The sequence below is a fragment of the Oncorhynchus keta genome, unplaced genomic scaffold, assembly GCF_023373465.1.
Source record: "Oncorhynchus keta strain PuntledgeMale-10-30-2019 unplaced genomic scaffold, Oket_V2 Un_scaffold_515_pilon_pilon, whole genome shotgun sequence".
Taxonomy (NCBI): Eukaryota; Metazoa; Chordata; class Actinopteri; order Salmoniformes; family Salmonidae; genus Oncorhynchus; species Oncorhynchus keta.
This window is the reverse complement of record NW_026290954.1, coordinates 1,320,103-1,392,191: the sequence shown is the minus strand read 5'-3', so window position 1 is coordinate 1,392,191 and position 72,089 is coordinate 1,320,103.

The following is a 72,089-nucleotide window of genomic DNA, read 5'->3' as shown; positions in this document are numbered from 1 at the left end:
CCCTGTCTATAACCCTGTCTATCCCCTGTCTATGTCTATCCCTGTCTATAACCCTGTCTATAACCCTGTCTATAACCCTGTCTATCCCCTGTCTATAACCCTGTCTATCCCTGTCTATCCTGTCTATCCCTGTCTATAACCCTGTCTATAACCCTGTCTATAACCCTGTCTATAACCCTGTCTATCCCCTGTCTATCCCCTGTCTATAACCCTGTCTATCCCCTGTCTATAACCCTGTCTATAACCCTGTCTATAACCCTGTCTATCCCCTGTCTATAACCCTGTCTATCCCCTGTCTATAACCCTGTCTATAACCCTGTCTATCCCTGTCTATAACCCTGTCTATCCCCTGTCTATAACCCTGTCTATCCCTGTCTATAACCCTGTCTATCCCTGTCTATAACCCTGTCTATCCCCTGTCTATAACCCTGTCTATAACCCTGTCTATAACCCTGTCTATAACCCTGTCTATCCCCTGTCTATAACCCTGTCTATAACCCTGTCTATAACCCTGTCTATCCCTGTCTATAACCCTGTCTATAACCCTGTCTATCCCCTGTCTATAACCCTGTCTATCCCCTGTCTATAACCCTGTCTATCCCCTGTCTATAACCCTGTCTATAACCCTGTCTATCCCCTGTCTATAACCCTGTCTATAACCCTGTCTATCCCTGTCTATAACCCTGTCTATCCCCTGTCTGTCTATCCCCTGTCTATAACCCTGTCTATAACCCTGTCTATCCCCTGTCTATAACCCTGTCTATCCCCTGTCTATAACCCTGTCTATCCCCTGTCTATAACCCTGTCTATAACCCTGTCTATAACCCTGTCTATCCCCTGTCTATAACCCTGTCTATAACCCCTGTCTATAACCCTGTCTATAACCCTGTCTATAACCCTGTCTATAACCCTGTCTATCCCTGTCTATAACCCTGTCTATAACCCTGTCTATAACCCTGTCTATTACCCTGTCTATAACCCTGTCTATAACCCTGTCTATCCCCTGTCTATAACCCTGTCTATAACCCTGTCTATAACCCTGTCTAGAACCCTGTCTATCCCCTGTCTATAACCCTGTCTATCCCTGTCTATAACCCTGTCTATAACCCTGTCTATCCCCTGTCTATGTCTACCCTGTCTATCCCCTGTCTATCCCCTGTCTATAACCCTGTCTATAACCCTGTCTATAACCCTGTCTATAACCCTGTCTATAACCCTGTCTATCCCTGTCTATCCCTGTCTATCCCTGTCTATAACCCTGTCTATAACCCTGTCTATAACCCTGTCTATCCCCTGTCTATAACCCTGTCTATAACCCTGTCTATCCCTGTCTATAACCCTGTCTATAACCCTGTCTATCCCTGTCTATAACCCTGTCTATCCCCTGTCTATCCCTGTCTATAACCCTGTCTATCCCTGTCTATCCCTGTCTATAACCCTGTCTATAACCCTGTCTATAACCCTGTCTATAACCCTGTCTATAACCCTGTCTATAACCCTGTCTATAACCCTGTCTATCCCTGTCTATAACCCTGTCTATAACCCTGTCTATAACCCTGTCTATAACCCTGTCCCCTGTCTATAACCCTGTCTATAACCCTGTCTATAACCCTGTCTATCCCCTGTCTATAACCCTGTCTATAACCCTGTCTATCCCCTGTCTATAACCCTGTCTATCCCCTGTTTATAACCCTGTCTATCCCCTGTCTATCCCCTGTCTATAACCCTGTCTATCCCCTGTCTATCCCCTGTCTATAACCCTGTCTATAACCCTGTCTATCCCCTGTCTATAACCCTGTCTATCCCCTGTCTATAACCCTGTCTATAACCCTGTCTATAACCCTGTCTATCCCCTGTCTATAACCCTGTCTATATACCCTGTCTATCCCCTGTCTATAACCCTGTCTATCCCCTGTCTATTACCCTGTCTATAACCCTGTCTATCCCCTGTCTATCCCCTGTCTATAACCCTGTCTATAACCCTGTCTATCCCCTGTCTATAACCCTGTCTATAACCCTGTCTATAACCCTGTCTATCCCCTGTCTATCCCCTGTCTATAACCCTGTCTATCCCTGTCTATAACCCTGTCTATAACCCTGTCTATCCCCTGTCTATAACCCTGTCTATAACCCTGTCTATCCCCTGTCTATAACCCTGTCTATAACCCTGTCTATAACCCTGTCTATCCCCTGTCTATAACCCTGTCTGTAATCCCTGTCTATAACCCTGTCTATAACCCTGTCTATCCCTGTCTATAACCCTGTCTATAACCTGTCTATAACCCTGTCTATCCCCTGTCCTGTCTATAACCCTGTCTATAACCCTGTCTATAACCCTGTCTGTCTATAACCCTGTCTATAACCCTGTCTATAACCCTGTCTATAACCCTGTCTATAACCCTGTCTATAACCCTGTCTATCCCTGTCTATAACCCTGTCTATAACCCTGTCTATATCCCTGTCTATAACCCTGTCTATAACCCTGTCTATATAACCCTGTCTATAACCCTGTCTATAACCCTGTCTATAACCCTGTCTATAACCCTGTCTATAACCCTGTCTATCCCCTGTCTATCCCCTGTCTATAACCTGTCTATAACCCTGTCTATCCCCTGTCTATAACCCTGTCTATAACCCTGTCTATCCCCTGTCTATAACCCTGTCTATAACCCTGTCTATAACCCTGTCTATCCCCTGTCTATAACCCTGTCTATCCCCTGTCTATAACCCTGTCTATAACCCTGTCTATCCCCTGTCTATCCCCTGTCTATAACCCTGTCTATCCCTGTCTATAACCCTGTCTATAACCCTGTCTATCCCCTGTCTATCCCCTGTCTATCCCCTGTCTATAACCCTGTCTATAACCCTGTCTATAACCCTGTCTATAACCCTGTCTATAACCCTGTCTATAACCCTGTCTATAACCCTGTCTATAACCCTGTCTATCCCCTGTCTAAACCCTGTCTATAACCCTGTCTATAACCCTGTCTATCCCCTGTCTATAACCCTGTCTATAACCCTGTCTATCCCCTGTCTATAACCCTGTCTATAACCCTGTCTATAACCCTGTCTATCCCCTGTTTATAACCCTGTGTATCCCCTGTCTATCCCCTGTCTATAACCCTGTCTATCCCCTGTCTATCCCCTGTCTATAACCCTGTCTATAACCCTGTCTATAACCCTGTCTATAACCCTGTCTATAACCCTGTCTATAACCCTGTCTAACCCTGTCTATAACCCTGTCTATAACCCTGTCTATCCCTGTCTATAACCCTGTCTATAACCCTGTCTATCCCCTGTCTATAACCCTGTCTATAACCCTGTCTATAACCCTGTCTAACCCTGTCTATAACCCTCCCTGTCTATAACCCTGTCTATCCCCTGTCTATAACCCTGTCTATAACCCTGTCTATGTCTATAACCCTGTCTATCCCTGTCTATAACCCTGTCTGTCTATAACCCTGTCTATAACCCTGTCTATAACCTGTCTATCCCTGTCTATAACCCTGTCTATAACCCTGTCTATAAACCCTGTCTATAACCCTGTCTATAACCCTGTCTATCCCTGTCTATAACCCTGTCTATCCCTGTCTATAACCCTGTCTATAACCCTGTCTATAACCCTGTCTATCCCCTGTCTATAACCCTGTCTATAACCCTGTCTATAACCCTGTCTATATAACCCTGTCTATAACCCTGTCTATAACCCTGTCTATATAACCCTGTCTATCCCCTGTCTATAACCCTGTCTATAACCCTGTCTATAACCCTGTCTATAACCCTGTCTATAACCCTGTCTATAACCCTGTCTATAACCCTGTCTATAACCCTGTCTATCCCCTGTCTATAAACCCTGTCTATAACCCTGTCTATAACCCTGTCTATAACCCTGTCTGTCTATCCCTGTCTATCCCCTGTCTATCCCTGTCTATCCCTGTCTATAACCCTGTCTATCCCTGTCTATAACCCTGTCTATAACCCTGTCTATCCCTGTCTATAACCCTGTCTATAACCCTGTCTATCCCCTGTCTATCCCTGTCTATAACCCTGTCTATAACCCTGTCTATAACCCTGTCTATAACCCTGTCTATCCCTGTCTATCCCTGTCTATAACCCTGTCTATAACCCTGTCTATAACCCTGTCTATAACCCTGTCTATAACCCTGTCTATCCCCCTGTCTATAACCCTGTCTATAACCCTGTCTATAACCCTGTCTATAACCCTGTCTATATAACCCTGTCTATAACCCTGTCTATAACCTGTCTATAACCCTGTCTATAACCCTGTCTATAACCCTGTCTATAATCCCTGTCTATCCCCTGTCTAAACCCTGTCTATAACCCTGTCTATAACCCTGTCTATAACCCTGTCTATAACCCTGTCTATCCCTGTCTATAACCCTGTCTATAACCCTGTCTATAACCCTGTCTATAACCCTATCCCCTGTCTATAACCCTGTCTATAACCCTGTCTATAACCCTGTCTATCCCCTGTCTATAACCCTGTCTATAACCCTGTCTATAACCCTGTCTATCCCTGTCTATAACCCTGTCTATCCCCTGTCTACCCTGTCTAACCCTGTCTATAACCCTGTCTATAACCCTGTCTATAACCCTGTCTATAACCCTGTCTATCCCTGTCTATAACCCTGTCTATCCCTGTCTATCCCTGTCTATCCCCTGTCTATAACCCTGTCTATCCCTGTCTATCCCCTGTCTATCCCCTGTCCCCTGTCTATAACCCTGTCTATAACCCTGTCTATAACCCTGTCTATCCCCTGTCTATAAACCTGTCTATAACCCTGTCTATAACCCTGTCTATAACCCTGTCTATAACCCTGTCTATAACCCTGTCTATAACCCTGTCTATATACCCTGTCCCCTATAACCCTGTCTATAACCCTGTCTATAACCCTGTCTATAACCCTGTCTATCCCTGTCTATCCCCTGTCTATAACCCTGTCCCTATAAACCCTGTCTATAACCCTGTCTATCCCTGTCTATCCCCTGTCTATAACCCTGTCTATAACCCTGTCTATAACCCTGTCTATCCCCTGTCTATAACCCTGTCCCCTGTCTATCCCCTGTCTATAACCCTGTCTATAACCCTGTCTATAACCCTGTCTATAACCCTGTCTATCCCTGTCTATAACCCTGTCTATCCCCTGTCTATACCCTGTCTATAACCCTGTCTATAACCCTGTCTATAACCCTGTCTATCCCTGTCTATCCCTGTCTATAACCCTGTCTATAACCCTGTCTATAACCCTGTCTATCCCCTGTCTATAACCCTGTCTATAACCCTGTCTATCCCCTGTCTATAACCCTGTCTATAACCCTGTCTATAACCCTGTCTATCCCCTGTCTATAACCCTGTCTATAACCCTGTCTATCCCCTGTCTATAACCCTGTCTATAACCCTGTCTATAACCCTGTCTATAACCCTGTCTATAACCCTGTCTATCCCCTGTCTATAACCCTGTCTATAACCCTGTCTATAACCCTGTCTATCCCTGTCTATAACCCTGTCTATCCCCTGTCCCCTGTCTACACTGTCTATAACCTGTCTATAACCCTGTCTATAACCCTGTCTATCCCCTGTCTATAACCCTGTCTATAACCCTGTCTATAACCCTGTCTATAACCCTGTCTATAACCCTGTCTATCCCCTGTCTATCCCCTGTCTATAACCCTGTCTATAACCCTGTCTATCCCCTGTCTATAACCCTGTCTATACCCTGTCTATAACCCTGTCTATCCCCTGTCTATAACCCTGTCTATCCCCTGTCTATAACCCTGTCTATAACCCTGTCTATAACCCTGTCTGTCTATAATAACCCTGTCTATAACCCTGTCTATGTCTATAACCTGTCTATCCCTGTCTATCCCTGTCTATAACCCTGTCTATAACCCTGTCTATCCCTGTCTATAACCCTGTCTATAACCCTGTCTATAACCCTGTCTATAACCCTGTCTATAACCCTGTCTATAACCCTGTCTATAACCCTGTCTATAACCCCTGTCTATAACCCTGTCTATAACCCTGTCTATAACCTATAACCCTGTCTATAACCCTGTCTATAACCCTGTCTATAACCCTGTCTATCCCTGTCTATAACCCTGTCTATAACCCTGTCTATCCCCTGTCTATAACCCTGTCTATAACCCTGTCTATAACCCTGTCTATAACCCTGTCTATAACCCTGTCTATAACCCTGTCTATAACCCTGTCTATCCTGTCTATCCCTGTCTATAACCCTGTCTATCCCTATGTCTGTCTAACCCTGTCTATAACCCTGTCTATAACCCTGTCTATAACCCTGTCTATAACCCTGTCTATAACCCTGTCTATCCCCTGTCTATAACCCTGTCTATAACCCTGTCTATAACCCTATCCCCTGTCTATCCCTATAACCCTGTCTATAACCCTGTCTATAACCCTGTCTATCCCCTGTCTATAACCCTGTCTATTACCCTGTCTATAACCCTGTCTATCCCCTGTCTATAACCCTGTCTATTACCCTGTCTATCCCCTGTCTATCCCCTGTCTATCCCCTGTCTATAACCCTGTCTATAACCCTGTCTATCCCCTGTCTATAACCCTGTCTATAACCCTGTCTATAACCCTGTCTATAACCCTGTCTATAACCCTGTCTATCCCTGTCTGTCTGTCTATCCCCTGTCTATAACCCTGTCTATAACCCTGTCTATAACCCTGTCTATCCCCTGTCTATAACCCTGTCTATCCCCTGTCTATCCCCTGTCTATAACCCTGTCTATAACCCTGTCTATAACCCTGTCTATAACCCTGTCTATAACCCTGTCTATCCCCTGTCTATAACCCTGTCTATAACCCTGTCTATAACCCTGTCTATAACCCTGTCTATCCCCTGTCTATAACCCTGTCTATCCCCTGTCTATAACCCTGTCTATAACCCTGTCTATCCCCTGTCTATAACCCTGTCTATAACCCTGTCTATAACCCTGTCTATAACCCTGTCTATAACCCTGTCTATCCCTGTCTATAACCCTGTAAACCCTGTCTATAACCCTGTCTATAACCCTGTCTATAACCCTGTCTATAACCCTGTCTATAACCCTGTCTATAACCCTGTCTATAACCCTGTCTATCCCTGTCTATCCCTGTCTATAACCCTGTCTATAACCCTGTCTATAACCCTGTCTATGTCTATCCCCCTGTCTATCCCCTGTCTATAACAACCTGTCTATAACTGTCTATAACCCTGTCTATAACCCTGTCTATCCCCTGTCTATAACCCTGTCTATCCCTGTCTATCCCCTGTCTATAACCCTGTCTATAACCCTGTCTATAACCCTGTCTATAACCCTGTCTATAACCCTGTCTATAACCCTGTCTATGCCCTGTCTATCCCCTGTCTAAACCTGTCTATAACCCCCTGTCTATAACCCTGTCTATAACCCCCTGTCTATAACCCTGTCTATAACCCTGTCTATAACCCTGTCTATAACCCTGTCTATCTATAACCCTGTCTATAACCCTGTCTATAACCCTGTCTATAATCCCCTGTCTATAACCCTGTCTATAACCCTGTCTATCCCCTGTCTATAACCCTGTCTATCCCTGTCTATAACCCTGTCTATAACCCTGTCTATAACCCCTGTCTATAACCCTGTCTATCCCCTGTCTATAACCCTGTCTATAACCCTGTCTATAACCCTGTCTATCCCTGTCTATAACCCTGTCTATAACCCTGTCTATAACCCTGTCTATAACCCTGTCTATCCCCTGTCTATAATAACCCTGTCTATAACCCTGTCTATAACCCTGTCTATCCCCTGTCTATCCCTGTCTATAACCCTATCCCCTGTCTATAACCCTGTCTATAACCCTGTCTATAACCCTGTCTATAACCCTGTCTATAACCCTGTCTATAACCCTGTCTATCCCTGTCTATCCCCTGTCTATAACCCTGTCTATCCCTGTCTATCCCCTGTCTATAACCCTGTCTATAACCCTGTCTATAACCCTGTCTATAACCCTGTCTATAACCCTGTCTATCCCCTGTCTATAACCCTGTCTATAACCCTGTCTATCCCCTGTCTATAACCCTGTCTATCCCCTGTCTATAACCCTGTCTATAACCCTGTCTATAACCCTGTCTATAACCCTGTCTATCCCCTGTCTATAACCCTGTCTATAACCCTGTCTATAACCCTGTCTATAACCCTGTCTATAACCCTGTCTATAACCCTGTCTATAACCCTGTCTATAACCCTGTCTATAACCCTGTCTATAACCCTGTCTATCCCTGTCTATCCCCTGTCTATAACCCTGTCTATCCCCTGTCTATCCCCTGTCTATAACCCTGTCTATAACCCTGTCTATAACCCTGTCTATCCCCTGTCTATAACCCTGTCTATAACCCTGTCTATAACCCTGTCTATAACCCTGTCTATCCCCTGTCTATAACCCTGTCTATAACCCTGTCTATAACCCTGTCTATAACCCTGTCTATAACCCTGTCTATCCCCTGTCTATAACCCTGTCTATAACCCTGTCTATAACCCTGTCTATAACCCTGTCTATAACCCTGTCTATCCCCTGTCTATAACCCTGTCTATCCCCTGTCTATCCCCTGTCTATAACCCTGTCTATCCCCTGTCTATACCCTGTCTATAACCCTGTCTATAACCCTGTCTATCCCCTGTCTATAACCCTGTCTATAACCCTGTCTATAACCCTGTCTATAACCCTGTCTATAACCCTGTCTATAACCCTGTCTATAACCCTGTCTATCCCCTGTCTATCCCCTGTCTATAACCCTGTCTATAACCCTGTCTATAACCCTGTCTTAACCCTGTCTATAACCCTGTCTATCCCTGTCTAACCCTGTCTATAACCCTGTCTATAACCCCTCCCCTGTCTATAACCCTGTCTATCCCCTGTCTATCTCCCTGTCTATCCCCTGTCTATAACCCTGTCTATAACCCTGTCTATAACCCTGTCTATAACCCTGTCTATCCCCTGTCTATAACCCTGTCTATCCCCTGTCTATCCCCTGTCTATAACCCTGTCTATAACCCTGTCTATAACCCTGTCTATCCCCTGTCTATCCCCTGTCTATAACCCTGTCTATAACCCTGTCTATAACCCTGTCTATCCCTGTCTATAACCCTGTCTATCCCCTGTCTATAACCCTGTCTATAACCCTGTCTATAACCCTGTCTATAACCCTGTCTATAACCCTGTCTATAACCCTGTCTATCCCCTGTCTATAACCCTGTCTATCCCCTGTCTATAACCCTGTCTATAACCCTGTCTATCCCCTGTCTATAACCCTGTCTATAACCCTGTCTATAACCCTGTCTATCCCCTGTCTATAACCCTGTCTATAACCCTGTCTATAACCCTGTCTATCCCCTGTCTATAACCCTGTCTATAACCCTGTCTATCCCTGTCTATCCCCTGTCTATCCCTGTCTATCCCCTGTCTATCCCCTGTCTATCCCCTGTCTATCCCCTGTCTATCCCCTGTCTATAACCCTGTCTATATCCCTGTCTATAACCCTGTCTATCCCCTGTCTATAACCCTGTCTATCCCCTGTCTATCCCCTGTCTATCCCCTGTCTATAACCCTGTCTATAACCCTGTCTATAACCCTGTCTATCCCCTGTCTATAACCCTGTCTATCCCTGTCTATCCCCTGTCTATCCCCTGTCTATCCCCTGTCTATTACCCTGTCTATAACCCTGTCTATAACCCTGTCTATAACCCTGTCTATAACCCTGTCTATAACCCTGTCTATCCCCTGTCTATCCCCTGTCTATCCCCTGTCTATAACCCTGTCTATCCCCTGTCTATCCCCTGTCTATAACCCTGTCTATAACCCTGTCTATAACTATCCCCTGTCTATAACCCTGTCTATCCCCTGTCTATCCCCTGTCTATAACCCTGTCTATAACCCTGTCTATAACCCTGTCTATAACCCTGTCTATCACCCTGTCTATCCCTGTCTATCCCCTGTCTATAACCCTGTCTATAACCCTGTCTATCCCCTGTCTATAACCCTGTCTATAACCCTGTCTATCCCCTGTCTATCCCTGTCTATAACCCTATAACCCTGTCTATAACCCTGTCTATCCCTGTCTATAACCCTGTCTATAACCCTGTCTATCCCCTGTCTATCCCTGTCTATAACCCTGTCTATAACCCTGTCTATAACCCTGTCTATCCCTGTCTATCCCCTGTCTATCCCCTGTCTATCCCTGTCTATCCCCTGTCTATAACCCTGTCTATAACCCTGTCTATCCCCCCTGTCTATAACCCTGTCTATAACCCTGTCTATCCCCTGTCCCCTATCCCCCCTGTCTATAACCCTGTCTGTCTATCCCCTGTCTATAACCCTGTCTATCCCCTGTCTATCCTGTCTATAACCCTGTCTATCCCCTGTCTATAACCCTGTCTATAACCCTGTCTATCCCTGTCTATAACCCTGTCTATAACCCTGTCTATCCCTGTCTATCCCCTGTCTATCCCTGTCTATCCCCTGTCTATCCCCTGTCTATAACCCTGTCTATAACCCTGTCTATAACCCTGTCAGAATCCTGTCCCTGTCTATCCCTGTCTATAACCCTGTCTATAACCCTGTCTATCTGTCTATCCCCTGTCTATCCCCTGTCTATAACCCTGTCTATCCCTGTCTATCCCCTGTCTATAATCCCCTGTCTATAACCCTGTCTATCCCCTGTCTATCCCCTGTCTATCCCCTGTCTATCCCTGTCTATAACCCTGTCTATCCCCTGTCTATCCCTGTCTATCCCTGTCTATAACCCTGTCTATAACCCTGTCTATCCCTGTCTATCCCTGTCTATCCCTGTCTATCCCCTGTCTATAACCCTGTCTATCCCCTGTCTATCCCTGTCTATCCCTGTCTATCCCTGTCTATCCCCTGTCTATAACCCTGTCTATAACCCTGTCTATAACCCTGTCTATCCCTGTCTATAACCCTGTCTATCCCCTGTCTATCCCTGTCTATAACCCTGTCTATCCCCTGTCTATCCCCTGTCTATCCCCTGTCTAAAACCCTGTCTATCCCTGTCTATCCCTGTCTATCCCTGTCTATCCCCTGTCTATCCCCTGTCTATCCCCTGTCTATCCCCTGTCTATCCCCTACCTATCCCCTGTCTATCCCCTGTCTATCCCTGTCTATCCCTGTCTATCCCTGTCTATCCCCTGTCTATCCCTGTCTATAACCCTGTCTATCCCTGTCTATAACCCTGTCCCCCTGTCTATCCCTGTCTATCCCTGTCTATCCCTGTCTATAACCCTGTCTATCCCCTGTCTATCCCCTGTCTATAACCCTGTCTATAACCCTGTCTATCCCTGTCTATCCCTATATCCCCCCTGTCTATAACCCTGTCTATCCCTGTCTATCCCCTGTCTATAACCCTGTCCCCTGTCTATCCCCTGTCTATAACCCCCTGTCTATCCCTGTCTATAACCCTGTCTATAACCCTGTCTATCCCTGTCTATAACCCTGTCTATCCCCTGTCTATAACCCTGTCTATCCCCTGTTTATAACCCCTGTCTATCCCCTGTCTATCCCCTGTCTATCCCCTGTCTATCCCCTGTCTATAACCCTGTCTATCCCCTGTCTATCCCCTGTCTATAACCCTGTCTATAACCCTGTCTATCCCCTGTCTATCCCCTGTCTATCCCCTGTCTATAACCCTGTCTATAACCCTGTCTATCCCTGTCTATCCCCTGTCTATCCCCTGTCTATCCCCTGTCTATAACCCTGTCTATCCCCTGTCTATCCCCTGTCTATCCCCTGTCTATCCCCTGTCTATCCCCTGTCTATCCCTGTCTATCCCCTGTCTATCCCCTATCCCTGTCTATCCCTGTCTATCCCTGTCTATCCCCTGTCTATCCCCTGTCTATCCCTGTCTATCCCTGTCTATCCCTGTCTATCCCTGTCTATCCCTGTCTATCCCTGTCTGTCCCTGTCTATCCCTGTCTATCCCTGTCTATAACCCTGTCTGTCTATCCCTGTCCTGTCTATCCCTGTCTATCCCTATCTGTCTATCCCTGTCTGTCCTGTCTATCCTGTCTATCCCTGTCTATAACCCTGTCTATCCCTGTCTATCCCTGTCTATCCCTGTCTATCCCCTGTCTATCCCTGTCTATCCCTGTCTATAACCCTGTCTATCCCCTGTCTATCCCCTGTCTATCCCCCCTGTCTATCCCTGTCTATCCCCTGTCTATCCCTGTCTATCCCCTGTCCCCTGTCTATCCCCTGTCTATAACCCTGTCTAACCCTGTCCCCTGTCTATCCCCTGTCTATCCCTGTCTATAACCCTGTCTATCCCCTGTCTATCCCCTGTCTATCCCTGTCTATCCCCTACCTATCCCCTGTCCCCCTGTCTATCCCCTGTCTATAACCTATCCCCTGTCTATAACCCTGTCTATCCCCTGTCTATCCCCTGTCTATAACCCTGTCTATCCCCTGTCTATCCCCTGTCTATAACCCTGTCTATAACCCTGTCTATCCCCTGTCTATAACCCTGTCTATAACCCTGTCTATCCCCTGTCTATCCCCTGTCTATCCCCTGTCTATCCCCTGCCTATCCCCTGTCTATAACCCTGTCTATCCCCTGTCTATCCCCTGTCCTATCCCCTGTCTATCCCCTGTCTATCCCCTGTCTATAACCCTGTCTATCCCCTGTCTATCCCCTGTCTATCCCTGTCTATCCCTGTCTATCCCCTGTCTATCCCCTGTCTATCCCCTGTCTATCCCCTGTCTATCCCCTGTCTATCCCTGTCTATAACCCTGTCTGTCTATCCCCTGTCTATCCCTGTCTATCCCCTGTCTATCCCTGTCTATCCCCTGTCTATAACCCTGTCTATCCCCTGTCTATCCCCTGTCTATCCCCTGTCTATCCCCTGTCTATCCCCTGTCTATCCCCTGTCTATCCCCTGTCTATCCCTGTCTATCCCCTGTCTATCCCCTGTCTATCCCCTGTCTATCCCCTGTCTATCCCCTGTCTATAACCCTGTCTATCCCTGTCTATCCCTGTCTATCCCCTGTCTATCCCCTGTCTATCCCCTGTCTATCCCTGTCTATCCCCTGTCTATCCCTGTCTATCCCCTGTCTATCCCCTGTCTATCCCCTGTCTATCCCCTGTCTATCCCCTACCTATCCCCTGTCTATCCCTATAACCCTGTCTATCCCCTGTCTATCCCCTGTCTATCCCCTGTCTATCCCCTGTCTATCCCCTGTCTATCCCCTGTCTATAACCCTGTCTATCCCCAACCTATCCCCTGTCTATCCCCTACCTATCCCCTACCTATCCCCTACCTATCCCCTGTCTATCCCCTACCTTGAGGGGTGGGGCTGTTCAAACGTCATGTTGCCGCCACCTGCTGGTAAACTGCTGTTGAGTTGTTTTTTTCCCTCCCTTTCTCTGCCATTAAAACTCCCTCCAACGAGACTACATCATCAGCTGGACGTGTCCTCTCCTCTCGTTTCTCTACCCAGACTTCTAGTAGCCTTTTCCTTTGTCTGTTAGGTTTACATACACTCGTACTGGTCTGAAACTAGATCCCCTACATACTGGTCTGAAACTAGATCCCCCTACATACTGGTCTGAAACTAGATCCCCTACATACTGGTCTGAAACTAGATCCTCTACATACTGGTCTGAAACTAGATCCCCCTACATACTGGTATGAAACTAGATCCCCTACATACTGGTCTGAAACTAGATCCCCTACATACTGGTCTGAATCTAGATCCCCTACATACTGGTCTGAAACTAGATCCCCTAAAACATACTGGTCTGAAACTAGATCCCCTACATACTGGTCTGAAACTAGATCCCCTACATACTGGTCTGAAACTAGATCCCCTACATACTGTTCTGAAACTAGATCCTCTACATACTGGTCTGAAACTAGATCCCCCTACATACTGGTTTGAAACTAGATCCCCTACAACATACTGGTCTGAAACTAGATCCCCCTACATATTGGTCTGAAATTAGATCCCCTACAACATACTGGTCTGAAACTAGATCCCCAACAAACTGGTCTGAAACTAGATCCCCTACATACTGGTCTGAAACTAGATCCCCTACATACTGTTCTGAAACTAGATCCTCTACATACTGGTCTGAAACTAGATCCCCCTACATACTGGTTTGAAACTAGATCCCCTACAACATACTGGTCTGAAACTAGATCCCCTTACATACTGGTCTGAAACTAGATCCCCCTACATACTGGTCTGAAACTAGATCCCCCTACATACTGGTCTGAAACTAGATCCCCTACATACTGGTCTGAAACTAGATCCCCTACATACTGGTCTGAAACTAGATCCCCTACATACTGGTCTGGAAACTAGATCCACCTACATACTGGTCTGAAACTAGATCCCCTACATACTGGTCTGAAACTAGATCCCCTACATACTGGTCTGAAACTAGATCCCCCTACATACTGGTCTGAAACTAGATCCCCTACATACTGGTCTGAAACTAGATCCCCCTACATACTGGTCTGAAACTAGATCCCCTACATACTGGTCTGAAACTAGATCCCCTACATACTGGTCTGAAACTAGATCCCCTACATACTGGTCTGAAACTAGATCCCCTACATACTGGTCTGAAACTAGATCCCCTACATACTGGTCTGAAACTAGATCCCCTACATACTGGTCTGAAACTAGATCCCCTACATACTGGTCTGAAACTAGATCCCCTACATACTGGTCTGAAACTAGATCCCCTACATACTGGTCTGAAACTAGATCCCCTACATACTGGTCTGAAACTAGATCCCCCTACATACTGGTCTGAAACTAGATCCCCCTACATACTGGTCTGAAACTAGATCCCCCTACATACTGGTCTGAAACTAGATCCCCCTACATACTGGTCTGAAACTAGATCCCCCTACATACTGGTCTGAAACTAGATCCCCTACATACTGGTCTGAAACTAGATCCCCTACATACTGGTCTGAAACTAGATCCCCCTACATACTGGTCTGAAACTAGATCCCCTACATACTGGTCTGAAACTAGATCCCCCTACATACTGGTCTGAAACTAGATCCCCCTACATACTGGTCTGAAACTAGATCCCCTACATACTGGTCTGAAACTAGATCCCCCTACATACTGGTCTGAAACTAGATCCCCTACATACTGGTCTGGAACTAGATCCACCTACATACTGGTCTGAAACTAGATCCCCCTACATACTGTTCTGAAACTAGATCCCCTACATACTGGTCTGAAACTAGATCCCCCTACATACTGGTCTGAAACTAGATCCCCCTACATACTGGTCTGAAACTAGATCCCCTACATACTGGTCTGAAACTAGATCCCCTACATACTGGTCTGAATCTAGATCCCCTACATACTGGTCTGAAAGTAGATCCCCCTACATACTGGTCTGAAACTAGACCCCCTACATACTGGTCTGAAACTAGATCCCCTACATACTGGTCTGAAACTAGATCCCCTACATACTGGTCTGAATCTAGATCCCCTACATACTGGTCTGAAAGTAGATCCCCCTACATACTGGTCTGAAACTAGATCTCCTACAACATACTGGTCTGAAACTCGATCCCCTACAACATACTGGTCTGAAACTAGATCCCCAACAAACTGGTCTGAAACTAGATCCCCTACATACTGGTCTGAAACTAGATCCCCTACATACTGGTCTGAAACTAGATCCCCTACATACTGGTCTGAAACTAGATCCCCTACATACTGGTCTGAAACTAGATCCCCTACATACTGGTCTGAAACTAGATCCCCTACAACATACTGGTCTGAAACTCGATCCCCTACAACATACTGGTCTGAAACTAGATCCCCCCTACATACTGGTCTGAAACTAGATCCCCTACATACTGGTCTGAAACTAGATCCTCTACATACTGGTCTGAAACTAGATCCCCTACATACTGGTCTGAAACTAGATCCCCCTACATACTGGTCTGAAACTAGATCCCCTACAACATACTGGTCTGAAACTAGATCCCCTACATACTGGTCTGAAACTAGATCCCCTACATACTGGTCTGAAACTAGATCCCCTACATACTGTTCTGAAACTAGATCCTCTACATACTGGTCTGAAACTAGATCCCCCTACATACTGGTTTGAAACTAGATCCCCTACAACATACTGGTCTGAAACTATATCCCCCTACATACTGGTCTGAAATTAGATCCCCCTACATACTGGTCTGAAACTAGATCCCCCTACATACTGGTCTGAAACTACATCCCCCTAAATACTGGTCTGAAACTAGATCCCCTACAACATACTCGTCTGAAACTAGATCCACTACAACATACTGGTCTGAAACTAGATCCCCAACAAACTGGTCTGAAACTAGATCCCCTACATACTGGTCTGAAACTAGATCCCCTACATACTGTTCTGAAACTAGATCCTCTACATACTGGTCTGAAACTAGATCCCCCTACATACTGGTTTGAAACTAGATCCCCTACAACATACTGGTCTGAAACTAGATCCCCTTACATACTGGTCTGAAACTAGATCCCCCTACGTACTGGTCTGAAACTAGATCCCCCTACATACTGGTCTGAAACTAGATCCCCCTACATACTGGTCTGAAACTAGATCCCCCTACATACTGGTCTGAAACTAGATCCCCTACATACTGGTCTGGAACTAGATCCACCTACATACTGGTCTGAAACTAGATCCCCCTACATACTGGTCTGAAACTAGATCCCCTACAACATACTGGTCTGAAACTAGATCCCCTACATACTGGTCTGAAACTAGATCCCCTACATACTGGTCTGAAACTAGATCCCCCTACATACTGGTCTGAAACTAGATCCCCTACATACTTGTCTGGAACTAGATCCTCTAAAACATACTGGTCTGGAACTAGATCCCCTACATACTGGTCTGAAACTAGATCCCCTACATACTGGTCTGGAACTAGATCCCCTACATACTGGTCTGAAACTAGATCCCCTACAACATACTGGTCTGGAACTAGATCCCCCTACATACTGGTCTGAAACTAGATCCCCCTACATACTGGTCTGAAACTAGATCCCCTACATACTGGTCTGAAACTAGATCCCCTACATACTGGTCTGAAACTAAATCCCCCTACGTACTAGTCTCAAACTAGATCCCCCTATATACTGGTCTGAAACTAGATCCCCTAAATACTGGTCTGAAACTAGAGCCTCTACAATCTGGTCTGAAACGTGATCCCCCTACATAGTGGTCTGAAACTATATCCTCTACCTCCTGGTCTGAAACTATACCCTCTACCTCCTGGTCTGAAACTAGATCCTCTACATACTGGTCTGAAACTTGATCCCCTACATACTGGTCTGAAACTAGATCCTCTACATTCTGGTCTGAAACTAGATCCTCTACATACTGGTCTGAATCTAGATCCTCTACATACTGGTCTGAAACTAGATCCTCTACATTCTGGTCTGAATCTAGATCCTCTACATACTGGTCTGAAACTAGATCCTCTACATTCTGGTCTGAAACTAGATCCTCTACATTCTGGTCTGAAACTAGATCCTCTACATTCTGGTCTGAAACTAGATCCTCTACATTCTGGTCTGAAACTAGATCCTCTACATTCTGGTCTGAATCTAGATCCTCTACATTCTGGTCTGAAACTAGATCCTCTACATTCTGGTCTGAAACTAGATCCTCTACATTCTGGTCTGAAACTAGAGCCTCTACATTCTGTTCTGAAACTAGATCCTCTACATTCTGGTCTGAAACTAGAGCCTCTACATTCTGTTCTGAAACTAGATCCTCTACATTCTGGTCTTGAGGAGAAGAAAACACTGTCGGGGGGAGGGTCTCTTCTGCCCTGTTCAACCAATCCAGTATATGTGGAGGAGGAGTTAAGATGGAGTGCCTTTTCTTGTTAAAATCCGAAAGTGGAATTCATTTCACAGGCTCTCTTTCCATTTCCCCTGAAAACCGAAACAATCTGGTTTTTGGGGAGGCTACCCCACAGCAAAGCTAAATACTAGCCTACTTGAGGTTTCATAATTTTTAAACCATGACCAGAGAGATACTGTCAAGGAACAAGTCAAATAGCTGCTACTTTTATGAGTGAGTTCATGTTTAACTTTTTATTCAACACTGTCAACTCTTTTTACAAAACATAAAAGGTGCTTCTCCTTCAACCAGCTACATTGAATGAGAAGCCACGTTTGTCTGGTCATAGGAACAACATGAATTTGTGTATGAGGCAGAAATAATGTGGTGCCACTAGAGTTCAGCTACCTGAAAATGTCTCATCTCTCTCTGGTCAGTCTCATCGGAGGAAAGGAGACATCGGGGACATGAGAGGCCCTCTGCTGCTCTCTCTCTCCACTGACTGACCCTCTGCTGCTCTCTCCCTCCACTGAGACTGACCCTCTGCTGCTCTCTCTCTCCACTGACTGACCCTCAGTCTGCTGCTCTCTCTCCACTGAGACTGACCCTCTGCTGCTCTCTCCCTCCACTGACTGACCCTCTGCTGCTCTCTCTCTCCACTGACTGACCCTCTGCTGCTCTCTCCCTCCACTGAGACTGACCCTCTGCTGCTCTCTCTCTCCACTGACTGACCCTCAGTCTGCTGCTCTCTCTCCACTGAGACTGACCCTCTGCTGCTCTCTCCCTCCACTGACTGACCCTCAGTCTGCTGCTCTCTCTCCACTGAGACTGACCCTCTGCTGCTCTCTCTCTCCACTGACTGACCCTCTGCTGCTCTCTCTCTCCACTGACTGACCCTCTGCTGCTCTCTCCCTCCACTGAGACTGACCCTCTGCTGCTCTCTCTCTCCACTGACTGACCCTCAGTCTGCTGCTCTCTCTCCACTGAGACTGACCCTCTGCTGCTCTCTCCCTCCACTGACTGACCCTCAGTCTGCTGCTCTCTCTCCACTGAGACTGACCCTCTGCTGCTCTCTCTCTCCACTGACTGACCCTCTGCTGCTCTCTCTCTCCACTGACTGACCCTCTGCTGCTCTCTCTCTCCACTGACTGACCCTCTGCTGCTCTCTCTCTCCACTGACTGACCCTCTGCTGCTCTCTCTCTCCACTGACTGACCCTCTGCTGCTCTCTCTCTCCACTGACTGACCCTCTGCTGCTCTCTCTCTCCACTGACTGACCCTCTGCTGCTCTCTCTCTCCACTGACTGACCCTCTGCTGCTCTCTCTCTCCACTGAGACTGACCCTCTGCTGCTCTCTCCCTCCACTGACTGACCCTCTGCTGCTCTCTCCCTCCACTGAGACTGACCCTCTGCTGCTCTCTCTCCCACTGACTGACCCTCTGCTGCTCTCTCTCTCCACTGACTGACCCTCTGCTGCTCTCTCTCTCCACTGACTGACCCTCTGCTGCTCTCTCTCTCCACTGACTGACCCTCTGCTGCTCTCTCTCCACTGACTGACCCTCTGCTGCTCTCTCTCCACTGACTGACCCTCTGCTGCTCTCTCTCTCCACTGACTGACCCTCTGCTGCTCTCTCTCTCCACTGACTGACCCTCTGCTGCTCTCTCCCTCCACTGAGACTGACCCTCTGCTGCTCTCTCTCTCCACTGACTGACCCTCTGCTGCTCTCTCTCTCCACTGAGACTGACCCTCTGCTGCTCTCTCCCTCCACTGAGACTGACCCTCTGCTGCTCTCTCTCTCCACTGAGACTGACCCTCTGCTGCTCTCTCCCTCCACTGAGACTGACCCTCTGCTGCTCTCTCCCTCCACTGAGACTGACCCTCTGCTGCTCTCTCTCTCCACTGAGACTGACCATCTGCTGCTCTCCCTCCACTGAGACTGACACTCAGTCTGCTGCTCTCTCCCTCTGCTGAGACTGACCATCAGTCTGCTGCTCTCTCCCTCTGCTGAGACTGACCCTCAGTCTGCTGCTCTCTCCCTCCACTGAGACTGACCCTCAGTCTGCTGCTCTCTCCCTCTGCTGAGACAGACCCTCATTCTGCTGAGACTGACCCTCATTCTGCTGCTCTCTCCCTCCACTGAGACTGACCATCAGTCTGCTGCTCTCTCCCTCCACTGAGACTGACCATCATTCTGCTGCTCTCTCCCTCCACTGAGACAGACCATCAGTCTGCTGCTCTCTCCCTCCACTGAGACTGACCATCATTCTGCTGCTCTCTCCCTCCACTGAGACAGACCATCAGTCTGCTGCTCTCTCCCTCCACTGAGACAGACCATCATTCTGCTGCTCTCTCCCTCTGCTGAGACTGACCATCAGTCTGCTGCTCTCTCCCTCCACTGAGACTGACCATCATTCTGCTGCTCTCTCCCTCCACTGAGACAGACCATCATTCTGCTGCTCTCTCCCTCCACTGAGACTGACCATCAGTCTGCTGCTCTCTCCCTCCACTGAGACTGACCATCAGTCTGCTGCTCTCTCCCTCCACTGAGACTGACCCTCTGCTGCTCTCTCCCTCCACTGAGACTGACCCTCTGCTGCTCTCTCCCTCCGCTGAGACTGACCATCAGTCTGCTGCTCTCTCCCTCCACTGAGACTGACCATCAGTCTGCTGCTCTCTCCCTCCACTGAGACTGACCATCAGTCTGCTGCTCTCTCTCTCCACTGAGACTGACCATCAGTCTGCTGCTCTCTCTCTCCACTGAGACTGACCATCAGTCTGCTGCTCTCTCTCTCCACTGAGACTGACCATCAGTCTGCTGCTCTCTCCCTCTGCTGAGACTGACCCTCAGTCTGCTGCTCTCTCCCTCTGCTGAGACTGACCCTCAGTCTGCTGCTCTCTCTCTCCATTGAGACTGATCATCAGTCTGCTGCTCTCTCCCTCCACTGAGACTGACCATCAGTCTGCTGCTCTCTCCCTCCACTGAGACTGACCATCAGTCTGCTGCTCTCTCCCTCTGCTGAGACTGACCCTCAGTCTGCTGCTCTCTCCCTCCACTGAGACTGACCCTCAGTCTGCTGCTCTCTCCCTCCGCTGAGACTGACCCTCAGTCTGCTGCTCTCTCCCTCCGCTGAGACTGACCATCAGTCTGCTGCTCTCTCCCTCTGCTGAGACTGACCCTCAGTCTGCTGCTCTCTCCCTCCACTGAGACTGACCCTCAGTCTGCTGCTCTCTCCCTCCGCTGAGACTGACCCTCAGTCTGCTGCTCTCTCCCTCCGCTGAGACTGACCATCAGTCTGCTGCTCTCTCCCTCCACTGAGACTGACCCTCAGTCTGCTGCTCTCTCCCTCCACTGAGACTGACCATCAGTCTGCTGCTCTCTCCCTCCACTGAGACTGTCCATCAGTCTGCTGCTCTCTCCCTCCACTGAGACTGACCATCAGTCTGCTGCTCTCTCCCTCCACTGAGACTGACCATCAGTCTGCTGCTCTCTCCCTCTGCTGAGACTGACCCTCAGTCTGCTGCTCTCTCCCTCCACTGAGACTGACACTCAGTCTGCTGCTCTCTCCCTCTGCTGAGACTGACCATCAGTCTGCTGCTCTCTCCCTCTGCTGAGACTGACCCTCAGTCTGCTGCTCTCTCCCTCCACTGAGACTGACCCTCAGTCTGCTGCTCTCTCCCTCTGCTGAGACAGACCCTCATTCTGCTGAGACTGACCCTCATTCTGCTGCTCTCTCCCTCCACTGAGACTGACCATCAGTCTGCTGCTCTCTCCCTCCACTGAGACTGACCATCATTCTGCTGCTCTCTCCCTCCACTGAGACAGACCATCAGTCTGCTGCTCTCTCCCTCCACTGAGACTGACCATCATTCTGCTGCTCTCTCCCTCCACTGAGACAGACCATCATTCTGCTGCTCTCTCCCTCTGCTGAGACTGACCATCAGTCTGCTGCTCTCTCCCTCCACTGAGACAGACCATCAGTCTGCTGCTCTCTCCCTCCACTGAGACTGACCCTCAGTCTGCTGCTCTCTCTCTCCACTGAGACTGACCATCAGTCTGCTGCTCTCTCTCCACTGAGACTGACCATCAGTCAGCTGCTCTCTCCCTCTGCTGAGACTGACACTCAGTCTGCTGCTCTCTCTCTCCACTGAGACTGACCCTCAGTCTGCTGCTCTCTCCCTCCACTGAGACTGACCCTCAGTCTGCTGCTCTCTCCCTCCACTGAGACTGACCATCAGTCTGCTGCTCTCTCCCTCCACTGAGACTGTCCATCAGTCTGCTGCTCTCTCTCTCCACTGAGACTGACCATCAGTCTGCTGCTCTCTCCCTCCACTGAGACTGTCCATCAGTCTGCTGCTCTCTCCCTCCACTGAGACTGTCCATCAGTCTGCTGCTCTCTCCCTCCACTGAGACTGACCATCAGTCTGCTGCTCTCTCCCTCCACTGAGACTGACCATCCGTCTGCTGCTCTCTCCCTCCACTGAGACTGACCATCCGTCTGCTGCTCTCTCTCTCCACTGAGACTGACCATCAGTCTGCTGCTCTCTCCCTCCACTGAGACTGACCATCCGTCTGCTGCTCTCTCCCTCCACTGAGACTGACCCTCAGATGCAGGAACCATCAGTCCGTTAAAATAAAAAATTATATGTTTTTCATTTATGCTCAACTGTGATACAACAACTCATCTATTTTGTTATCAAAGCTTGAGCTTTGAAGAACAATATGCTCTGATAAGAAATATATTGGCAGGCCAAGCATAGCCAATATGCTGGGATAGTGTATTAGGCCAAACATGGCCGATATTCTGGGATAATGTATATAGGCAATATGATGGGATAATGCATTACCAATATTCTGGGATAATGTATTAGGCCAAGCCAATATGATTGGATAATGTATATAGCCAATATTCTGGGATAATGTATTAGGCAAACCACAGCCAATATGATGGGATAATATATTAGGCCAAGCCAATATGATTGGATAATGTATATAGCCAATATGATGGGATAATATATTAGGCAAACCACAGCCAATATGATGGGATAATATATTAGGCCAGGCCGAGCTAATATACTGGGATAATGTATTAAGCAAACCACAGCCAATATGCTGGGATAATGTATTAGGCCAAGCCTAGACAATATGCTAGGATAATGTATATAGCCAATATGCTGGGATAATGTATTAGGCCAAGCCTAGACAATATGCTGGGATAATGTATTAGGCCAAGCCTAGACAATATGCTGGGATAATGTACAGTGCCTTGCGAATGTATTCGGCCCCCTTGAACTTTGCGACCTTTTGCCACATTTCAGGCTTCAAACATAAAGATATAAAACTGTATTTTTTTGTGAAGAATCAACAACAAGTGGGACACAATCATGAAGTGGAACGACATTTATTGGATAATTCAAACTTTTTTAACAAATCAAAAACTGAAAAATTGGGCGTGCAAAATTATTCAGCCCCTTTACTTTCAGTGCAGCAAACTCTCTCCAGAAGTTCAGTGAGGATCTCTGAATGATCCAATGTTGACCTAAATGACTAATGATGATAAATACAATCCACCTGTGTGTAGAGGGACCGGGCAGGGACTGTAGAGGGACCGGGAAGAGACTGGAGAGGGACCGGGGAGGGACAGAGAGAGGTGGCAGTTGCGCCCTAACTGGGACTGGGGAGGGACCGGGCAGGGACTGGAGAGGGACCGGGCAGGGACTGGAGAGGGACCGGGCAGGGACTGTAGAGGGACCGGGCAGCGACTGGAGAGGGACCGGGCAGCGACTGGAGAGGGACCGGGCAGGGACTTTCGAGGGACCGGGTAGTGACTGGAGAGGGACCGGGCAGGGACTGGAGAGGGACCGGGCAGGGACTGAGAGGGACCGGGCAGGGACTGGGAGGGACCGGACAGGGACTGGAGAGGGACTGGGCAGGGACTGAGAGGGACCGGGCAGGGACTGGAGAGGGACCGGGCAGTGACTGGAGAGGGACCGGGCAGGGACTGGAGAGGGACTGGAGAGGGACCGGGCAGGGACTGGAGAGGACCGGATCTCTGGAGAGGACCGGGCAGGGACTGGAGAGGGACTGGGCAGGGACTGGAGAGGGACCGGGCAGGGACTTTCGAGGGACCGGGTGTGACTGGAGAGGGACCGGGCAGGGACTGGAGAGGGACCGGGCAGGGACTGGAGAGGGACCGTGCAGGGACTGGAGAGGGACCGGGGAGGGACTGTAGAGGGACCAAGACAGACGGCAGCAGCAGCCTAAATGGGAATGGAGAGGGACCGGGTAGGACTGGAGAGGGACCGGGCAGGGACTGGAGAGGGACCGGGCAGGGACTGGAGAGGGACCGGGCAGGGACTGGAGAGGGACCAAGACAGACGGCAGCAGCAGCCTAAATGGGAATGGAGAGGGACCGGGCAGGGACTGGAGAGGGACCGGGCAGGGACTGGAGAGGGACCGGGCAGGGACTGGGGAGGGACCGGGCAGGGACTGGAGAGGGACTGGGCAGGGACTGGAGAGGGACCGGGCAGGGACTGGAGAGGGACCGGGCAGTGACTGGAGAGGGACCGGGCAGGGACTGGAGAGGGACTGGAGAGGGACCGGGCAGGGACTGGAGAGGGACCGGGTAGTGACTGGAGAGGGACCGGGCAGGGACTGGAGAGGGACCGGGCAGGGACTGGAGAGGGACCGGGCAGGGACTTTCGAGGGACCGGGTAGTGACTGGAGAGGGACCGGGCAGGGACTGGAGAGGGACCGGGCAGGGACTGGAGAGGGACCGGGCAGGGACTGGAGAGGGACCGGGCAGGGACTGTAGAGGGACCAAGACAGACGGCAGCAGCAGCCTAAATGGGAATGGAGAGGGACCGGGTAGTGACTGGAGAGGGACCGGGCAGGGACTGGAGAGGGACCGGGCAGGGACTGGAGAGGGACCGGGCAGGGACTGGAGAGGGACCAAGACAGACGGCAGCAGCAGCCTAAATGGGAATGGAGAGGGACCGGGCAGTGACTGGAGAGGGACCGGGCAGGGACTTTAGAGGGACCGGGTATGGACTGTAGAGGGACCGGGCAGTGACTGGAGAGGGACCGGGCAGGGACTTTAGAGGGACCGGGTATGGACTGGAGAGGGACCGGGCAGGGACTGTAGAGGGACCAAGACAGACGGCAGCAGCAGCCTAAATGGGAATGGAGAGGGACCGGGCAGGGACTGGGTAGGGGTTTTTTCCAAGATGGCGGAGCCTTGGGAATGTCTGTTTTGATTGTCTTGTCCCGTCCCTTGTACTGTATATATAATTTACTTTGTATATATTTGTATTATTATTTTTATCTCATTGTTCATCTACGGACTCAACATACTCTCCTGTAACCCGCATTACCCAATGCGGTTTGGACCTGCTATTTTTACACTTTTGAACCGGAGCCCCATTCAGAAGCTAGCCAGCTAACTAGCTACTAGGTAGTAGTCAGTTAGCCACTGGTAGCGGTCATCACCGTTAACCCGGACTGCCAGCCTGCACAGCGCGATATCTACCTAGAGTATATCGGACTGCTTTTCTCTACCACATCCCCGGAATCCTACCACAAGCTCTAAACTTTTACTCCAGATCATCACAGCTAGTTAGCTGCTATACGAATGGCTACTTCTGTCTTACGTCTCTCTTCAAAGGGGGAGACACTCTAGACCCAAACTGTTATAGACCTATATCCATCCTGCCCTGCCTTTTTAAAATATTTGAAAGCCAAGTTAATAAACAGATCACCAACCATTTCGAATCCCACCGTACCTTCTCCTCTATGCAAACTGGTTTCCAAGCTGGTCATGGGTGCACCTCAGCCACGCTCAAGTTCCTAAACGATATCATAACTACCATCGATAAAAGACAGTACTGTGCAGCCATCTTCAGCCGTCTGTCAATCACCACATTCTTATCGGCCTCGCCTGGTTCACCGACTACTTCTCAGATAGAGTTCAGTGTGTCAAATCAGAGGGCCTGTTGTCCGGACCTCTGGCAGTCTCTATAGGAATGCCACAGGGTTTAATTCTCAGGCTGACTCTTTTCTCTGATTATATTAGTGATGTCACTCTTGCTGCTGTGATTCTCTGATCCACCTCTATACAGAAGACACCATTATGTATACTTCTGGCCCTTCTTTGGACACTGTGCTAACAAACTTACAAACGAGATTCAACGCCATACATCACTCCTTCCGTGGCCTCCAACTGCTTTTAAATGTTAGTAAAACTAACTGCATGCTCTTCAACCAATTGCTGCCCACACCCTCCCGCCCAACTACTATCACTACTCTAGACTGTTCTGACCTGGAATATGTGGATAACTACAAATACCTAGGTGTCTGGCTAGACTGTAAACTTTCCTTGCAGACTTACATTAAGCAATCCAAAATGTAATCTAGAATCAGCTTCCTATTTCGCAACAAAGCCTCCTTCACACATGCTGCCAAACTTACCCTCATTAAACTGACTATCCTACCAATCCTTGACTTTGGCGAAGTCATTTACCAAATAGCCTCCAACACTACTCAGCAAACTGGATGCAGTCTATCACAGTACCATCCATTTTGTCACCAAAGCCCCATAAACTACCCACCACTGCGACCTGTATGCTCTCGTTGGCTGGTCCTCGCTACATATTCGTCTCCAAACCCACTGGCTCCAGGTCATCTATAAGTCTTTGCTAGGTAAGTTCCGTCTTATCTCAGCTCACTGGTCACCATAGCAACACCCACCCGCAGCATGCGCTCCAGCAGGTACATTACACTAGTCATCCCCAAAACCAACTCCTCCTTTGCCCGCCTTTCCTTCCAGTTCTCTGCTGCCAGTGACTGGAACGAATTTCCACAATCTCTGAAGCTTATATTTTTATATTATATGTCCCTCTTATATTTCCCTCTCTAACTTTAAGCACCAGCTGTCAGAGCAGCTTCCCGGTCACTGTACCTGTACACAGCCAATCTGTAAATAGCCCACCCAACTACCTCATCCCCATATTGTTATTTATCCTCTTGCTCATTTGCACCCCAGTATATCTACTTGCACATCATCATCTGCACATCAAACACTCCAGTATTAATGCTAAATTGTAATTATTTTGCCTCTATGGCCTATTTATTTCCTTACCTCCCTACTCTTCACACACTTAACGTAGATGTGTCTATTTTTATTTTCTTTCATGTTATTGACTGTACGTTTGTTTATTCAATGTGTAACTCTGTGTTGTTGTTGTTGTCGCACCTCTTTGCTTTACCTTGGTCAGGTCTCAGTTGTAAATGAGAACATGTTCTCAACTTGCCTACCTGGTTAAATAAAGGTGTTCTCAACTGGCCTACCTGGTTAAATAAAGGTGTTCTCAACTAGCCTACCTGGTTAAATAAAGGTGTTCTCAACTAGCCTACCTGGTTAAATAAAGGTGTTCTCAACTGGCCACCTGGTTAAATAAAGGTGTTCTCAACTGACCTACCTGGTTAAATAAAGGTGATCTCAACTGGCCTACCTGGTTAAATAAAGGTATTCTCAACTGGCCTACCTGGTTAAATAAAGGTGTTCTCCACTAGCCTACCTGGTTAAATAAAGGTGTTCTCAACTGGCCTACCTGGTTAAATAAAGGTGTTCTCAACTAGCCTACCTGGTTAAATAAAGGTGTTCTCAACTAGCCTACCTGGTTAAATAAAGGTGTTCTCAACTAGCCTACCTGGTTAAATAAAGGTGTTCTCAACTAGCCTACCTGGTTAAATAAAGGTGTTCTCAAATAGCCTACCTGGTTAAATAAAGGTGTTCTCAACTAGCCTACCTGGTTAAATAAAGGTGTTCTCAACTAGCCTACCTGGTTAAATAAAGGTGTTCTCAACTGGCCTACCTGGTTAAATAAAGGTGTTCTCACCTAGCCTACCTGGTTAAATAAAGGTGTTCTCAACTAGCCTACCTGGTTAAATAAAGGTGTTCTCCACTAGCCTACCTGGTTAAATAAAGGTGTTCTCAACTGGCCTACCTGGTTAAATAAAGGTGTTCTCAACTAGCCTACCTGGTTAAATAAAGGTGTTTTCAACTGGCCTACCTGGTTAAATAAAGGTGTTCTCAACTAGCCTACCTGGTTAAATAAAGGTGTTCTCAACTGGCCTACCTGGTTAAATAAAGGTGTTCTCAACTAGCCTACCTGGTTAAATAAAGGTGTTCTCAACTGGCCTACCTGGTTAAATAAAGGTGTTCTCAACTAGCCTACCTGGTTAAATAAAGGTGTTCTCAACTAGCCTACCTGGTTAAATAAAGGTGTTCTCAACTAGCCTACCTGGTTAAATAAAGGTGTTCTCAACTGGCCTACCTGGTTAAATAAAGGTGTTCTCAACTAGCCTACCTGGTTAAATAAAGGTGTTCTCAACTAGCCTACCTGGTTAAATAAAGGTGTTCTCAACTAGCCTACCTGGTTAAATAAAGGTGTTCTCAACTAGCCTACCTGGTTAAATAAAGGTGTTCTCAACTAGCCTACCTGGTTAAATAAAGGTCTTCTCAACTGGCCTACCTGGTTAAATAAAGGTGTTCTCAACTAGCCTACCTGGTTAAATAAAGGTCTTCTCAACTAGCCTACCTGGTTAAATAAAGGGGAAATAAAAAAATAGAAAAAAATAGACTGGGCAGCAGCACCCTAACTATTAAAGGCACACCAGGGCCCTCAAACTAGACAGTGCCCATGTGCTTTCTATTTAAATCTAAATACCTCCCCACAACTAAAGTAATGCAATTAACCCTTTACGCTTTACGCTTGTGCGAATTAGCCTATATGTGTAGGGGTAAATTTAAATATTTCTTACAACATAAATATGAATTGCTTATGCAATTAAAAGGGAACAGTTTGTCGATTCTGGGAACGTTCTTCGACCAAAGGTGAAAGTTCACAAGAGTTCACCTGACACAAGACTGAATCCAAACATTACAATGTTGATTTTATGTGATTAAACAAAACATTTAGCAACATAATAACAATATTTACGCCCCATTCACATGAACCATAATCACTCTGTTACGTTGCACTGGACGTCATTCATTTGAATATGGACTGTCCACAACGGAGTTGAATCACAATGCCCCCTTGCGGTTGAAGGCTCTGTTACAAGGCAGCCGCCGCATAACATTGAAGAACAGGATGTTACTAAACCATAGAAGAAGCTGAAAATATGGGTTTATGGGATAGCTAGCAACTTGTAAACAATTACCCGTTCCTCTAAGTTGGTCCCTATAAAAAATAATACACATTGGCTGTTAAGCCATTATCCTATAGGACATTTTTTTTGTTTAAAATATATTTATAATGATAGCTAAAGTATAGCCTAGCTTTTAGCTAGCTGGCTAGCTGGCTGCTCTGCTTGACTTGCTAGAAAGTTATAGAAACAAGTTGAGGAAAAAGTAAATAAACGTTTTATTATCATCTGAAATTCTATGTTTCTACTATCTTGGATGAATTGTTCATATTTCACAATCTCCCAACATAAATGTGATCCCTGACCTGAGACTTGTCTCTCCTCTTTCTTGCGCCGTGAAACCTTTATGCTCTCTATCCAGTAAGGGAACGGTATTGCATGAAGATGCCCCAGGGCCTAATGAAATACGGCACTATGCAAACAGGACTTTAGGCTTTCAAAATGCAATTCAGAGAAACAGATCAGTATTTTCGGTGGGCATAGAAAAGGAGGCATGACTGCATTCAGGACTGACAATCACAGAACAACCCGGGGTATAATACCATGTCTTCTTGTAACTGTACATCAAACACAGTGACCACAAATGTTGACATTGTATATGACATTAGTTTTATGGGCCTATAGGCTACAGACCGTACCATTGCGAGATCACCTGTAGGCTACAGGACGTACCAGTGAGATATCTCCTGTAGACAACAGACCGTACCAGTGAGATATCTCCTGTAGACTACAGGCCGTACCAGTGAGATATCTCCTGTAGACTACAGGCCGTCCAGTGAAATGATATAGTTTGTTACATAACTTGACTGATTCCCACTATATTGTGAAATAAATATATATTTGCCAGTCTTATGCCAAGGAGTTTACAGTAATGACACACCCTGTGTTGTTACAGAACTCACTCTCCCTGGGAAGGTGCCAACCGTGCCATGATAAGCTACCACTTACTCGAAACACTTTTCTCTTTTTAAGCGAATAGGCCTAAATAAAATCTATCCCTTTTTCTAACAGTCGTATGGAGCACTGGTCCGCGGGAGGTGACTCTAACCATATTAGTATGCAAAGGAGCTGCCCCTTGCGAGGCCTATAATTTCCTTGCAAATGATTTCCGTTTTTAAGATGAAAGAAAACAAGACAATGCCATTTTCAGCGCGGGCGTCAGGCTCCTCAACAGAAGCTCTATTTAAATAACTCAGCCGTCGTCAGCAGGTGGCAAAAAGGAACTAAGGCTAAAATGCAGAGTGGAAAGATCTTTGATATGTAGGCCTAGTTGATTGGGTTTGGCACAATGTCCCGGACGGCGGTTTGGAGCCAGTTGAGCTGAGGACACAGTGGCAAAGAGTCCCTCTCCCTCTCTTCTCCTTCAGAAAACGTCCCTTTGCTCTTTAGCCTGTATAATGCAGGGTAGGCAAGCTGGCTGTGACATGCTGGGAGTTAACTTAATTAAACTTATAGGCCAGCTGAAACACAAAGAAATGCTGGACACTGACAACTTGACTTTCACATAATGTCCATTTTAAAACAAGGTTAGAACCATTTATGTTAGACAAAACCAAATTAGGTGGTAGTCTACAGAAACAATATTCTAATTTTAAATGGTAACCCATAGAAACAATATTCTAATATTGGGTGGTAACCCTTAGAAACAATATTCTAATGTTAGCTGGTAACCAATAGAAACAATATTATAATATTAGGTGGTTACCCTTGGAAACAATATTCTAATATTAGGTGGTAACCAATAGAAACAAGTTTCTAATATTAGGTGGTAACCAATAGAAACAATATTTTAATATTAGGTGGTAACCCATAGAAACAATATTCTAATATTAGGTGGTAACCCATAGAAACAATATTCTAATATTAGGTGGAAACCCATATAAACAATATTCTAATATTAGGTGGTAACCCATATAAACAATATTCTAATATTAGGTGGTAACCCTTGGAAACAATATTCTAATAATAGGTGGTAGTCTACAGAAACAATATTCTAATATTAGGTGGTAACCCTTGGAAACAAAATTCTATTATTAGGTGGTAACCAATAGAAACAATATTCTAATATTAGGTGGTAACCCATAGAAACAATATTCCAATATTAGGTGGTAACCCATAGAAACAATATTCTAATATTAGGTGGTAACCCATAGAAACAATATTCTAATATTAGGTGGTAACCCATAGAAACAATATTCTAATATTAGGTGGTAACCAAAAGAAACAATATTATAATATTAGGTGGTAACCCATAGAAACAATATTCCAATATTAGGTGGTAACCCATAGAAACAATATTCTAATATTAGGTGGTAACCCATAGAAACAATATTCTAATATTGGGTGGTAACCCATAGAAACAATATTCTAATATTAGGTGGTAACCCTTGGAAACAATATTCTAATATTAGGTGGTAACCAATAGAAACAATATTCTAATTAATATTAGGTGGTAACCAATAGAAACACTATTCTAATATTAGGTGGTAACCATTGGAAACAATATTCTAATATTACGTGGTAACCAATAGAAACAATATTCTAATTAATATTAGGTGGTAACCAATAGAAACAATATTCGAATTAATATTAGGTGGTAACCAATATAAACAATATTCTAATTAATATTAGGTGGTAACCCTTGGAAACAATATTCTAATATTAGGTGGTAACCAATAGAAACAATATTCTAATATTGGGTGGTAACCCTTGGAAACAATATTCTAATATTAGGTGGTAACCCTTGGAAACAATATTCTAATAATAGGTGGTAACCCTTGGAAACAATATTCTAATATTAGGTGATAGTCTACAGAAACAATATTATATTATTAGATGGTAACTAATGGAAACAATATTCTAATATTAGGTGGTAACCCATGGAAACAATATTCTAATATTAGGTGGTAACCCATAGAAACAATATTTGAATATTAGGTGGTAACCAATAATAACAATATTCTAATATTAGGTGGTAACCAATAATAACAATATTATATTTAAAAAATAAAACTATGTTTAAGTGAGAAGTAAGGATGGGTCTGAAGCTGAAAAGTAAAGGAAATTCTGGAGCACCACAAAGCCTTCTCCACCCAATGCTGTAACAAGGTTTTACAGCACCACAAAGCCTACTCCACCCAATGCTCTAACAAGGTTTTACAGCACCACAAAGCCTACTCCACCCAATGCACTAACACGGTTTTACAGCACCACAAAGCCTACTCCACCCAATGATCTAACAAGGTTTTCCAGCACCACAAAGCCTACTCCACCCAATGCACTAACACGGTTTTACAGCACCACAAAGCCTTCTCCACCCAATGCTGTAACAAGGTTTTCCAGCACCACAAAGCCTTCTCCACCCAATGCTCTAACAAGATTCTAACAATGCTCTAACAGGGCCATGTTACCAGGGCCATGTTACCAGGGCCATGTTTCCAGGGGCATGTTTCCAGGGGCATGTTTCCAGGGCCATGTTCCCAGGGCCATGTTTCCAGGGCCATGTTTCCAGGGCCAGGTTTCCAGGGCCATGTTTCCAGGGCCATGTTTCCAGGGCCAGGTTTCCAGGGCCATGTTTCCTGGGCCATGTTTCCAGGGGCATGTTTCCAGGGCCAGGTTTCCAGGGCCATGTTCCCAGGGCCATGTTTCCAGGGGCATGTTTCCAGGGCCATGTTTCCAGGGCCATGTTTCCAGGGCCATGTTTCCAGGGCCATGTTTCCAGGGCCATGTTTCCAGGGCCATGTTTCCAGGGCCATGTTCCCAGGGCCATGTTCCCAGGGCCATGTTTCCAGGGCCAGGTTTCCAGGGCCATGTTTCCAGGGCCATGTTTCCAGGGCCATGTTCCCAGGGCCATGTTCCCAGGGCCATGTTTCCAGGGCCATGTTTCCAGGGCCATGTTTCCAGGGCCATGTTTCCAGGGCCATGTTTCCAGGGCCATGTTCCCAGGGCCATGTTTCCAGGGCCATGTTCCCAGGGCCATGTTCCCAGGGCCATGTTTCCAGGGCCATGTTTCCAGGGCCATGTTTCCAGGGCCATGTTTCCAGGGCCATGTTTCCAGGGCCATGTTTCCAGGGCCATGTTCCCAGGGCCATGTTTCCAGGGCCATGTTTCCAGGGCCATGTTTCCAGGGCCATGTTTCCAGGGCCATGTTTCCAGGGCCATGTTTCCAGGGGCATGTTTCCAGGGGCATGTTTCCAGGGGCATGTTTCCAGGGCCGAGAAACATTTGTGAAACTTTTCTACTTGTACCCCGCATTTTAAATAATTGTTATTTTCATTATTATTATTATTATTATTTAATTGTTATTGTTATTATTATTAAATGGGAACAACAATCATCACTTGTTTGTTTATTATTGTATTGTGTGTTTTTGATATGCAGGATAGGTTTACTTAACTTCGGAATGACGCTATTTCTGTTTGAACAAATTATTTAAACCTTTGCAGCCACTCTGTTTCCATAATTGCACAAAGACACGCTTCGAACAGAAAAGAGAGCGTCTCTGAGAAGGTGATATCTGCGGGAATGCATCCATTAATGTACTTATGTGCTAAAGTGCATTTATTCAGACCAGGAATCTATTAATGTTAATTGAGCTACTTGCGAATCATAAATACGAGCATAAATCACGGCTCTGTATAACAATATCATGCCTTTACTTTTATGTCCCTAACGTGGGCTGATGCATCTCACCGCTTCTATAAATCATGTCTCTGCTTCCACTCGAGCCTCCATGAAGCACCTGCAACACCATGGAGAGGACAGGAGCCGGGACCCAGGACCCAGGACCCAGGACCCAGGACCCGGGACCCGGGACCCGGGACCCGGGACCCAGGACCCGGGACCCAGGACCCAGGACCCGGGACCCGGGACCCGGGACCCGGGACCCGGGACCCGGGACCCGGGAACCGGGACCGGGACCCGGGAGCCGGGAACCAGGACCCGGGAGCCGGGACCCAGGACCCGGGACCCGGGACCCAGGACCCGGGACCCAGGACGCGGGACCCAGGACCCGGGACCCAGGACCCGGGGATTATCCACAGCAAAACCACTGATACTTTTTAGTGACTGTTTAATAGTATTACTTGCACATACAATATGTCAACTGAAAAAGGAAAGTCAACGGTCCTGTTTAGATATTAATTAGTATGTGTAATGTACGTCCTTTAGACAAAAAGGGGTCCTTATTTTTATTTTGTTCAAGTTCTGTTTTATTTTCCATTGTTTTCCCCTCCTTAGAAATTAAATGTAAATTACTGTAACAATAAACTTTTATTATTTAGTTTATTATAATAACTATTGCAATAAATTATTATATTATTATATGATAGTTTTTTTAATTATTGTTAGTATTATCAGTCATAAACCAAACAAATTGACAAATATTTGATGTGAATAAACTGGTTCTAAAGAAACTTGTTTAATTATTGAATTATTGAATTATTGAATCTCATCTAAGGACTTGACAGCGCAGTCAAAATATTGAAGTAGCGGAACAACGTGTGTTGATGAGTGTCAGTGATGGAGGTGTCAACTATCTACTGAGGATCATGAACTCAACATACAACTGATTCAACTCAACGTCAACCGAGCGACAATTAAAGACATCTCTGAATTTTGAGTCGGTAACTAAAATGAGTTAACTTTACCAGAACAGGCGTCAGAAATGTTTGCTTGTCCACCGCAAATGTGCAAATGCTAACAGTTTTAGACTCCCCTTCACCAAAGCAGTCTAACAGTTTTAGACTCCCCTTCACCAAAGCAGTCTAACAGTTTTAGACTCCCCTTCACTAAAGCAGTCTAACAGTTTTAGACTCCCCTTCACCAAAGCAGTCTAACAGTTTTAGACTCCCCTTCACCAAAGCAGTCAGCAGTTTTAGACTTCCCTTCACTAAAGCAGTCTAACAGTTTTAGACTCCCTTCACCAAAGCAGTCTAACAGTTTTAGACTCCCCTTCACCAAAGCAGTCTAACAGTTTTAGACTCCCTTCACCAAAGCAGTCAGCAGTTTTAGACTTCCCTTCACCAAAGCAGTCTAACAGTTTTAGACTCCCCTTCACCAAAGCAGTCTAACAGTTTTAGACTCCCCTTCACCAAAGCAGTCTAACAGTTTTAGACTCCCCTTCACCAAAGCAGTCTAACAGTTTTAGACTCCCCTTCACCAAAGCAGTCTAACAGTTTTAGACTTTTAGACCCTTCACCAAAGCAGTCTAACAGTTTTAGACTCCAGTTTTAGACTTCACCAAAGCAGTCTAACAGTTTTAGACTCCCCTTCACTAAAGCAGTCTAACAGTTTTAGACTCCCCTTCACCAAAGCAGTCTAACAGTTTTAGACTCCCCTCACCAAAGCAGTCTAACAGTTTTAGACTCCCTTCACCAAAGCAGTCTAACAGTTTTAGACTCCCTTCACCAAAGCAGTCTAACAGTTTTAGACTCCCTTCACCAAAGCAGTCTAACAGTTTTAGACTCCCACCAAAGCAGTTCACTCAAAGCAGTCTAACAGTTTTAGACTCCCCTTCACCAAAGCAGTCTAACAGTTTTAGACTCCCCTTCACCAAAGCAGTCTAACAGTTTTAGACTCCCTTCACCAAAGCAGTCTAACAGTTTTAGACTCCCTTCACCAAAGCAGTCTAACAGTTTTAGACTCCCTTCACCAAAGCAGTCTAACAGTTTTAGACTCCCCAAAGCAGTTCACCAAAGCAGTCTAACAGTTTTAGACTCCCTTCACCAAAGCAGTCTAACAGTTTTAGACTCCCCTTCACCAAAGCAGTCTAACAGTTTTAGACTTCCTTCACCAAAGCAGTCTAACAGTTTTAGACTCCCCTTCACCAAAGCAGTCTAACAGTTTTAGACTCCCCTTCACCAAAGCAGTCTAACAGTTTTAGACTCCCCTTCACCAAAGCAGTCTAACAGTTTTAGACTCCCCTTCACCAAAGCAGTCTAACAGTTTTAGACTCCCCTTCACCAAAGCAGTCTAACAGTTTTAGACTCCCCTTCACCAAAGCAGTCTAACAGTTTTAGACTCCCCTTCACCAAAGCAGTCTAACAGTTTTAGACTCCCCTTCACCAAAGCAGTCTAACAGTTTTAGACTCCCCTTCACCAAAACAGTCAGCAGTTTCATCAAAACAATTGGTAGCTTTCAACTTGACATGTGTTTGTAAATATATATTTGTTGTCAAATATAGACTAGTTCTCACTGCTTCCTAGGTCTGTCTCTGTAGCTTATTAATGATGTTGTTTTGAAACGTTTGTACAGGCAGAGTGGGTTGGTCAGTCCCACGGGTGGATCCCTTGCCTGTGCCTCTCCAGGCTAACCAAACATACACACTGATTTATAACAATCCAGGTGCTGTCTGTCTGTCTGACTGTCTGTCTGTCTGTCTCACTGCATTTGTTTTAACTCATTGGGACTGTGTTTGTGGATTTAAAGTATAAATGTTTTAAAAAAGCTAAATTAAGTCATATAATTTGCTAAACATTTAAAAGAATAATAATAATAATAAGTACAGTACTTATATGAAAATGTTTTCAATAAGATACAATATTATCTAAACATACAACATTAAGAAGGAAATAAATTCCACAAATTAACTTTGAACAAGGCACACCTGTTAATTGAAATGCAATCCAGGTGACTACCTCATGAACCTGGTTGAGAGAATGCCACGAGAGTGCAAAGCTGTCATCAAGGCAAAGGACGGCTACTTTGAAGAATCTCAAATTTAAAACATATTTTGATTTGTTTAATACTTTTTTTTGGTTACTACATGATTCCATATGTCCTATTTCATAGTTTTGATGTCTTCACTATTATTCTACAATGTAGAAAATAGTCTAAATAAATAAAAACCTTTGGAATGAGGAGGTGTGTCCAAGCTTTGACTGGTACTGTATGACCGTAACAAACCATTTCAGAAATATTGTTGTTTTATTGCACATAACATGCTTTTAGCTTGAAATGTATTATTTTGTTTGTTTCTGACTGCAAACTGCTCATGAGTCAAAGTGTTGTAGTTTTTTTTTCAATTTAACCTTCATTTAAATAGGCAAGTCAGTTAAGAACAAATTCTTATTTACAATGACGGCCTACCCCGGACAACACTGGGACAAAACCACAGAAAAGGATGTGATACGGCCTGGATTCGAACCAGTCACCGCAATGACATCTCTTACATTGAGATACAGTGTCTTAGACAGCCGCGCCACTCAGGGAGCCCGGTGGTGTGATGAATGTAGATCTGTATCTGATAGAGACGTGACTAGTTTAGTAAAAGTAATTTGCTATAGAAATCATAACTTTAGAGCTGGGGACAACGTCTTCATAATACTGTCACAGCTGGTGAACTGCCAAAAACATTTCCTCAAGACAACATGGACCATTTTCCAAGTCACTTCTAGAAGTTCCATAATGAAGGATTTTACTTCAGCACATGGCTGTTGAGGGCCTCCTTTATCAATAATACAGAGGCTACTTATCCACAAGGTGCTTTTTGGTCTGTCTACTCGCTGCACACTATGTAGTCTATTGTACAGTGGGGAAGGGCAGTCAGCCACAACCCCTCCATGTTACGCTTCTTGACAGCAGAATGATGATCAGGGGGCCCCTTGCACCATTCTTCTGGTGTGTGTGTGTTTCATAACGTCCCCCAGGGTGTCAGATTCCCATCTTCCCTCATCTCTCCTCCCAGGGTGTCAGATTCCCGTCTTCCCTCATCTCTCCTCCCAGGGTGTCAGATTCCCCTCTTCCCTCATCTCTCCTCCCAGGGTGTCAGATTCCCCATCTTCCCTCATCTCTCCTCCCAGGGTGTCAGATTCCCCTCTTCCCTCATCTCTCCTCCCAGGGTGTCAGATTCCCCATCTTCCCTCATCTCTCCTCCCAGGGTGTCAGATTCCCCTCTTCCCTCATCTCTCCTCCCAGGGTGTCAGATTCCCCATCTTCCCTCATCTCTCCTCCCAGGGTGTCAGATTCCCCTCTTCCCTCATCTCTCCTCCCAGGGTGTCAGATTCCCCATCTTCCCTCTTCTCTCCTCCCAGGGTGTCAGATTCCCCATCTTCCCTCATCTCTCCTCCCAGGGTGTCAGATTCCCGTCTTCCCTCATCTCTCCTGTCAGATTCCCGTCTTAACTCATCTCCCAGGGTGTCAGATTCCCCATCTTCCCTCATCTCTCCTCCCAGGGTGTCAGATTCCCCATCTTCCCTCTTCTCTCCTCCCAGGGTGTCAGATTCCCCATCTTCCCTCATCTCTCCTCCCAGGGTGTCAGATTCCCCATCTTCCCTCATCTCTCCTCCCAGGGTGTCAGATTCCCCATCTTCCCTCATCTCTCCTCCCAGGGTGTCAGATTCCCCATCTTCCCTCATCTCTCCTCCCAGGGTGTCAGATTCCCCTCTTCCCTCATCTCTCCTCCCAGGGTGTCAGATTCCCCTCTTCCCTCATCTCTCTCAGCATGGAAGCCTTAATATGAAAATCTCGTTACCGCCACTCCGCTACGCAACTAAATGGTCACATTTGCACACGTCTCTTTTCCTGCTCCCTCTGCTCTCAATCCCCTTGCTCAGTTAATGCCAGTTAATTCTATCTCCTCCCTAAATAATACTTTGGAAAAGCATTCTTCCAAAGTGCTACATCATTTATTAGGGAGAACTTCTCGTGAAAAATGAACGCCTTTAATTTTGGTTGATGGCAAGATCAGTTTAGCTCTGTAAATCGATCTTTAATGAGATTTTGCTACAGGGGATAATCTGCTCCTGACAGATAAACATCTTGGAAACATCTGTAGACCAACGATTACACCAACCCCCACACACACACACACACACACACACACACACACACACACACACACACACACACACACACACACACACACACACACACACACACACACACACACACACACACACACACACACAACACACAACACGTCGCTGAGTGCACAGAAGCACAGAGACTAATGGTCACTCTCTAAAAGTATCACTTTACTATCAACAGACAACAACCTAACTTTCCTCCAGTAATTTGTTTTTTTTTTGTTTTGTTTTGGATAATTAAAAGAGCTTCATTTGTATCTTTCAATTGTAGAGAGACTATATTATATCTGCTTTCAGCGTTTGGTAAAGCTGTGATACAGTGAAGCATGGGACGGCAGGAGGGAGGCACCAGAGGATCGGCCAGCCACCCAGCCTGCATGGGGACAGCATGGGGACTGCAAGGTCCATTATGTCCAACACTATGGATGTTTAATGGACCTTGGGGTTCATAAAGAGAGAGAGAAGTCTTTGTTATCACCTGAGTCCTCTGAAGCATCGGCACAGCTGACCCAGAGAGTCAGATGGAGAACACATCTAAATACTGGGATCTGATTTAATTTAAAGGCGAACTCCCCTTAAAAACTCAGTTTTTTTTTTGTTTTACCTTTAATGAGATGGCAACAGCAGCATAATACCATGAGTCACTGTAGTACATCTGAGGTAGTTGGCTTGAGGCTTTGTACAGTAGCGACATGACACTTGGTCAAGAAGATGCCAGTAGTGATCACAGTGGTGTCCTAACAGAGAGACAGTACACTGTGAGATCATTGAAAATTGACATTGCACATGGCATCCATTTTACAACTTGAACACGTTTGAAGGAACTAGGCGTTTTACAAGCCAACATCATTCTGACACTCTCATTTAGCTATTGATCCTAGAACATAAAACTGTGATTGGATAAAGCAAAGCAAGAGAATCTTTACAAACCAACCAATACAAACTAGGCATTCATCCAGTCAACCAATTCAAAGTGATCTCTCCCAGAGTGCTGGGGTAAAGATTGGCCTTTCTGGGGTGCCTAGACAAAGTCCCACATCTCGGTAACTCTTCCAAGGAGTAGACAGGTTTGGACTCCATCCAGAGAAAATAAGACCATATTATCTCAGCCCCAGAGCCCAGCCAAAAGCTACCACATTGGACTATTTGTTTCAGTCTCTCTCAGACTGTCGCTCCATCACTTCACAGAGTCATGACGCCATCTTGATCTTGCCACCCGTCTTTGTTTTACAGCATTTTTGCTGTAACACTATCAAACCCCCACTCCCCCCATCCTCACCTCTCTCCCCACCCCTCTCATGACCTGATTTAGATGTAAGATGGTGAACGGGAGGGAGGAAATGCTGTGCAACGCCACAGCAGTGAATGTGTCTCATTGTGACAGCTTTACAGATGTGGTTAACACGTCTCCACCTGGTCTTTATTCTCCTTATTTCTACTAACACTTCTCCACCTGGTCTTTATTCTCCTTATTTCTACTAACACTTCTCCACCTGGTCATTATTCTCCTCATTTCTGCTAACACTTCTCCACCTGGTCATTATTCTCCTTATTTCTGCTAACACTTCTCCACCTGGTCTTTATTCTCCTCATTTCTACTAACACTTCTCCACCTGGTCTTTATTCTCCTCATTTCTGCTAACACTTCTCCACCTGGTCATTATTCTCCTCATTTCTGTTAACACTTCTCCACCTGGTCTTTATTCTCCTCATTTCTGCTAACACTTCTCCACCTGGTCTTTATTCTCCTTATTTCTGCTAACACTTCTCCACCTGGTCATTATTCTCCTTATTTCTGTTAACACTTCTCCACCTGGTCATTATTCTCCTTATTTCTGCTAACACTTCTCCACCTGGTCTTTATTCTCCTTATTTCTACTAACACTTCTCCACCTGGTCATTATTCTCCTTATTTCTGTTAACACTTCTCCACCTGGTCATTATTCTCCTTATTTCTACTAACACTTCTCCACCTGGTCATTATTCTCCTTATTTCTACTAACACTTCTCCACCTGGTCATTATTCTCCTTATTTCTGTTAACACTTCTCCACCTGGTCTTTATTCTCCTTATTTCTGTTAACACTTCTCCACCTGGTCATTATTCTCCTTATTTCTGTTAACACTTCTCCACCTGGTCTTTATTCTCCTTATTTCTGCTAACACTTCTCCACCTGGTCTTTATTCTCCTTATTTCTGTTAACACTTCTCCACCTGGTCTTTATTCTCCTTATTTCTGTTAACACTTCTCCACCTGGTCTTTATTCTCCTCATTTCTGTTAACACTTCTCCACCTGGTCTTTATTCTCCTTATTTCTACTAACACTTCTCCACCTGGTCATTATTCTCCTTATTTCTGCTAACACTTCTCCACCTGGTCTTTATTCTCCTTATTTCTGCTAACACTTCTCCACCTGGTCTTTATTCTCCTCATTTCTGTTAACACTTCTCCACCTGGTCTTTATTCTCCTTATTTCTGTTAACACTTCTCCACCTGGTCTTTATTCTCCTTATTTCTGCTAACACTTCTCCACCTGGTCTTTATTCTCCTCATTTCTGTTAACACTTCTCCACCTGGTCATTATTCTCCTTATTTCTGTTAACACTTCTCCACCTGGTCTTTATTCTCCTCATTTCTGTTAACACTTCTCCACCTGGTCTTTATTCTCCTTATTTCTGTTAACACTTCTCCACCTGGTCTTTATTCTCCTTATTTCTGTTAACACTTCTCCACCTGGTCTTTATTCTCCTTATTTCTGTTAACACTTCTCCACCTGGTCTTTATTCTCCTTATTTCTGCTAACACTTCTCCACCTGGTCTTTATTCTCCTTATTTCTGTTAACACTTCTCCACCTGGTCATTATTCTCCTTATTTCTGTTAACACTTCTCCACCTGGTCTTTATTCTCCTCATTTCTGTTAACACTTCTCCACCTGGTCTTTATTCTCCTTATTTCTGCTAACACTTCTCCACCTGGTCTTTATTCTCCTTATTTCTGTTAACACTTCTCCACCTGGTCTTTATTCTCCTTATTTCTACTAACACTTCTCCACCTGGTCATTATTCTCCTTATTTCTGTTAACACTTCTCCACCTGGTCATTATTCTCCTTATTTCTGTTAACACTTCTCCACCTGGTCATTATTCTCCTTATTTCTGTTAACACTTCTCCACCTGGTCATTATTCTCCTTATTTCTGTTAACACTTCTCCACCTGGTCTTTATTCTCCTTATTTCTACTAACACTTCTCCACCTGGTCTTTATTCTCCTTATTTCTACTAACACTTCTCCACCTGGTCATTATTCTCCTTATTTCTGTTAACACTTCTCCACCTGGTCTTTATTCTCCTCATTTCTGCTAACACTTCTCCACCTGGTCATTATTCTCCTCATTTCTGCTAACACTTCTCCACCTGGTCTTTATTCTCCTTATTTCTGTTAACACTTCTCCACCTGGTCTTTATTCTCCTTATTTCTACTAACACTTCTCCACCTGGTCATTATTCTCCTTATTTCTGCTAACACTTCTCCACCTGGTCTTTATTCTCCTTATTTCTGCTAACACTTCTCCACCTGGTCTTTATTCTCCTTATTTCTGCTAACACTTCTCCACCTGGTCATTATTCTCCTCATTTCTGTTAACACTTCTCCACCTGGTCATTATTCTCCTTATTTCTGCTAACACTTCTCCACCTGGTCATTATTCTCCTTATTTCTACTAACACTTCTCCACCTGGTCATTATTCTCCTTATTTCTGTTAACACTTCTCCACCTGGTCTTTATTCTCCTTATTTCTACTAACACTTCTCCACCTGGTCATTATTCTCCTTATTTCTGCTAACACTTCTCCACCTGGTCTTTATTCTCCTTATTTCTACTAACACTTCTCCACCTGGTCATTATTCTCCTTATTTCTGTTAACACTTCTCCACCTGGTCTTTATTCTCCTTATTTCTACTAACACTTCTCCACCTGGTCATTATTCTCCTTATTTCTGCTAACACTTCTCCACCTGGTCTTTATTCTCCTCATTTCTACTAACACTTCTCCACCTGGTCATTATTCTCCTTATTTCTGTTAATTCTCCTTATTTCTTCTCCACCTGGTCTTTATTCTCCTCATTTCTGTTAACACTTCTCCACCTGGTCTTTATTCTCCTCATTTCTGTTAACACTTCTCCACCTGGTCATTATTCTCCTTATTTCTGTTAACACTTCTCCACCTGGTCATTATTCTCCTTATTTCTGTTAACACTTCTCCACCTGGTCTTTATTCTCCTTATTTCTGTTAACACTTCTCCACCTGGTCTTTATTCTCCTTATTTCTGTTAACACTTCTCCACCTGGTCATTATTCTCCTTATTTCTACTAACACTTCTCCACCTGGTCATTATTCTCCTTATTTCTACTAACACTTCTCCACCTGGTCATTATTCTCCTTATTTCTACTAACACTTCTCCACCTGGTCTTTATTCTCCTTATTTCTGTTAACACTTCTCCACCTGGTCTTTATTCTCACCTGGTTCTCCCATTATTCTCCTTATTTCTGTTAACACTTCTCCACCTGGTCTTTATTCTCCTTATTTCTGCTAACACTTCTCCACCTGGTCTTTATTCTCCTTATTTCTGCTAACACTTCTCCACCTGGTCTTTATTCTCCTTATTTCTGCTAACACTTCTCCACCTGGTCATTATTCTCCTCATTTCTGCTAACACTTCTCCACCTGGTCTTTATTCTCCTTATTTCTGCTAACACTTCTCCACCTGGTCATTATTCTCCTTATTTCTGCTAACACTTCTCCACCTGGTCTTTATTCTCCTTATTTCTGCTAACACTTCTCCACCTGGTCTTTATTCTCCTCATTTCTGTTAACACTTCTCCACCTGGTCTTTATTCTCCTTATTTCTGTTAACACTTCTCCACCTGGTCTTTATTCTCCTTATTTCTGTTAACACTTCTCCACCTGGTCTTTATTCTCCTCATTTCTGTTAACACTTCTCCACCTGGTCATTATTCTCCTTATTTCTGTTAACACTTCTCCACCTGGTCTTTATTCTCCTCATTTCTACTAACACTTCTCCACCTGGTCTTTATTCTCCTTATTTCTGTTAACACTTCTCCACCTGGTCTTTATTCTCCTTATTTCTGTTAACACTTCTCCACCTGGTCTTTATTCTCCTTATTTCTGTTAACACTTCTCCACCTGGTCTTTATTCTCCTTATTTCTGCTAACACTTCTCCACCTGGTCTTTATTCTCCTTATTTCTGTTAACACTTCTCCACCTGGTCATTATTCTCCTTATTTCTGTTAACACTTCTCCACCTGGTCTTTAGTCTCCTCATTTCTGCTAACACTTCTCCACCTGGTCATTATTCTCCTCATTTCTACTAACACTTCTCCACCTGGTCTTTATTCTCCTTATTTCTGTTAACACTTCTCCACCTGGTCTTTATTCTCCTTATTTCTACTAACACTTCTCCACCTGGTCATTATTCTCCTTATTTCTGCTAACACTTCTCCACCTGGTCATTATTCTCCTCATTTCTGTTAACACTTCTCCACCTGGTCATTATTCTCCTAATTTCTGTTAACACTTCTCCACCTGGTCATTATTCTCCTTATTTCTGCTAACACTTCTCCACCTGGTCTTTATTCTCCTCATTTCTGTTAACACTTCTCCACCTGGTCATTATTCTCCTTATTTCTGCTAACACTTCTCCACCTGGTCATTATTCTCCTCATTTCTGTTAACACTTCTCCACCTGGTCATTATTCTCCTTATTCTCACTCACCTGGTCTTTTCTGTTATTTCTGTTAACACTTCTCCACCTGGTCATTATTCTCCTTATTTCTGCTAACACTTCTCCACCTGGTCTTTATTCTCCTTATTTCTGTTAACACTTCTCCACCTGGTCTTTATTCTCCTCATTTCTACTAACACTTCTCCACCTGGTCTTTATTCTCCTCATTTCTACTAACACTTCTCCACCTGGTCTTTATTCTCCTTATTTCTACTAACACTTCTCCACCTGGTCTTTATTCTCCTTATTTCTGCTAACACTTCTCCACCTGGTCATTATTCTCCTCATTTCTGTTAACACTTCTCCACCTGGTCATTATTCTCCTTATTTCTGTTAACACTTCTCCACCTGGTCATTATTCTCCTTATTTCTACTAACACTTCTCCACCTGGTCATTATTCTCCTTATTTCTGTTAACACTTCTCCACCTGGTCATTATTCTCCTTATTTCTACTAACACTTCTCCACCTGGTCATTATTCTCCTTATTTCTGTTAACACTTCTCCACCTGGTCTTTATTCTCCTTATTTCTACTAACACTTCTCCACCTGGTCATTATTCTCCTTATTTCTGTTAACACTTCTCCACCTGGTCTTTATTCTCCTTATTTCTCACTTCTCCACCTTTCTCCTTATTTCTACTACACTTCTCCACCTGGTCATTATTCTCCTTATTTCTACTAACACTTCTCCACCTGGTCATTATTCTCCTTATTTCTGCTAACACTTCTCCACCTGGTCATTATTCTCCTCATTTCTGTTAACACTTCTCCACCTGGTCATTATTCTCCTTATTTCTGCTAACACTTCTCCACCTGGTCATTATTCTCCTTATTTCTGCTAACACTTCTCCACCTGGTCATTATTCTCCTTATTTCTACTAACACTTCTCCACCTGGTCTTTATTCTCCTTATTTCTACTAACACTTCTCCACCTGGTCATTATTCTCCTTATTTCTGTTAACACTTCTCCACCTGGTCTTTATTCTCCTCATTTCTGTTAACACTTCTCCACCTGGTCATTATTCTCCTTATTTCTGCTAACACTTCTCCACCTGGTCTTTATTCTCCTTATTTCTGCTAACACTTCTCCACCTGGTCTTTATTCTCCTTATTTCTGCTAACACTTCTCCACCTGGTCTTTATTCTCCTTATTTCTGCTAACACTTCTCCACCTGGTCTTTATTCTCCTTATTTCTGCTAACACTTCTCCACCTGGTCTTTATTCTCCTTATTTCTGCTAACACTTCTCCACCTGGTCATTATTCTCCTCATTTCTGTTAACACTTCTCCACCTGGTCATTATTCTCCTTATTTCTGTTAACACTTCTCCACCTGGTCATTATTCTCCTTATTTCTACTAACACTTCTCCACCTGGTCATTATTCTCCTTATTTCTGTTAACACTTCTCCACCTGGTCATTATTCTCCTTATTTCTACTAACACTTCTCCACCTGGTCATTATTCTCCTTATTTCTGCTAACACTTCTCCACCTGGTCTTTATTCTCCTTATTTCTACTAACACTTCTCCACCTGGTCATTATTCTCCTTATTTCTGTTAACACTTCTCCACCTGGTCTTTATTCTCCTCATTTCTACTAACACTTCTCCACCTGGTCATTATTCTCCTTATTTCTACTAACACTTCTCCACCTGGTCATTATTCTCCTTATTTCTGCTAACACTTCTCCACCTGGTCTTTATTCTCCTTATTTCTACTAACACTTCTCCACCTGGTCATTATTCTCCTTATTTCTACTAACACTTCTCCACCTGGTCATTATTCTCCTTATTTCTGTTAACACTTCTCCACCTGGTCTTTATTCTCCTTATTTCTACTAACACTTCTCCACCTGGTCATTATTCTCCTTATTTCTGCTAACACTTCTCCACCTGGTCTTTATTCTCCTTATTTCTGTTAACACTTCTCCACCTGGTCATTATTCTCCTTATTTCTGTTAACACTTCTCCACCTGGTCTTTATTCTCCTTATTTCTACTAACACTTCTCCACCTGGTCTTTATTCTCCTTATTTCTGTTACTTCTCCACCTGGTCTTTACTCCTCTCACTTCTCCACCTGGTCATTATTCTCCTCATTTCTGTTAACACTTCTCCACCTGGTCATTAGTCTCCTTATTTCTGTTAACACTTCTCCACCTGGTCTTTAGTCTCCTTATTTCTGTTAACACTTCTCCACCTGGTCATTATTCTCCTCATTTCTGTTAACACTTCTCCACCTGGTCATTAGTCTCCTTATTTCTGTTAACACTTCTCCACCTTGTCATTATTCTCCTTATTTCTGTTAACACTTCTCCACCTGGTCATTATTCTCCTTATTTCTGTTAACACTTCTCCACCTGGTCTTTATTCTCCTTATTTCTACTAACACTTCTCCACCTGGTCATTATTCTCCTTATTTCTGCTAACACTTCTCCACCTGGTCATTAGTCTCCTTATTTATGTTAACACTTCTCCACCTGGTCATTATTCTCCTTATTTCTGTTAACACTTCTCCACCTGGTCTTTATTCTCCTTATTTCTGTTAACACTTCTCCAGCTGGTCATTATTCTCCTTATTTCTGTTAACACTTCTCCACCTGGTCTTTATTCTCCTCATTTCTGTTAACACTTCTCCACCTGGTCATTATTCTCCTTATTTCTGTTAACACTTCTCCACCTGGTCTTTATTCTCCTTATTTCTACTAACACTTCTCCACCTGGTCTTTATTCTCCTTATTTCTACTAACACTTCTCCACCTGGTCTTTATTCTCCTTATTTCTGCTAACACTTCTCCACCTGGTCTTTATTCTCCTTATTTCTGCTAACACTTCTCCACCTGGTCTTTATTCTCCTCATTTCTACTAACACTTCTCCACCTGGTCTTTATTCTCCTTATTTCTACTAACACTTCTCCACCTGGTCATTATTCTCCTCATTTCTCTTTTTTTCAGTTCGTCTTGCGCCATGGAAACTATAGCCAATCTCGGTTCATTAGAGAGCAGCGTTCAGGAGGCCAGGTGGGGTGCATGGAATTCTGGGTAATGGACACCATTGTAATGGATTGGACACTGGGATTGAGGTACCCGATGCCGTCCCATTTCACATCCTAGTTGATTTGGTTTTGTCCATTTGAAAGTCCTGATGCTTATTGTCCTCTCCTTATTTCAATGTTAGGAGAATACAAATGGGTTTGTTTTGCCCAACCCCAGTCCCACAGTCTTCACACACACACACACACACACAGCCCATAGAAAAATCAGTTAACCACCTAACTGAGGAACCCATTTTAACCTTGCACAATACCCTAGATGCAGTCCACCCCTAAAAACTTAAAACATTTGTCATAAGAAACTAGCTCCCTGGTATACAGAAAATACCCGAGCCCTGAAGCAAGCTTCCAGAAAATTGGAACGGAAATGGTGCCACACCAAACTGGAAGTCTTCCGACTAGCTTGGAAAGACAGCACCGTGCAGTATCGAAGAGCCCTTACTTCTGCTCGGTCATCCTATTTTTCCAACTTAATTGAGGAAAATAAGAACAATCCTAAATGTGTTTTTTATACTCTCACAAAGATAACTAAAAAGCAGCATTCCCCAAGAGAGGATGGCTTTCACTTCAGCAGTGATGAATTCATGAACTTCTTTGATGAAAGATCGTGGTCATTAGAAAGCAAATGACAGACTCATTGAATCTGTGGATTTATCCAAATCTCAATTGTCCTGAGTTTGCACAGAACTTCCGTGTCTCCACGGTCCATGGAGACACTCAAGTGTTTTAATCATGTATCTCCTGACACATTCATGAAAATAGTCATGGCCTCTAAAACTTCAAGCTGCATACTGGATGCTATTTTAAATAAAAAATACTGAAATAACTACTTCCTGTGCTTGGCCCTCCTATGTTGAACATAATAAACAGCTCCCTATCCACCGGATGTGGACCAAACCACCGGACCAAACTCACTAAAAGTGGCAGCAAAAAAGCGTGTCTTGAAAAAGACCAACATTGACCCGGAAAAAGTAAAAAAAAAACATCGACCTAGATTGAGTCTCCCATTCCTCTCAAAACATTTTGAAAAAGATGTTTCGCAGCAACTCACTGCCTTCCTGAAGACAAATAATGCATACAAAAAAAATGTAAGTCTGGTTTTAGACCCTATCATAGCACTGAGACTGCACTCGTAAAGGCGGTAAACCTTTTAACGGTGTCAAACCAAGGCTCTGCATCTGTCTTCGTGCTCCTAGTCCTTAGTACCACTTTTGACGACATCAATCATCACATACTTTTGGAGAGATTGGAGACCCTAATTGGTCTACACGGACAATTTCGAGCCTGGTATAGATCTTATCTGTTGTGAAAGATATCCATTTGTCTCTGTGTATTGTTTGTCCTCTGGCAAATCAATTTTAAGTTTTGGCCTTCCTCAAGGTTCCATTTTAGGACCACTATTGTTTTCACTATGTGTTTTACCTCTTGGTGATGTCATTTGGAAACGACAATGTGTCACGACGATGTCGGTCTCTCTCGGGCCGGCGTTTGGCGGTCAACGTCACCGGTCTTTAAGCCATCGCCGATCCACCTTTCGTTTTCCATTTGTTTTGTCTTATTGTTCTATTAACGGTGGTTGTGTTTATGAAACTGTGCCGTTGTAAATCAGTTTTTTGCTCTCCTGAATTCTCTGCCACCAGTACGCACCCCCTACACAATGTCAATTTTCACTGCTATGCGAACGACACACAGCTGTACATTTCGATGAAACATGGTGAAGCCCCAAAATTGCCCTCCCTAGAAGCCTGTGTTTCAGACATTGGATGTGGATGGTGGCAATTTTTTATTTATTTTAAACTCGGACAAAACAGAGATGCTTGTTCTAGGTCCCAAGAAACAAAGAGATCTGCTGTTGGATCTGACAATTCATCTTGACGGTTGTACAGTCGTCTCAAATAAAACTGTGAAGGACCTCGGCGTTACTCTGGACCCTGATCTCTCTTTTGACAAACATATCAAGAATATTTCAAGGTCAGTTTTGTTTTTATATATCTTCGTAACATTGCAAAAATGAGAACTGTTTTGTCCAAAAATTATGCAGAAAAATGTATCCATGCTTTTGTCACTTCTAGGTTAGATTACTGCAATGGTTTACTCCACAGCTACCCGGGTAAAACACTAAATAAACTTCAGTTAGTGCTAAAAATGGCTGCTAGAATCTTGACTAGAACCAAAACATTTTATCATATTACTCCAGTGCTAGCCTCCCTACACTGGCTTCCTGTTAAGGCCACGGCTGATTTCAAGGTTTTACTGTTAACCTTCAAAGACTTACATGGGCTTGCTCCTACCTCTCTCTGATTTGGTCCTGCCGTACATACATACATACATACACATATGCTCACAAGATGCAGGCCTCCTTATTCTCCCTAGAATTTCTAAGCAAACAGGGCTTTCTCCTGTTGAGCTCTATTTTTATGGAATGGTCTGCCTACCAATGTGAGAGACACAGACTTGGTCTCGACCTTTCAGACTTTACTGAAGACACATATCTTCAGGAGGTCCTATGATTGAGTGTAGTCTGGCCCAGGGATGTGAAGGTGAATGGCAAGGCACTGGAGTGACGAACTGCCCTTGCTGTCTCTACTTGGCCTGCTCCCCTCTCTCCATTAGAATTCTCTGCCTCTGACCCTTTTACAGTGGCTAGTTATCATCTCTGCCTCTGACCCTTTTACAGGGGATAGTTATCATCTCTGCCTCTGACCCTTTTACAGGGGCTAGTTATCATCTCTGCCTCTGACCCTTTTACAGGGGCTAGTTATCATCTCTGCCTCTGACCCTTTTACAGGGGATAGTTATCATCTCTGCCTCTGACCCTTTTACAGGGGCTAGTTATCATCTCTGCCTCTGACCCTTTTACAGGGGCTAGTTATCATCTCTGCCTCTGACCCAGGGGCTAGTTATCACCTCTGCCTCTGAGTCACTGGCTTACCGGTGCTCTTCCATGCCATCCCTAGGATGGGTGCATCACTTGAGTGGATTGGGTCACTTGTGTGATCGTCCTGTCCGGTTTTGCGCCCCCCCTCGGGCTCATGCGGTGGAGAATATCTTTGATTTGATTTGATTTTATTTTATTTGATTTGTGGGCTAGTAAAGTTGGTGGTCTGTTGATATCCTCCTAGTGGTGTTGGGGCTGTGTTTTGGCAAAGTATGTGGGGATATAGCCACCCCCCCCCTCCCCCGGTCTCAGCCTCCAGTATCTATGCTGCAATAGTTTATGTGCCAGGGGGCTAGAGTCAGTCTGTTAAACTTAATTTTCCTGTCTGATCTGGTGTCCTGTGTGGATTTAAGTATGGTCCCTCTAATTCTCTCTGCCTCTTCCCCTCCCTGCCCGAGCATCATGCTTCAGACTGCCTGGCCTGACGACTCTTTGCTGTCCCCAGTCCACCTGGTCATGCTGCCCTTCCAGTTTCAACTGTTCTGCCTGCGGTTATGGAACCCTGACCTGCTCACCGGACGTGCTACCTGTCCCAGACCTGCTGCTTTCAACTCTCTCTCTCTCTGCCACACCTGATATTTCTGAGGACTGGCCACCCCTCAGAGCCTGGTTCCTCTCTACCCAGTACAGCCAGTAGAGAACTGGCCACCCCTCAGAGCCTGGTTCCTCTCTACCCAGTACAGCCAGTAGAGGACTGGCCACCCCTCAGAGTCTGGTTCCAGCCAGTACAGCTGACGTGTATAGTGTTGAGTCATCCGCATACATGGAAACTCTGGCTTTACTCAAAATCAGTGGCATGTCATTAGTAAAGACTGAGTCAGTGGCATGTCGTTAGTAAAGACGGAAAAAGTAAGGGGCCTAAACAGCTGCCCTGGGGAATTCCTGATCCTACCTGTTTTTTGTTGGAGAGGCTTCCATTAAAGAACACCCTCTGTGTTAAGCCATAACAGATACATTTTCCAGCAGCAGACAATGATTGATAATGTCAAAAGCTGCACTGAAGTCTAACAAAACAGCCCCCACAATCATTTTATCATCAATTGTATCATCAATTTCTCTCAGCCAATCATCAGTCACATGAAAAAGATAAAGAAGATGAGAAAAATACAATAATGTTTATTTGTTTTCCCTTTTTCTACTTTAACTATTTGAATGTTGTTACAACACCATATAATATGACATTTTAAATGTCCTTATTCTTTTGGAACTTTTGTGTAATGTTTACTGATCATTTTGTCTTGTCTATTTCACTTTTTTTCTTTATCAATTTCACTTGCTTTGGCAATGTAAACATGTGTTTCCCATGCCAATAAATCCCCTTAAATTGAGATTGAATTAATTGTGACGTATAAAATATGAAAAAGGAAGAGAAAGAGAGAGCGAGAGAGAGAGACAGAGAGAGACAGAGAGAGACAGAGAGAGAGAGAGAGAGAGAGAGACAGAGCGAGACAGAGAGAGAGAGAGAGAGAGAGAGAGAGAGAGAAGAAGGAAAGCTTTGACTATGTACAGACTCAGTGAGCATAGCCTTGCTATTGAGAAAGGCCGCCGTAGGCAGACATGAGAGCTCTCAAGAGAAGACAGGCTATGTGCTCACTGCCCACAAAATGAGGTGGAAACTGAGCTGCACTTCAACCTCCTGCCCAATGTATGACCATATTAGAGAGACATATTTCCCCAGATCACACAGATCCACAAAGAATTCGAAAACATATCCAATTTTGAAAAAGATATCTACTGGGTGAAATTCCACAGTGTGCCATCACAGCAGCAAGATTTGTGACCTGTTGCCACGAGAAAAGGGCAACCAGTGAAGAACAAACACCATTGTAAATACAACCCATATTTATGCTTATTTATTTTATCTTGTGTCCTTTAATTATTTGTACATTGTGTGTATATATATATATATATATATAATATGACATTTGTAATGTCTTTACTGTTTTGAAACTGTTGTATGTGTCATGTTTACTGTTAATTTGTGTTGTTTTTCACTTTATATATTCACTTTGTATGTTGTCTACCTCACTTGCTTTGGCAATGTTAACACATGTTTCCCATGCCAATAAAGCCCTTGAATTGAATTGAATTGAATTGAGAGAGAGAGAGAGCGAGACAGAGAGAGAGAGAGAGGTGGGTGGGGGATGTAGAGTCTCTGTTTGGTCTTGGCCCATCTCCCTCCTCTCTCGCCCTCTTCGCTCCCCTGACACTGGCACCCCAGTGATTAGCCATATTGGCCATCAGCAACACACTCAGCCATGTTCACCACCATGAGGGTCAATTGCACCAGCAAATGGTCGGCCAAACAACGCTGTTACCGCTATGATCCATTGTCACTCTCATCTTGCAAGCGCATGACAACATCCTAACAAAACAGACAACTGATAAATCGGACAAGGAGAAATGCTGTATACATAAGTGATTGAGAAGGGTAGTTTTTTTCTCAACCAATGGGTCTCTGGGTAAAAAGAGAGAAAGCGAGAGAGAGAGAGAAAGAGAGAGAGAGAAAGAGAGAGAGATTGTGGCATGCCAAATGAAGTGTTGAGCTAATGCAGCCAGGGCCCAGGATCTAATGAACAGAGCCAGAGGATATTTGAAGGGTCACACTAAGGAGACGTGTGGATGGGGAAAATTGGTCTTTCAGGACGCTGTGAAAATCTCCTAAATACTGCAGGCCATGCTTCCAGGGACCCATCACTGGAAAAGGTCTGTAATGCACTGGGCTTTCTCTTTAAGCAATGAAATGATTATTCAGGCTTATTTCCATGTTCCATTGTAATCTGTCTATATGTTTATCCTTCTCACCCTGCAGATGAAAAAAAACTGACAGAGGCTCCAATAGAGGACATGAGAAAATGAACAATTCCAGGCCTTTCAAATGGATCAACGTGTCAGTGTTCAATTTGAGACCCCGTCAAAGTGGTAGAGCGCCAGGGTAGATCACAGTCTATTGGAATGCCAGGGTAGATCACAGTCTATCAGAATGCCAGGGTAGATCACAGTCTATTGGAATGCCAGGGTAGATCACAGTCTATCAGAATGCCAGGGTAGATCACAGTCTATTGGAATGCCAGGGTAGATCACAGTCTATTGGAATGCCAGGGTAGATCACAGTCTATCAGAATGCCAGAATCACAGTCTATTGGAATGCCAGGGTAGATCACAGTCTATTGGAATGCCAGGGTAGATCACAGTCTATCAGAATGCCAGGGTAGATCACAGCTATTGGAATGCCAGGGTAGATCACAGTCTATTGGAATGCCAGGGTAGATCACAGTCTATCGGAATGCCAGGGTAGATCACAGTCTATTGGAATGCCAGGGTAGATCACAGTCTATCAGAATGCCAGGGTAGATCACAGTCTATTGGAATGCCAGGGTAGATCACAGTCTATCAGAATGCCAGGGTAGATCACAGTCTATTGGAATGCCAGGGTAGATCACAGTCTATTGCCAGGGTAGATGCTATTGGAATGCCAGGGTAGATCACAGTCTATCAGAATGCCAGGGTAGATCACAGTCTATTGGAATGCCAGGGTAGATCACAGTCTATTGGAATGCCAGGGTAGATCACAGTCTATCAGAATGCCAGGGTAGATCACAGTCTATTGGAATGCCAGGGTAGATCACAGTCTATTGGAATGCCAGGGTAGATCACAGTCTATTGGAATGCCAGGGTAGATCACAGTCTATCAGAATGCCAGGGTAGATCACAGTCTATTGGAATGCCAGGGTAGATCACAGTCTATTGGAATGCCAGGGTAGATCACAGTCTATTGGAATGCCAGGGTAGATCACAGTCTATTGGAATGCCAGGGTAGATCACAGTCTATTGGAATGCCAGGGTAGATCACAGTCTATTGGAATGCCAGGGTAGATCACAGTCTATTGGAATGCCAATAGATCACAGTCTATTGGAATGCCAGGGTAGATCACAGTCTATTGGAATGCCAGGGTAGATCACAGTCTATTAGAATGCCAGGGTAGATCACAGTCTATTGGAATGCCAGGGTAGATCACAGTCTATCGGAATGCCAGGGTAGATCACAGTCTATTGGAATGCCAGGGTAGATCACAGTCTATTGGAATGCCAGGGTAGATCACAGTCTATTGGAATGCCAGGGTAGATCACAGTCTATTGGAATGCCAGGGTAGATCACAGTCTATTGGAATGCCAGGGTAGATCACAGTCTATTGGAATGCCAGGGTAGATCACAGTCTATTAGAATGCCAGGGTAGATCACAGTCTATTAGAATGCCAGGGTAGATCACAGTCTATTGGAATGCCAGGGTAGATCACAGTCTATTGGAATGCCAGGGTAGATCACAGTCTATTGGAATGCCAGGGTAGATCACAGTCTATTGGAATGCCAGGGTAGATCACAGTATATTAGAATGCCAGGGTAGATCACAGTCTATTGGAATGCCAGGGTAGATCACAGTCTATTGGAATGCCAGGGTAGATCACAGTCTATTAGAATGCCAGGGTAGATCACAGTCTATTGCCAGGGTAATGCCCAGGGTAGATCACAGTCTATTAGAATGCCAGGGTAGATCACAGTCTATTGGAATGCCAGGGTAGATCACAGTCTATTAAAATGCCAGGGTAGATCACAGTCTATTGGAATGCCAGGGTAGATCACAGTCTATTAGAATGCCAGGGTAGATCACAGTCTATTAGAATGCCAGGGTAGATCACAGTCTATTGGAATGCCAGGGTAGATCACAGTCTATTAGAATGCCAGGGTAGATCACAGTCTATTGGAATGCCAGGGTAGATCACAGTATATTGGAATGCCAGGGTAGATCACAGTCTATTAGAATGCCAGGGTAGATCACAGTCTATTAGAATGCCAGGGTAGATCACAGTCAATTGGAATGCCAGGGTAGATCACAGTATATTGGAATGCCAGGGTAAGTCACAGTCTATTAGAATGCCAGGGTAGATCATAGTCTATCAGAAACCAGGGTAGATCACAGTCTATTAGAAACCTGGGTAAGTCACAGTCTATTAGAATGCCAGGGTAGATCACAGTCTATTAGAAACCAGGGTAAGTCACAGTCTATTAGAATGCCAGCGTAGATCGAAGTCTATTAGAAACCAGGGTAAGTCACAGTCTATTAGAATGCAAGGGTAGATTACAGTCTATTAGATTGCCAGGGTAGATCACAGTCTATTAGAATGCCAGGGTAAGTCACAGTCTATCAGAAACCAGGGTAGATCAAATTATATTAGAAACCTGGGTAGAGCACAGTCTATCAGAATGCCAGGGTAGATCACAGTCTATTAGAATGCCAGGGTAAATCACAGTCTATCAGAATGCCAGGGTAGATCACAGTCTATCAGAAACCAGGGTAAATCACAGTCTATTAGAATGCCAGGGTAGATCACAGTCTATTAGAATGCCAGGGTAGATAACAGTCTATTAAAAACCAGGGTAGATCACAGTCTATCAGAAACCAGGGTAGATCACAGTCTATTAGAAACCAGGGTAAGCCACAGTCTATTAGAATGCCAGGGTAGATCACAGTCTATTAGAAACCAGGGTAAGTCACAGTATATTAGAATGCCAGGGTAGATCACAGTCTATTAGAAACCTGGGTAAGTCACAGTCTATTAGAATGCCAGGGTAGATCACAGTCTATTAGAAACCTGGGTAAGTCACAGTCTATTAGAATGCCAGGGTAGATCACAGTCTATTAGAAACCAGGGTAAGTCACACTCTATTCGAATGCCAGGGTAGATTACAGTCCATTAGAATGCCAGGGTAAGTCACAGTCTATTCGAATGCCATGGTAGATCACAGTCTATTAAAATGCCAGGGTAGATCACAGTCTATTAGAATGCCAGGGTAGATAACAGTCTATTAGAAACCAGGGTAGATCACAGTCTATCAGAAACCAGGGTAGATCAAAGTCTATTAGAAACCAGGGTAAATCACAGTCTATCAGAATGACAGGGTAGGTCACAGTCTATTAGAATGCCAGGGTAGGTCACAGTATATCAGAAACCAGGGTAAGTCACAGTCTATTAGAATGCCAGGGTAGATCACAGTCTATTAGAAACCAGGGTAAGTCACAGTCTATTAGAATGCCAGGGTAGATCACAGTCTATTAGAAACCAGGGTAAGTCACAGTCTATTAGAATGCTAGGGTAGATAACAGTCTATTAGAAACCAGGGTAGATCACAGTCTATCAGAAACCAGGGTAGATCACAGTCTATTAGAAACCAGGGTAAGTCACAGTCTATTAGAATGTCAGGGTAGATCACAGTCTATCAGAAACCAGGGTAAGCCACAGTCTATTAGAATGCCAGGGTAGATAACAGTCTATTAGAAACCAGGGTAGATCACAGTCTATCAGAAACCAGGGTAGATCACAGTCTATTAGAAACCAGGGTAAGTCACAGTCTATTAGAATGTCAGGGTAGATCACAGTCTATCAGAAACCAGGGTAAGCCACAGTCTATGAGAATGCCAGGGTCGATCACAGTCTATCAGAAACCAGGGTAAGCCACAGTCTATTAGAATGCCAGGGTAGATCACAGTCTATTAGAAGCCAGGGTAAGTCACAGTCTATTAGAATGCCAGGGTAGATCGAAGTCTATTAGAAACCAGGGTAAGTCACAGTCTATCAGAATGCAAGGGTAGATCACAGTCTATTAGAATGCCAGGGTAGATCACAGTCTATTAGATTGCCAGGGTAGATCACAGTCTATTAGAATGGCAGGGTAAGTCACAGTCTATTAGAACAGGGTAGATCACAGTCTATTAAAATGCCAGGGTAGATTACAGTCCATTAGAATGCCAGGGTAAGTCACAGTTTATTCGAATGCCATGGTAGATCACAGTCTATTAAAAGAAAGTCCAGGGTAAGTCACAGTCTATTAGAATGACAGGGTAGATCACAGTCTATTAGAATGCCAGGGTAGATCACAGTCTATTAGAATCCTGGGTAATTCACAGTCTAAGAATGCCAGGGTAGATCACAGTCTATTAGAAACCAGGGTAAGTCACACTCTATTCGAATGCCAGGGTAGATTACAGTCCATTAGAATGCCAGGGTAAGTCACAGTTTATTCGAATGCCATGGTAGATCACAGTCTATTAAAATGCCAGGGTAGATCACAGTCTATTAGAATGCCAGGGTAGATAACAGTCTATTAGAAAGCCAGGGTAGATCACAGTCTATTAGAAACCAGGGTAAGTCACAGTCTATTAGAATGCCAGGGTAGATCACAGTCTATTAGAAACCAGGGTATGTCACAGTCTATTAGAATGCCAGGGTAGGTCACAGTATATCAGAAACCAGGGTAAGTCACAGTCTATTAGAATGCCAGGGTAGATCACAGTCTATTAGAAACCAGGGTAAGCCACAGTCTATTAGAATGCCAGGGTAGATCACAGTCTATTAGAAACCAGGGTAAGTCACAGTCTATTAGAATGCTAGGGTAGATAACAGTCTATTAGAAACCAGGGTAGATCACAGTATATCAGAAACCAGGGTAGATCACAGTCTATTAGAAACCAGGGTAAGTCACAGTCTATTAGAATGTCAGGGTAGATCACAGTCTATTAGAAACCAGGGTAAGCCACAGTCTATTAGAATGCTAGGGTAGATAACAGTCTATTAGAAACCAGGGTAGATCACAGTCTATCAGAAACCAGGGTAGATCACAGTCTATTAGAAACCAGGGTAAGTCACAGTCTATTAGAATGTCAGGGTAGATCACAGTCTATCAGAAACCAGGGTAAGCCACAGTCTATGAGAATGCCAGGGTCGATCACAGTCTATCAGAAACCAGGGTAAGCCACAGTCTATTAGAATGCCAGGGTAGATCACAGTCTATTAGAAGCCAGGGTAAGTCACAGTCTATTAGAATGCCAGGGTAGATCGAAGTCTATTAGAAACCAGGGTAAGTCACAGTCTATTAGAATGCAAGGGTAGATCACAGTCTATTAGAATGCCAGGGTAGATCACAGTCTATTAGAATGGCAGGGTAAGTCACAGTCTATTAGAGTGACAGGGTAGATCACAGTCTATTAAAATGCCAGGGTAGATCACAGTCTATTAGAATGCCAGGGTAGATAACAGTCTATTAGAAACCAGGGTAGATCACAGTCTATCAGAAACCAGGGTAGATCACAGTCTATTAGAAACCAGGGTTAATCACAGTCTATCAGAATGCCAGGGTAGATCACAGTATATCAGAAACCAGGGTAAGTCACAGTCTATTAGAATGCCAGGGTAGATCACAGTCTATTAGAAACCAGGGTAAGCCACAGTCTATTAGAATGCCAGGGTAGATCACAGTCTATTAGAAACCAGGGTAAGTCACAGTCTATTAGAATGCCAGGGTAGATCACAGTCTATTAGAAACCTGGGTAAGTCACAGTCTATTAGAATGCCAGGGTATATCACAGTCTATTAGAAACCAGGGTAAGTCACAGTCTATTAGAATGCCAGGGTAGATCGAAGTCTATTAGAAACCAGGGTAAGTCACAGTCTATTAGAATGCCACTATAGATCACAGTCTATTAGAATGCCAGGGTAAGTCACAGTCTATTAGAGTGACAGGGTAGATCACAGTCTATTAGAAACCAGGGTAAGCCACAGTCTATTAGAAACCAGGGTAGATCACAGTCTATTAGAAACCAAGGTAAGTCACAGTCTATTAGAATGCCAGGGTAGATCACAGTCTATTAGAAACCAGGGTAAGTCACAGTCTATTGGAATGCCAGGGTAGATCACAGTCTATTAGAAACCAGGGTAAGTCACAGTCTATTAGAATGCCAGGGTAGATCACAGTCTATTAGAAACCAGGGTACGTCACAGTCAATTAGAATGCCAGGGTAGATCACAGTCTATCAGAAATCCAGGTAAGTCACAGTCTATTAGAATGCCAGGGTAGATCACAGTCTATTAGAATGACAGGGTAGAATATAGTCTATTAGAATGCCAGGGTAGATCACAGTCTATTAGAATTACAGGGTAGATCACAGTCTATTAGAATGCCAGGTGAACCAGGCGAGGCAGTCATTTGAGAAACCAAGACTCTTGAGTCTGCCGATAAGAATGTGGTGATTGACAAAGTCAAAAGCCTTGGCCAGGTCGATGAATACGGCTGCACGGTATTGTCTTTTATTGATGGCAGTTATGATATCGTTTAGGAACTTGAGCATGGCTGAGGTGCACCCATGACCAGCTCGGAAACCAGATTGCATAGCAGAGAAGGTACGGTGGGATTCAAAATGGTCGGTGATCTGTTTGTTAACTTGGCTTTCAAAGACCTTAGAAAGGCAGGGTAGGATAGATATAGGTCTGTAGCAGTTGGGGTCGAGAGTGTCTCCCCCTTTGAAGAGAGGTTGAACAGGCTAGTAATATGGGTTGCAACAATTTCGGACGATCATTTTTGACAGAGAGGGTCCAGATTGTCTAGGCAAGCTGATTTGTAGGGGTCCAGAGTTTGCTCTTTCAGAACATCAGCTATCTGGATTTGGGTGAAGGAGAAATGGGGGAGGTTTGGGCAAGTTGCTGTGGGGGTGCAGAGCTGTTGACCGGGGTAGGGGTAGCCAGGAGGAAAGCATGGCCAGCCGTAGAAAATTGCTTATTGAAATTCTTAGTTATTGTGGATTTATCAGTGCTGACCGTGTTTCCTTGCTCTTATTCTCCATGGACTTTACAGTGGCCCTAAACTTTTTTGAGTTTGTTCTACAGGATGCAAATTTCAGTTTGAAAAAGCTAGACTTTTCTTTCCTAATTGACTGTGTATATTCGTTTCTAACATCTCTGAAAAGTTGTATATCGCAGGGGGCTATTCGATGCTGATGCAGAACGCCACAGGATGTTTTTGTGCTGGTCAAGTGTAGTCAGGTCTGGAGTGAACCAGGGGTTCTATCTGTTCTTAGTTCTGTCAAGTGTAGTCAGGTCGGGAGTGAAGGAAGGGCTTTTATCTGTTCCTGGTTCTACATTTTTTGAATAGGGCATACTTATTTAAGATGGATAGGAAGGCACTTTTAAATAATAACCAGGCATCCTCTACTGACAGGATGAGGTCAATATCCTTCTAGGATACCTGGGCCAGGTCGATCAGAAAGGGCTGCTCGCTGAAGTGTTTTAGGGAGCATTTGACAGTGATGAGGGGTAGTCATTTGACCGCAGACCCATTACGGAGGCAGTGATTGCTGAGATCTTGGTTGAAGACAGCAGAAGTGTATTTGGAGGGCAAGATGGTTAGGATGATATCTATGAGGGTGGCCGTGTTTACAGATTCGGGGTTGTAGTTGGTAGGTTCATTGATAATTTGTGTGAGTTTGAGGGCATCAAGCTTAGATTGTAGGATGGCCAGGGTGCTAAACATATCCCAGTTTAAGTTACCTAGCAGAACGTGCTCTGAAGATAGATGGGGGGCAATCGATTCACATATGGTGTCCAGGGCACAGCTGGGGGCAGAGGGTGGTCTACAGGTGGAGCAAGCAGCAATCGTGAGAGACTTGTTTCTGGAAAGAAGCTCGAATTGTTTGGGCACAGGCCTGGATAGTAAGACAGAACTCTGCAGTAGAATGCAACTCCGCCCCCTTTGACAGTTCTATCTTGTTGGAAAATGTTATAGTTAGAGATGGAAATATCAGGGTTTTGATGGTTTTCCTATTCCAGGATTCAGACACAGCTAAGACATCCGGGTTGGCAGAGTGTGCTAAAGCAGTGAGTAAAACAAACTTAGGGTGGAGGCTTCTAATGTTAACATGCATGAAACCAAGGCTTTAAGGTTACAGAAGTCAACAAATGAGAGCGCCTGGGGAATGGGAGTGGATCTAGGCACTGCAGGGCCTGTATTCACCTCTACATCACCAGAGGAACAGAGGAGGAGTAGGATAAAGGTGTGGCTAAAGGCTATAAGAACTGTTTGTCTAGTACTTTTGGAACAGAGAGTAAAAGGAGCAGGTTTCTGGGCACGGTAGAATAGATTCAAGGCATAATGTACAGACAAACGTATGGTAGGATGCAAATACAGTGGAGGTAAACCTATGCATTGAGTGATGATGAGATATTTTCTCTAGAAACATAATTTAAACCAGGTGATGTCACCGCACGTGTGGGAGCTGGAACGGAAGGGGCGTATTGAGCAGGGCTAGAGTCTCTACAGTGAAATAAGACAATGATCACTAACCACTATATACTGTACTCCATATCTCCATATCTCCATATCTGCATCTTGCCATCTTTATGTAATACATGTATCACTAGCCACTTTAAACAATGCCACTTTATATAATGTTTACATACCCTACATTACTCATCTCATATGTATATTCTGTACTCTATACCATCTACTGCATCTTGTTTACATACCCATCTTGTTTACATTACTCATCTCATATATGTATATACTGTACTCTATACCATCTACTGCATCTTGTTTACATACCCTACATTATTCATCTCATATGTATATACTGTACTCTATACAATCTACTGCATCTTGTTTACATACCCTACATTATTCATCTCATATGTATATACTGTACTCTATACCATCTACTGCATCTTGTTTACATACCCTACATTACTCATCTCATATGTATATTCTGTACTCTATACCATCTACTGCATCTTGCCTATGCCGTTCGGCCATCACTCATTCATGTATCTTTATGTACATATTCTTTATCCCTTTACACTTGTGTGTATAAGGTAATAGTTGTGGAATTGTTAGGTTAGACTACTCGTTGGTTATTACTGCATTGTCGGAACTAGAAGCACAAGCATTTCGCTACACTCGCATTAACATCTGCTAAACATGTGTATGTGACAAATAAAATTTGATAAGATTTGATTTGATTTATTGTGGTCTTGATGAATCCTTCACAGCTCCAGCTATTTGTTGTCCTGATGATTCCTTCACAGCTCCAGCTATCTGTTGTCTTGATGATTCCTTCACAGCTCCAGCTATCTGTTGTCTTGATGAATCCTTCACAGCTCCAGCTATCTGTTGTCTTGATGAATCCTTCACAGCTCCAGCTATCTGTTGTCTTGATGAATCCTTCACAGCTCCAGCTATCTGTTGTCTTGATGAATCCTTCACAGCTCCAGCTATCTGTTGTCTTGATGACTCCTTCACAGCTCCAGCTATCTGTTGTCTTGATGAATCCTTCACAGCTCCAGCTATCTGTTGTCTTGATGAATCCTTCACAGCTCCAGCTATCTGTTGTCTTGATGAATCCTTCACAGCTCCAGCTATCTGTTGTCTTCATTAATCCTCCACAGATCGAGCTATTTGTTGTCTTTATTCATCTTTCACAACTCCAGCTATCTCTTGTATTGGTGATTCCTTCACAACTCCCATTTTTTGCTTTTCTTGATGAAACATCCACATCTCCAGCTATTTGTTTTCTTGATGAATCCGTCACAGTTCCAGCTATCTGTTGTCTTGATGAATCCTTCCTGTTCTCGGTTGTTTGATAAATAAGGAAATGTGTCAAAGCTTTCCTCTATCTTTGGTAATTATTGTGAAAAACACTGTCACAATGCAACTCCTTAATTGGGCTCCAGGAGAGATGTTGAGGATTTATCTTTAATAACAGGAGATGACTGGGGACAGAACAACAAAGCAGCATGTTGAAATGTCGTTCTGGATCTACAATTAATCAGGAGATAGAAAACAAGTGATTTAGCAGCATAGTTCATTTAGGGAACCGCTAGTCACTATTCCCAGGTAATGCTCTTTTAATCATCTCGCTACAACATTAGCCTACCCTCGTAACACAACGCTCAAATCAAAAAGAGACATCACACTACTGGACGGATTATGTTTCTCTGGGTGACGTGGAAGAGCACTTTCTAATAGGACAAGTAGGCAGGATGCAAGTCTGCCGTTCTCTTCTTGATGCTACAGAGCAGGGTTGGTGAGTTTAAACTTCTTCGGGATCGATGTCCCTTCCACGGGATGGTTGAGCTAACGTAGGCTAATGCGATTAGCATGAGGTTGTAAGTAACAACAAAAATTTCCCAGAATGTAGACATTTCTGATATTGGCAGAAAGCTTAAATTCTTGTTAATCGAACTGCACTGTCCAATTTACAGTAGCTATTACAGTGAAATAACGCCATGCTATTGTTTGAGGAGAGTGCATCATTTTGAACATGAAAGTTATAAATAAACATATTAGGCACATTTGGGAAGTCTTGATACAACATTTTCAACAGAAATGCAATGGTTCATTGTATCAGTCTAAATCTTTGCACATACACTGCTGACATCTAGTGGACACGATCTAAATTGCACCTGGGATGGACTAATACATTATGTCCTTTCTATTGCATGTCAATGTTGATGGTACAAAGAAAATACAGAAGAACGGTTGCTTTTGTCTTTGTATTATCTTTTACCAGATCTATTATGTTATATTCTCCTACATTCCCTTCACATTTCCACACATTTCAAAGTGTTTCCTTTCAAATGGTACCAAGAATATGCATATCCTTGCTTCAGGGCCTGAGCTATAGGGAGTTAGGTTTGGGTATATAATTTTCGGCGAAAATTGAAAAAAAGGGGTGTACCCTTTTTAATGATATGTAAGCGGGTAGCAAGTCTGCCGTTGTCTTCCTGATGCTACAGAGCAGGGTTGGTGAGTTTCTTGACCTATTCACTGTGTCTCACAAATCAAATATATAGAAGTAGTGAAAATCACGTTGATATATAAAGTTGTATTATTGGCCCCAGCCCCATGTTTTGCAAGATGGACAGATGTACACTTGCTCCAGCTGTCTCTCTACATCAAAGCTGAAACTGTCTCTGCCTGCTGTTAACCTTTCAGTCATTAAGCAAAGCTCCTCTACCATCTGTGATCTGTCTTGAACACCCCTGCTCCTCCCTGCTCCTCCCTGCTCCTCCCTTCTCCCCTCCCTGCTCCTCCCTGCTCCTCCCTTCTCCCCTCCCTGCTCCTCCCTGCTCCTCCCTGCTCCTCCCTGCTCCTCCCTTCTCCCCTCCCTGCTCCTCCCTGCTCCTCCCTTCTCCCCTCCCTGCTCCTCCCTGCTCCTCCCTTCTCCCCTCCCTGCTCCTCCCTGCTCCTCCCTGCTCCTCCCTGCTCCTCCCTTCTCCCCTCCCTGCTCCTCCCTGCTCCTCCCTTCTCCCCTCCCTGCTCCTCCCTTCTCCCCTCCCTGCTCCTCCCTGCTCCTCCCTGCTCCTCCCTTCTCCCCTCCCTGCTCCTCCCTGCTCCTCCCTTCTCCCCTCCCTGCTCCTCCCTGCTCCTCCCTTCTCCCCTCCCTGCTCCTCCCTTCTCCCCTCCCTGCTCCTCCCTTCTCCTCCCTGCTCCTCCCTTCTCCCCTCCCTGCTCCTCCCTGCTCCTCCCTTCTCCCCTCCCTGCTCCTCCCTGCTCCTCCCTGCTCCTCCCCTCCCTTCTCCTCCCTCCTCTCCCCTCCCTGCTCCTCCCTGCTCCTCCCTGCTCCTCCCTGCTCCTCCCTTCTCCCCTCCCTGCTCCTCCCTGCTCCTCCCTGCTCCTCCCTTCTCCCCTCCCTGCTCCTCCCTGCTCCTCCCTGCTCCTCCCTTCTCCCCTCCCTGCTCCTCCCTGCTCCTCCCTGCTCCTCCCTTCTCCCCTCCCTGCCCCTCACTGCTCCTCTCTGCTCCTCCCTTCTCCCCTCCCTGCTCCTCCCTGCTCCTCCCTTCTCCCCTCCCTGCTCCTCCCTTCTCCCCTCCCTGCTCCTCCCTTCTCCCCTCCCTGCTCCTCCCTTCTCCCCTCCCTGCTCCTCCCTGCTCCTCCCTGCTCCTCCCTTCTCCCCTCCCTGCTCCTCCCTGCTCCTCCCTTCTCCCCCCTTCTCCCCTCCCTGCTCCTCCCTGCTCCTCCCTGCTCCTCCCTGCTCCTCCCTTCTCCCCTCCCTGCTCCTCCCTGCTCCTCCCTGCTCCTCCCTTCTCCCCTCCCTGCTCCTCCCTGCTCCTCCCTTCTCCCCTCCCTGCTCCTCCCTGCTCCTCCCTGCTCCTCCCTTCTCCCCTCCCTGCCCCTCCCTGCTCCTCTCTGCTCCTCCCTTCTCCCCTCCCTGCTCCTCCCTGCTCCTCCCTGCTCCTCCCTTCTCCCCTCCCTGCTCCTCCCTGCTCCTCCCTTCTCCCCTCCCTGCTCCTCCCTGCTCCTCCCTGCTCCTCCCTTCTCCCCTCCCTGCCCCTCACTGCTCCTCTTTGCTCCTCCCTTCTCCCCTCCCTGCTCCTCCCTTCTCCCCTCCCTGCTCCTCCCTTCTCCTCCCTGCTCCTCCCTTCTCCCCTCCCTCCTCCCTCCCTGCTCCTCCCTTCTCCCCTCCCTGCTCCTCCCTGCTCCTCCCTGCTCCTCCCTTCTCCTCCCTTCTCCCCTCCCTGCTCCTCCCTGCTCCTCCCTGCTCCTCCCTGCTCCTCCCTTCTCCCCTCCCTGCTCCTCCCTGCTCCTCCCTGTTCCTCCCTGCTCCTCCCTTCTCCCCTCCCTGCTCCTCCCTGCTCCTCCCTGCTCCCCTCCCTGCTCCTCCCTGCTCCTCCCTGCTCCTCCCTCCTCCCCTCCCTGCCCCTCACTGCTCCTCTCTGCTCCTCCCTTCTCCCCTCCCTGCTCCTCCCTGCTCCTCCCTTCTCCCCTCCCTGCTCCTCCCTTCTCCCCTCCCTGCTCCTCTCTTCTCCCCTCCCTGCTCCTCCCTTCTCCCCTCCCTGCTCCTCCCTGCTCCTCCCTGCTCCTCCCTGCTCCTCCCTTCTCCCCTCCCTGCTCCTCCCTGCTCCTCCCTGCTCCTCCCTTCTCCTCCCTTCTCCCCTCCCTGCTCCTCCCTGCTCCTCCCTGGTCCTCCCTGCTCCTCCCTTCTCCCCTCCCTGCTCCTCCCTGCTCCTCCCTGCTCCTCCCTGCTCCTCCCTTCTCCCCTCCCTGCTCCTCCCTGCTCCTCCCTTCTCCCCTCCCTGCTCCTCCCTGCTCCTCCCTGCTCCTCCCTTCTCCCCTCCCTGCCCCTCACTGCTCCTCTCTGCTCCTCCCTTCTCCCCTCCCTGCTCCTCCCTGCTCCTCCCTTCTCCCCCTCCCTGCTCCTCCCTGCTCCTCCCTTCTCCCCTCCCTGCTCCTCCCTGCTCCTCCCTGCTCCTCCCTTCTCCCCTCCCTGCCCCTCACTGCTCCTCTTTGCTCCTCCCTTCTCCCCTCCCTGCCCCTCCCTGCTCCTCCCTTCTCCCCTCCCTGCCCCTCCCTGTTCCTCCCTTCTCCCCTCCCTGCCCCTCTCTGCTCCTCTCTACTCCTCTCTGCTCCTCCCTGCTCCTCTCTGCTCCTCTCTGCTCCTCCCTGCTCCTCTCTGCTCCTATCTACTCCTCTCTGCTCCTCTCTACTCCTCTCTACTCCTCTCTGCTCCTCCCTTCTCCCCTCCCTGCCCCTCTCTGCTCCTCTCTACTCCGCTCTGCTCCTCTCTGCTCCTCCCTGCCCCTCTCTGCTCCTCTCTACTCCTCTCTGCTCCTCTCTACTCCTCTCTGCTCCTTTTTACTCCATATGGTAACACCATATACATCTGGTATTAGTAGCACCATATACATCTGGTATTAGTAGCACCATATACATCTGGTATTAGTAGCACTATATACATCTGGTATTAGTAGCACTATATACATCTGGTATTAGTAGCACCATCTACATCTGGTATTAGTAGCACCAAACGCATCTGGTATTGCTAGCACCAAACACACCTGGTATTAGTAGCACCATATACATATGGTTGTTAGTAGCACCAAACACACCTGGTATTAGTAGCACCATATACATCTGGTATTAGTAGCACCATATACATATGGTATTAGTAGCACCATAAACATCTGGTATTAGTAGCACCATATACATCTGGTATTAGTAGCACCATATACATCTGGTATTAGTAGCACCATAAACATCTGGTATTAGTAGCACCATATACATCTGGTATTAGTAGCACCATAAACATCTGGTATTAGTAGCACCATAAACATCTGGTATTAGTAGCACCATAAACATCTGGTATTAGTAGCACCATATACATCTGGTATTAGTAGCACCATATACATCTGGTATTAGTAGCACCATATACATCTGGTATTAGTAGCACCATATACATCTGGTATTAGTAGCACCATCTACATCTGGTATTAGTAGCACCATATACATCTGGTATTAGTAGCACCACATACATCTGGTATTAGTAGCACTATATACATCTGGTATTAGTAGCAGTATATACATCTGGTATTAGTAGCACCATCTACATCTGGTATTAGTAGCACCATCTACATCTGGTATTAGTAGCACCATATACATCTGGTATTAGTAGCACCATATACATCTGGTATTAGTAGCACTATATACATCTGGTATTAGTAGCACTATATACATCTGGTATTAGTAGCACCATATACATCTGGTATTAGTAGCACCATATACATCTGGTATTAGTAGCACCATATACATCTGGTATTAGTAGCACCATAAACATCTGGTATTAGTAGCACCATCTACATCTGGTATTAGTAGCACCAAACACATCTGGTATTGCTAGCACCAAACACATCAGGTATGAGTAGCACTATATACATCTGGTATTAGTAGCACCATATACATCTGGTATTAGTAGCACCATATACATCTGGTATTAGTAGCACTATATACATCTGGTATTAGTAGCACTATATACATCTGGTATTAGTAGCACCATATACATCTGGTATTAGTAGCACCATATACATCTGGTATTAGTCGCACCATCTGGTATTAGTAGCATCATCTGGTATTAGTAGCACCATATACATCTGGTATTAGTCGCACCATCTACATCTGGTATTAGTAGCACCATATACAACTGGTATTAGTCGCACCATTAGTAGCTACATCTGGTATTAGTCGCACCATATAGTAGCATCTGGTATTAGTAGCACTATATACATCTGGTATTAGTAGCACTATATACATCTGGTATTAGTAGCACTATATACATCTGGTATTAGTAGCACCATATACATCTGGTATTAGTAGCACCATAAACATCTGGTATTAGTAGCACTATATACATCTGGTATTAGTAGCACCATCTACATCTGGTATTAGTAGCACTATACTATACATCTGGTCTTGCCATGCAGATTCCAGGTCTTGCCATGCAGATTCCAGGTCTTGCCATGCAGATTCCAGCTCTTGCCATGCAGATTCCAGGTCGACCCATGCAGATTCCAGGTCTTGCCATGCAGATTCCAGGTCTTGCCATGCAGATTCCAGTTCTTGCCATGCAGATTCCAGGTCTTGCCATGCAGATTCCAGGTCGACCCATGCAGATTCCAGGTCTTGCCATGCAGATTCCAGGTCGACCCATGCAGATTCCAGGTCGACCCATGCAGATTCCAGGTCTTGCCATGCAGATTCCAGGTCTTGCCATGCAGATTCCAGGTCTTGCCATGCAGATTCCAGGTCTTGCCATGCAGATTCCAGGTCTTGCCATGCAGATTCCAGGTCTTGCCATGCAGATTCCAGGTCGACCCATGCAGATTCCAGGTCGACCCATGCATAGTTACAAACAGCGTAGAGAGGAGATGAGAGCTGGAATGTTATGGGGTTTCAGCTTTCTAAAGGTGACCGTGCGTTACGCTGTCAGAGATACAGTACATGACAGTTTCAAACTACAATGCTTTCATCATAAAGGCTGAGGTTGGATCCAAACTCTACTTGTCTATCCACTTGTTGTGGAAGCAGAGAGTTTGACCCACAATGTCTGACCACAGCAACAAGACTCAACAGAGCTTGACCCGCAAGGTCGGACAACAGCAACACGAGTCTGTGTCCCTTGCTGTGTGTTGAAATAAAACGGATGACTTCTTGCAAATGAACTTTTGCGAGAACCCTCTGGACCCTTTGAACTTAGAGCTGTGTGTTCCTCTTCTTACAAACAGAGAGCTGTGGTCAGTCAGACAGACAGAGGTATGGTCACCAGGCCCTCCGCTCCTCTCCACCAAACCAATGTATGTTTTCCAAATGGGCCTGAAGTGACATGGGCTGCAGCAGTACCCTGCTGAGGCCCTCTGAAGCTTTCTGAAATCAGAGACGCTTGAAGTGGACGTCTGCCTGCTGCCTCCAGCAGCCTGGCCCTTACCTTTACTCTAACCTGACCCTAACCCTGTTTCCAGCCTGCCTGGCCCGGGAAAACCCTTTTCCCATTCAGCTCAGACTGACCGCTCTTAATGTGGCCTGATGCATAAAGACACTCTAGGCACTACCTGGTCAGTTGGCCAGTAGGATGTCTCCCTTTACTCTATTCTACTAGTATTAAAACACACACACACACACACATACCAACCACCAGCAGCACCACCACAAACCTGTACCAGACCAGAGTGCAGGGAGTCAGACCACCCTGGGCTTGGTCAGCCACCCCTGCTCCCCTGCCTACACCTGCCATAAAACTTCTAAGCTACAGTCTCATCACAGGCCTTTGAAGTGTTCAGCTGGCTGACCTCTAATGGCCCTCTGGCCGCAACACATGTTCCTGGCCCATGTATAAACGCAGCCTCTCTGCCTGGACATTCAGGCTGGACAGGGCCCGATTGTTTACCTACATGTGTGAGATGTAAGGGCCCGTGCATGGCAGCCATCCGTAGACTGACTGACTGGACGCTTCGTTCCCAGCCCCACGGCTGGAGGCTCCCTATGGTGTGAAAGGGACAGGGGTCTGAAGCTGGTCTGGATAATGGGGCTCTGCTCGACTCTGATCTGGACAATACTCCCCCCCACTGAACCACCATGTGTTCAACCCTCTGTGAACCAGGGCTCAATTCCATTTCAATTCCAGTCAATTCAGTAAAAATTATTCCAATTCCAAATATTTCTCATAGAAAAACATTGAAGAGGATATACATTTCAGTACACTTCCCGAATTGACTGGAATTTAAAATGGAATTGACTCCAACCCTGATATAAACCTCTCAGTCCCTACAAACACACTGCCTGTCTCTCAGTCTCTACAACACACTGCCTGTCTCTCAGTCTCTACAACACACTGCCTGTCTCTCAGTCCCTACAACACACTGCCTGTCTCTCAGTCTCTACAACACACTGCCTGTCTCTCAGTCTCTACAACACACTGCCTGTCTCTCAGTCTCTCAGTCCCTAACACACTGCCTGTCTCTCAGTCCCTACAACACACTGCCTGTCTCTCAGTCTCTACAAACACACTGCCTGTCTCTCAGTCTCTACAAACACACTGCCTGTCTCTCAGTCTCTACAAACACACTGCCTGTCTCTCAGTCCCTACAAACACACTGCCTGTCTATCAGTCCCTACAACACACTGCCTGTCTCTCAGTCTCTACAAACACACTGCCTGTCTCTCAGTCTCTACAACACACTGCCTGTCTCTCAGTCTCTACAACACACTGCCTGTCTCTCAGTCTCTACAAACACACTGCCTGTCTCTCAGTCTCTACAACACACTGCCTGTCTCTCAGTCCCTACAACACACTGCCTGTCTCTCAGTCTCTACAAACACACTGCCTGTCTCTCAGTCTCTACAACACACTGCCTGTCTCTCAGTCTCTACAACACACTGCCTGTCTCTCACTCCCTACAACACACTGCCTGTCTTTCAGTCCCTACAACACACTGCCTGTCTCTCAGTCCCTACAACACACTGCCTGTCTCTCAGTCCCTACAAACACACTGCCTGTCTCTCAGTCTCTACAACACACTGCCTGTCTCTCAGTCCCTACAACACACTGCCTGTCTCTCAGTCTCTACAACACACTGCCTGTCTCTCAGTCCCTACAAACACACTGCCTGTCTCTCAGTCTCTACAACACACTGCCTGTCTCTCAGTCCCTACAACACACTGCCTGTCTCTCAGTCCCTACAAACACACTGCCTGTCTCTCAGTCCCTACAAACACACTGCCTGTCTCTCGGTCTCTACAAACACACTGCCTGTCTCTCAGTCTCTACAAACACACTGCCTGTCTCTCAGTCTCTAGTCTCTACAACACACTGCCTGTCTCTCAGTCTCTACAAACACACTGCCTCTCTCAGTCTCTACAAATACACTGCCTGTCTCTCACTGTCTCTCAGTCCCTACAAACACACTGCCTGTCTCTCAGTCTCTACAAACACACTGCCTGTCTCTCAGTCTCTACAACACACTGCCTGTCTCTCAGTCTCTACAAACACACTGCCTGTCTCTCAGTCTCTCAGTCCCTACAACACACTGCCTGTCTCAGGTCAGTCCCTACAACACACTGCCTGTCTCTCAGTCCCTACAAACACACTGCCTGTCTCTCAGTCCCTACAAACACACTGCCTGTCTCTCAGTCTCTACAAACACACTGCCTGTCTCTCAGTCTCTACAACACACTGCCTGTCTCGCAGTCTCTACAACACACTGCCTGTCTCTCAGTCTC